Source organism: Varroa jacobsoni, unplaced genomic scaffold (assembly GCF_002532875.2).
Source record: "Varroa jacobsoni isolate VJ856 unplaced genomic scaffold, vjacob_1.0 scaffold_1340, whole genome shotgun sequence".
NCBI lineage: Eukaryota > Metazoa > Arthropoda > Arachnida > Mesostigmata > Varroidae > Varroa > Varroa jacobsoni.
In genome coordinates, this window is record NW_019214242.1 from 32752 (window position 1) to 102984 (window position 70233).

Sequence of the window (70233 nt, forward strand, 5' to 3'; positions counted from 1 at the left end):
ACCAACAGAGCCGGCCTAGCGAGATTTCGGTCAAGGTCGACTCGAAGCTGACGACAGTGACCGATCTAATTATTATTAGTGCAGGTCGTATTATGAAGTTATCGCCCGAACGTGTCCAAGTACGACAACTGTTTATTTCCGTTTTAACTTCGAAATATGTGGTATGAATGATACAAAATGACACTGCATCACGTATCACAGCAGAATGAATGAATAAATAAATTAATAAATGGGCTAAAACTTTGTTGAGATGTATGGCGCACTGTGATTCTACGATCGACGCACATATGCCAAACATATAGACGCCTAAAGTGTCACACTAAGGAGAGCAAACCTTCGTTAACCTTTTTTCGATCCGTTTTTTAATCCGTTTTTACGAATGGGTATATGGCTTCATCACTTTAATTATAGTAACCAGCTTCTTTTTTTTTTTTTTTTATTAAAATGCAGACAGGGCTCTGTAATGTGGAGGATATTTACACTACGAATGCTATCAACAAATATTGTCGTCGGGCCAACTCATCTATCGTTGTGTAGCAGTTCTGCGTAGAATAATCATCCCTGTTCTATCTGCGTTAGCCTTCCTAAACATCCCTAAAAAGTCCCACTAGAGGTCCCCTAAAAACGGTCGAAAATTTCGAAGACCGTCATCTAAACTTCACAGCCGGTAGAGACAGTTGAGTTAATAACATTAAGAATTTACGGCACAATTTGCAGACAACTAATATAGTATCTGATTCACATAACGAATACATTTAGAAGGTGTGTAAACGTATTTTTTACTTTTTGCTGCAGAAATTTAATAGAAATACTTGACCAAAAGTTCGACTGTTTGTGCCAAGTACCTCTCATAAGCAGGTATTTCGGATCTCGTGAGTACACCTAGAGTCAATACGAAATACCCATATGATGATTTCTAATACGCAGACGACGAACGATATCTAAGCCCAGCACCTACAAAGCTGCCTACTTGCATCTCACAGAACTGCTTATGCTGTGCCGCAGGTGGGTCATAAACAGAGACTTCGCACATTCTGAATATTTAGAAAGAAGTGTCTATATATGTCCTCCATCTGGCCTATTCCTCATTCAGCGCAAAAGGAACCCTGATGTGTGTTTGGCCTATCCACTAAAAGCAAACAGCCGGAGTTCATTAACACATCATCGTGTCAAACTGTTGCCACACGAATTACAGCAAGGTCATGAAAAAATTTTTTCGTGGGTCTTACTGGATCCAGACGGCTGTGGCCTATGGTATTTTACCGTTAGGTAGGCTCATTTATGACCTTTCCTAAGCATCGTGAGGCGCGTCGCTTCCGGTTGCTAAAGGAGAAATTATTGATAGCTGAAACTGATCGAGGAAAAATAGTCGTCGTTAGGAAAAGATAGAAGGGAATTAAGTACAAATCCTCTATGGTGATGACCAATATTAAATACGGCTAAGTTCACTGTGGCAGTAAGCAGGGCATGCGACAGAAACGCGACATCCTACCACAGGCAGGAGGATGAATGAAGGGAGTGCTGGTTACTGTGCGTTTGCTGTAGCTCGGATCGGTCGCCATTGGCTGACCATATGTTTAAACAACTGTATCAATTTTTTTCGATCGCATCAATCAACACATTTATATAGAGGGTGTTACAGAAAAAGTAAAATTGCGTAAGAAAAAAAAGAACAGCGCGGTTTCGTCAACGAAAAACTGTCGACAACATATAATAATCGAGTGACAATTGATGAAATAATATGTTTTTACCATAGAACAGCCAATAACAGCTCAGCTCGTCTGTTACCTGAACCTGATACATGGAGATTATACATATACATTGCTATTTGATCTTAATAAAAGTATGTTTTTATATTCGTGTGGTTGATTGGAGGTTCACCCGAGATCACGTATTTGACGTAGAAAATACGGACTCAGATGTTGGTTGAATGCTATATTATTGAGACGAAGAATTTCTATTTCTCCACTGTTACACGTAGCTTTAACATTTGTACTAAACTCTGTTTCAGTGGCTGTTATTACGCGGCTAACTAAATAAAATATTTGAAACGCCTAAAAGGTAGATACTCGTTGAAAAATTAAAGTAGGTTATATCAGCCTTTTGGAACCTGCCTTAATCATACAGTATAGAATGCTATATGACAGCAAACAGCAACTGGTCGATTACTATCAACAGCTTCGAAAATATATATCGATATCTAAAAGTTAAACTTGATGGGGACCTTTCTTCGCGACCTGTGTCAGTAGCTCGCTTATGTATGGAATTTAAGTAAAAATTGTTTATATATATATACATAGTTGTAAGCATTTGCTAAACAGCGCGCGCCTGCTAGGAAATTCATGGAAAAAAAAGCAGATCCCTCTTAACACCCTAATACACGTTTGATTGAGTATGCATTAATTACATGTTGATTGTCATGTGGTAATAGTTTACTCGACTGTACTTAATCAATATGGTAATCATACGGTTTGCGACGCTATGTGAGCATGGAAGAACCCCCAAGAGCCTGACTCCCGACGACGCAAGAGACGAAAATAAGATTTTTATTTTCGTAGAAACAATATTACTTTCTATACTATTAAATGCTTTAGAATTAAATCTATCGATCGGTATCGTCTATCAATCCATATATATCTATATAGATTGATAGACGACAGTGATCGATGGTAACAGCCTGTACGTTTTATCCTTGCTTGAAAATTCTATCACATTTTCTTGTTATGACTATTGCGTCTCAGTTGATAGCATTGAAAACATGAGTTTTGATTATTGTAGACGAAAATGAACCGAGACAAAGCTAAGCAGAGAGATCAGCTACCCAAATCCCTTCTAGCCGCTTTCAGTTCAGTAGTTAGCTAGCTTATGTATCGCATACAGCATATCGAGAGCCGGAAGGAAATTCATGGTTACCTAGCTCAATTATCTGGCCTCGAACATATCGCTGATTATGTCACTAGCTAAAATTAGTGCTACTTCAACATTTTGATACTCGTATAGGTTTTCACATCTGCTAAATTTTGAACGCGTTGTGTCCACACGCTACACGTATACGCTCAGTAAATATCCGCTAATATTTTGACTTAATTTAGTCTAAAATATCGAGCAACTTAGCAAATTAGCTTGTCATCAGTGTTTACTGTCAATCAATGTACGATTTATATATTCTTATGTACAATCTCCGATAGATCATTCGAGCTCTCCAAACAGGACTGCGTTAAGAATGCATCAGATTATGTATTACGCTGCGAAGAGACGGATTTAGTATCAAACACCATTACATTTATTTTACAGTCATCTGTCTAAAGACAGTTCCACTCGAGTATATCTAATGCTTTACAATAATCAGAGGCATCTTTCACAATGTTCTACGGTACGTCTCAGCATATTAACATGTGGATATCGTTGCCCTCCGGGGCAATCTGTGCAACAGTCATACAAAAAAGGCAAAGCACATACAGATTACATTTGTTTGTTCAAAGAAGCACCAAAACCATGTATTTATATATACACAGAATATACAATGCTATATACATATATAGCATTGTATATTCCACACGCAGCCCAGTGTCTCAGGGCGCTCGTCAATTCCATAATTCTCTTTTTAACTACTGCTCGTTTATTGGTTGTGCGTATATTCGTCTTCCGTGGTTAAAATCCGGTAGCGATCATTTCCAGGTTTTCCTGACAGATACATCTTCGGCATCCCGCTTGACCAACACTTTGACCACAGCCATCTCAAAGTCTTCTTGGGTAACGTGCATCCGGCCTTCTCGCAGGGCGTACATACCGGCCTCCGTACAGATAGCCTTGACCTCGGCACCTGATGCGCCGGCCATTTTTTCGACGATCTTTTTCAGGTCGACATTTCGGGTAAGGTTCATCTTTCGGGAGTGGATCCGTAAAATATCGAGACGTGAACGTTCGTTAGGTGGTGGGAACTCAATTTTTCGATCAATACGACCCGATCGTAAAAGGGCAGGATCAAGCACGTCAATCCGATTCGTTGCCATTATCACTTTGATATTTTGGGTCGGCTCAAATCCGTCCAATTGATTAAGCAATTCCAACATTGTACGGTGAACTTCAGAGTCATTGCTGTCGTTGTCGGCTTCTATTGTTCGCGCACTGCCGATTGAATCGATCTCGTCCACGAAAATGATTGAAGGTGAATGTTTTCTAGCCATAACAAAGATGTCGCGCACCATACGTGACCCCTCTCCGATGAACTTCTGCACAAGTTCTGAGCCGGAAACGCGAATAAACGCACACTTTGTATGATGTGCTACGGCTCTAGCCAGCAGAGTCTTGCCGGTACCCGGCGGCCCATATAAGAGAACGCCTTTTGGCTGGGTTATACCCAGCGCTTCAAATAGTTCCGGGTGTTTTATGGGGAGCTCGATCACTTCCTTGATTTCCTTTATTTGGTTGTCCAACCCGCCTATCATTGAAAAGTTCGAATCGGGCACCTTTTCTACCATCATAAGTGAGACCAAAGGGTCTATCTTATCGGGCAAAATCTTGTGTAACTTGTAAGTATCCTCGCGCAGAGCTACTCGACAATTCGGTGTCAGCTAGAAAATATCAGCACAACAACAACAACAATAACATATTTGGTGGCAAACAGCTTTGTTCGAGGTTATGTCTCTTTGCTGAAATATGAAAATCTTTTAAGGAATAACAGAATATTCAAATATTGACGTCGATTACGGTACCTGTTTCATGTCGATATCAGCTTCAACGTCAACGATATACTTTTCCTCGGGACTTACGTGAACCAATACCTTGTTTTCAGAAATACGTTTAACAACCTCACCAACGTAAGAGGCCCGGTATCTTAACCGTTCAAGTTCCTCTCGTAGAGCGCGCACTTGAGCGTTCAATTCATTTCGTTGTGCCTGAAGTCTAGCAGATAATAATTTGGTACAGAACTTTTTAATTTCGATTAATCCTTTACTTTTCAGACCCTTTCTACAAATACTTTCTAATTACTCGGTTATTAAGTTGGGAAAGACGTCGAGTAAAATATAGATCTACGGTTACAAGGTAGACTTCCAGCTGAAGTACGATACATATTTAGCCTTTCTTTGCTCGTTGTTCGTTTCGGTGGACTTCGGGCGTAAGCCACCGCTAAGAGCGTAATTCTATCTCTTCTCCCTGTAAATTGCTTTAGATCTATAAAGTTGAACTTTCAACTGTTTTCATGTATAGTCAATTTTTGGGCCACATTCGTCTGGTATTGATCCTTGAGCTAGTAGGAATAGTCTTATTGGACTTACCTAATATCTTTCCAGTAGACCTACAGAGACTACAGTAAATAATACCAGTTCACTTATATTTGCTAATGCTGATTTTTAATTAGCGACGGCAGATAGGTTTGCTACGATTACGATGACATTGCTTTCCCAAGGATTATATCTGCTAACCAATAACCTTGCGTTACAGAATTAGATTGCGACAATTTACGTGCAATCGAGGGTGCTTAACTAGCTATACTTTGTTCAATATATTTTCTAGATAAGTTGGAGGCGAAACTAATCGATTCTAAGTCCTTGTGTAAAGTAACTACTATTGAAGCATAACATTAACGCCTTGTTTATGCCTCGCTATTTCTGCTAGAGAAAATCGAAAAGGGCCTTAAATGTGATAGAAATAGATCTTAAAATTGGATCGAAAATGCACAAGATAATATGAAAGGGTTTTTGCTTAAACCCACTAATATGACTCCTTTTTACTAAGCCCTTTACGTTGATTAAATGTACTTAACAAATCAATTTTTTTTAAAACAGTTACCAACTAACTTGAGAAAAAGTAGTGTACTGTCACAAAGCGTTGGCGATTCGTGTGATTTGTCTATGCAAAACAGGAAAATGGATAATAGGAAGTTAAAAATGTAATGTAACATTTACTCGCACTCCGACATAGTGCGAGAGACCTTTCCAGGACATATCTTTCTTTCATTTAGAATCGATCGTTGCCGCTTGCAAACGTTAGCTGACATCCGCCTCTAGTGTGCACGCTGTTTCTCGGGTTCAGCTAGAAAGGTGCGCGTCGATTCCATCCGGGAGCCATAGGTCACTGGCTGGAAGAACCTAATAGAGCTCAACATTGACGTACAGATGAACGTACCGGAGAAACAACGTACAGATCAGAGAACGAGACTGAACCTATGAACTGCAAGAGGATAACACGACAACGAACTTCGTGTTTTTTATTACAGGTCATATTCATATACAACCTTCACAGTCAACCTAAGACTAGATTATAATTTTAATAGTACCGTTCGAAGCATCTTTTTCACTAATGTCTCGATTATTTTTGGGGCCCAACTAAAAATTCAACAGGCAAAGAAAATTCAAACAAATGGAACATTTAATGCTCATTGGCAAATAGTTACAGAGATTCAGCTATCGTACAGCACATCGCGATAGGGCATTGAGGCCTCTCACCCACTACGCGATACAACAAATATCTAATTAATTGTTATCTAACTAACAACTGGTATTAAAAATATTGACCTTGCTGTCTCGATAAGTGTGAGCTTCAGAAACGGTGTGGTCTAAGTGTATATTGGGTCCCCCGTTGCCATGGTAACCATGTTCTTGCGTCCCTTGCCGGTAAATTTCAACGTTCGCGTATGGTTGCTATAGCATGTGGTTATCGTGCGGTTTTATACATCTGCTGAATACACCCTATGTAGGCCCATAAAAACCTATTTCAATTAGATCTTTCAGTGAGAACAAGGCCTTGATGCTATATCGACTAGATGATTCCGAAAGCAACTCGAAGGCGTTAAAAAAGGCAATTGTGAACTCTACGTAGAGTACTTTTGCATTTGAACTTTTGCGTTGAGTTTAATCAGCACTTTGATGTTTGAAAGGTTTAGAATAGGTTAGATTTAGATGTAGATACTTTTAACAGTGGCGAAATGCAGAAAATTGATCAGTGCGAGGAAGCTAGCCATACTATGTATATATAAAACGGAAGTCGTCTGGAGCCTGTAATTAAATTCAAACAACCTATGCCTGAAACTGAATATAAGCAGCAAACTAGCTTTTAGTACGAAAAAAAAGTTTCACAATAAACTCGTAATATTTGTCAAAAAATATTTAATTTTAATCGTAGTGTTCGTGTAGTGAAATTGATTGACAATATACATATGAATTAACCCTATTCACAGATACGATTGACCGATATTGCGACAATATTAAGGCACATATTTAAACTATAGAGAAAACAAAAGGGCCTACAAAAGAACAGAGGATTTGAAGCACAATGTTTCTTAGCCTTTCGTTGTCGTGGTCAAGGACGTTTATTGACTCATCTTCAATCGATTATGCCTATATGATGGCACAAACTAATCAATTTATGTGCTTGAATCTTATGGTCACTCGAATCTCGTAAGTTAGCTTTTCAAAATTTGTCAAAACAAAAAATTTTTTATTCAGTCGAGCTATATGAGAGCAGGTACGACTCTTCCCAGTGAGGCCATAGAAGACCTCACTTATTATATAGATCTAGTTATTCTGAAAATAAAAAAAAACAGCGCTTTTCTACACGACATTTGATTTGTATGGGTTTATACATGTCTGGAGTCTTTGCTATATAACGATACAATTAAACAACTATTGCGTTAAATGGCGGCAGACATTATTAATAAAGATCTGAACCGCAAACGAATCGTGGTGAATCAATCGCTATAATCAATAACTGTCAGTATCATAAAGGCTCCTTAATTTGTGTGATCTAGCCGAATAAAAAAGGAATTTCTCCTAGAAATTCCTTTCTTTTGGTAACGTAGGATAAAGTAAAATATAAAGTAAAAATTCTTTTCCTCCTAGGAAAAGAGCCGTTACCTTCGAAGGTTCCTTGTCTTGTATGACACAATGTTCTCGAGTACCTCAATCTTTGCAATATAGTAATTCCGTAGGCCAGGTTTCGAGGGACCAGACCGCCTTTTCTTCCTGCCACCTATCTGCACGTGTTTGAATCATCAAAGAACCATAATTTAAACGCGCTGGTACAGCTGAAATGCTTCAAATAAATCTTGTTAATATCTAAGCACCCGATTCCTTCTTAACGATTTTAGCACTTTTAAACCCAATCGTAATTTAGATTAGTACCGACCACAAGCAGTCTTACGTAAAAGCATTTGACAAAAGTGAACAATAATCGCTATACGGTCTGATGACGACACATGAGGCGATTTTTACCTAATATTTTAGTTTTTTTTAAAAACTTTTATTTTTTATTTTTACATTTTTTTAGTTTAGGAAAAAATTAATTTAGAATTGAATAATAATAATAATAAAAAAAAAAACAAGCTCAAATCGGTATTTTTTTTCCTGTTGACACTATACTCCCCTTCGTAGGTGACCCCCGAGGAGAACGATCAGCGCTTGGGCTGCCTTTCTTCAGTGGCGTCTGACCTTTACCGACCTTGATTGGTGGTACCGATTCGATAGAAGAAGACAAGTTATCCACCTGCCCTTCGAACTGCCCCGGACTTTGGGCATCTCGTTCGCGCTTGGCAGTGCATTTCGTCAAGGGCGTTTTTTTGGAAACGCCTGACACAGTACTTTCAATTGACGACGCCTCTACTAAGCTTGAACATGTTTTCATTTTAGCCCAGTCCGTTGCATCGGATTGCCCTGACTCAAGCACTAAAGATGAACCTTCATTCATCATGCCTTTTTCCGACTTTTTGTCCGCTCCTTTCAGACACTCTGCTTCTATGCTAGTCTCCTTCAAATCCTGTCTAGCATCACTTTTTTGAGTGCTGAGTGTATACGACTCACCTTTTTGGGAGCCTTCTGTAGTATTGCTGCAATCCTCTTTCTTTGGTATGTGCTCAATCTTTATTAGTTCTATTTTTCTCACATCTGCAGGCTCAAAGGCGTCTTTTTTATGGTCGTCCCTTTTCAGCATATTCTTTATTTTATCCAGATCGTTCTTTAAACTCTCTGAATGGTAGTTGCTCATAAGCGCGCTTTTAATCTTTACCTTATCTTTTTTTCTGCCTGTCTCCGGTTCCGGCACACTTTCTCTTTCACTCGTTTTCAAGACGAGTTTTGCCACCTTTGGGTCTAGATCGAACCCAGTGGGTTCCTTGCCAGCCTTGTTATTGTGCTCATCGGCGTTCAGGGTCCCCGACTCTTGCTCGTCTCTTGTCTTCCTACTCTCTGATTCTGGTCCATTTTCTTTAACACTTGTGTTTAGCAGATTGTCCGCGTTTTTGGTTATATTTTTTTGGTTGTCGCTTCTTGAATTCTCAGAATCTGTGTTCTTTTTCTTCACGTCTCCAGGCATGTCTGAACGGCTGTCTTTCTGGTTGTAGTTTTTGCCTTTCTAAACTGTCTGACTTCAGTCGTTATTTCGTAACGAGCGTTCTGCTTCACACCTTTGCCTTTAGAATCCCTAAATCTAAAGTTGCCTATCCCAGTGAATATTCTTCGTGAAAGTCATCTTTTCTTGTTTTGATTGGCTCTTTGTTTGTGACCCTGTTGGTTGATCCACCTGGATGAATTGACTTCAGTTACCTTAAGAGCTTCGTTAACAAGGCTTTGTTGTAGTCAAAGATGGTAATGACACTGCGCTCTCGGGCGATTCCGCGTTTTTAAGAAAAATTGGCTGCTCGAACTCCAACTCTGAACTTACTCAGACGCTATATTTAATCGAAAGAAAACATGTAAACATACTCAGTCGGATGCAATGACTTGATGTTTATTATTATTACCCCTGTAAGAATGTTAATTGCGTCTCGATTGTTTAGTACAATTAACACTCCGCCATGTAAACTTCATAAAAATATTATTGAACAATAACGATATTCTAAGTTTCTATTCTTAGTAATAGGTCCGTTTAAACATCTATCTCTCTACCTCTAGTTCCCTGCAAGATTTATGATGATAGAAGAGGTTGAGTGATATGATAGAATACTTCTCTCAACATTTTAATCGAACATCCTTTCCTACTATAGTTTCTAATCGGAACGTTGCAGACAGGCCTCTCCAGCAAGAAGAGGACAAAACGATCAGGCCGCGCTTTCCTTCGACAAAGTAAATATTTTGCCCCGGGTTTTTACTCTAAATCTGAGGCCCCCATTAATATAATTGTGCGTTGATCATGAGTAAGATGCTGTGATCAAACCTGAGCCTTTGGTACCGACCGACTTCGCAGATGTGGACTTCCTATTGGGTTAAACCCAACAAGTGGATAGAATTTTCACCTTCCAGGTGATACACGAGATTCTTCAAAAGTTTCTTGATTATGGGGTAAAATATTTCTAGGTATTCGATATAGTCATAGATTCCTGTGGAGTACTTCGTTTCTTTAGATACAAAGCTGTTGCCTCGAATCGAAACGGCCATTTCCTCATCACGCTCATTATCGCCGAAGGAAACAAAGGCAGATTGAACGTGTATTGGCTACAGAATGATATGAACTCATGAATATAGCTCGTAAGATCGATTATTACTCTATCATGCTAAATTTTCATATAACAACATGTACGAAGATGTCCACTGACTGTCGTACGCTAAATCAGTCGCCTTCTTATTAGACGTTAGACTGCCGTTGAGTTAAGGACTACGTATCTAGCCGAGTCAAATGTTGATAGACATTGTTTTCTTAAGAATAGTTTCTAGTTGTTGTGTTAATAATGAAATTTATCAAAAACAGCTTTTTTTAGCCGGCTGAGTGAAGGTTTTCGAGACTTTTATTTTAACGCTGTTTAGGATCCTTTGTCTCAGCTTATGAAAATCGTCGTTGCTTTGAAAGCGGTGTGGAAACAAGCAATAAAGCAGGCCATCGAATTTGTGCAACTGAAGGTTCAAACTTGGTAAGGGGTTGTCCAGCGCGACCCAAATATTGGCTAAGCGCTGATGCAGCAACGCACTGCGTTCCATCACGATCGAAATATTGTTAATGTCCTGCTTGGAACAAACGTCAGCGCCAGTTCGGATCATTGTTTAAATTGGTGGCGGATACCCGATAAAAGTTGTAATTTTGTCGAATCAGCTATATATCTACGATCTACAAAAGCCCAAATATGGACAGATATGGGCGCATTTCTCCCTTGATAACACGCCGATATTATCCGCGGATATCAAATGGCGCATAAATATGAGTGGTTTCATGGAAAAAAGCATTCCATACTTCACTGGTTTACCCATTGGTCTTGGTAACTTTTAGAGTACTTAATACAACTTGAGAGTTGAGCTTATATGCATGTCAATTTAGTCTAAAATAATTCTAGTAATAATAATAATAATTTCTATTAAACGTATATATATATATACATAGCTTTTTTAAATTTTATTTTATGATGAACTTGCCGACACGCGTCGGTCTCAAACAAAAAATCAACGTCTTATCACTGGGTTTAAAAATATTGTATTTTTATTATTCGTACGCGACCCACCACGTCAGGAAGGGTCACCTGTTGTTGAGAAATGTTCGCCCGTACAAAACTGCTAGACCGCATACTAGTAATGTATGTAGTAATGTACTAGCACTAAAAAATTCTATTTGAGTCTAGTTGGTGCTAGGGGATGGGTCAATGAAAGTGGAGATCCATTATGCGAACCAAATCTTGCCCCTTTCACCCAGAACCTTTTGCAGGTCACTCAGTGATAAGTGCTATGTGCGAAATATACAGCCTGCTTTAAAACATGGTCATTGTCCCTTCCATAAACGGATAACACAAAAGCCTTTTATAGATGAGCTGAGATTATGGGCGATTAGAAAAACTCTACCTATCGGTGAAGTAGACACCTGGCGGTAACTCGGAATAACCGACTACTCATTTAACATATGAATCAATGTGTATAAATAACTTGGCATTCCTAACGTAGTCTTTACAACACACATAGACCCATTCTAAAGACATTTTGCACTGACACCCAACCCAATTTCGAAGAATTTCTACGCTACGTTCTCTTTGCCGCAGTGGATTTTTAACGGCCGCCCTTGGAGCTGAGGCAGTAGCCTTCATCACTGGAGCTTCTTCCTTGGCCACAGGTCCCTTTCCTGCCATGGCTTCTTATAGCACTACCCTATTCTTCAGCTTGCTTCCAACCACTTATGCGTTCAGCAGCGGCAGAAGCACTAGCTGTAGCTGGAACTTCATGCACGACAGCATTTTCTGCATTACTTTTGAAAAAAGCTCGCCTTCAAACAGTCCCGGGCACGGAAGCCATCCTCGCCAGGCAACGCCGGTGGACAAATAATTGTTATGAGAATAGTTATTGTCCTAGTTGGGCAGACTTAACTGCCTCTCAGGCAACACGTCCTCGTTACTGTCGGCCTTTTCCTCCGAAAAACTGCGAGATTAGGTGAACTTCCATCAAGTGTTAAAACGTCAAAAGCGAGAGCTTCCTCGTTTAACTTTCCATCGTGATTTTTTTGAGAACACGGGCCATTCTGCATGCGTAAATCGATACACAAACCCTCGCTAGCGTCAGACATATTTGAAGCGACGGCGCTGTATGGCAGAATGTCAAATGCAGACGCATTCCGCATCGTTAATGTTTGTTTGTATTGAGGTTGCTATTAAATCAGGTGGAGTGCGCGTCTCAAGGGTACAGAGACCGTGCAATTTAAGGTAACGTGAAAAGTAGACTGGGTTTTAACGTGACTTCATACCGTACTAAAAGCTGAAGCGTTTGTGAACTTCTGTTAATAAGTAGCTCAACAAACTTCACAAGGGCCTCTGAAAGAGGCATTTAGGATTTTCAGTACGCTGACAGGCTTACAAATGAATCTAATAGATGCTTATGTTGAACAGAAGCTGAAAACGCGAGCCGCTAATGGCAGTAGCGTATAAAGAGAATTTCGCATTGCGTAGAAATACTCTCATATCCCCCAAAATACAATTGCGCTAACGATGACTTGTTCATTAGTAGTAGACGTTAGCCAAAACGTTACATTCGTGAACGTGAATGTTCAAAATTTCAAAAGAGAATCTTCACCGTAAAAACGCGTACGAAGAGACACACTTGTATTTGATGACCTTTACATGACATTTGTATAGAACGCCATTCCGCATCTCGGTACCACGCCGGTTAGCTAGGCACCGCCCCAAAATGTACGCAGGTTAGTCGTAAACGTTCCCACCCTTCGATTTTGTTTTGATATTATCTAAGGTGGTTTTCTCCTTTAGAAGTTATCCTTGCAAGAAGAAAATATGTTTTCTTTTTAGATGACAATAACTTATTAGAGATCTACTGTTGCCTATTTGATGTCCCGACACTCTGATTATTGTTATTATTGATGTTATTCGCAAAAGCAATATGCTACCATTTAAAGCATTTGTCGCAATTTTGCCTAACTTGCTTCTGTTACGCGTACCTAAAGCATATCAAACAAGTTGACCATAAGTGTAACTTCATACTAGGACCCTAAATGATAGCCCTAAACATCTACTAGATTTCAGTCATTCAGCAGGCGTCGATGGCAAGTAGATCTCTATTAGCATCAACTGATGGCGCAAAAGATTGCAGGACATGCTCACGGACCTTAACCTTACACAGGGCGAGCGAGCTACTCTCTGCAAATGTACGAAGAAAAATTTAATTTTTTCTAGTTCCGAACATTTTTCGGCGCACACAGACTAATGGGTAGCAGTTTTTTATAACATAAGGTAGCAAAAATATTGTTGAGAGTGTTCCTTTTTCCTCTAAATAAGTAATAGGTTAGTTACAAACGTTAGTTCCTCAAAGACTTTGTACCTGGAAACATTACCGCGCTGTAAAGTTACCGCGCATTTAACACTAATATACAAATCTGTCTATAGCCGCTTTTTGCTTCCACGGTATAAGTTCGGGTGATGACGGCACTAAACGTTTTAGAGCTGAAAGGAAAGGCTTTGAGGCTATCAAAGAAATCCGAAAAAATTGTGACGATGAAATTTGAAAATTGCTCTAATGATTGATCTGGACGAGTACATTACCGTTCGAAGTGAGGTTTTTAGGTTTTATTACGTTCGTGCGCATATTCAGTCGGTATAGAGGTAAAATACCGATGCTATAATATTTACATTCGGTAGTGATTTAAAAAAGAACGGGACGGGTGCTATTCTTAATCTCTAAACCAAGAAGCTTTCATCACTAGATTTTTTTAAATTAATTTCTAGGAAAATGAAATTTCAGTGACGAAAACAACCACAAGGCCCGTTAGCATCCAGAGACAGAGCTAAAAACAACACTCTTTTTACCAAATGCTGTTTGGACGATTGTCGTCTGAGTTTAACATCATCGATACGAGTTACAAGGCCCATGGAAGTTGCGCACCCATAGATTTACGAGGGAGAGATGATGGATCGTCCATGGGCGAGGGTCGAGCACGAAATTAAGCCGAGAGTTCCAATTCTACTGGCTGACGGCTGAAGACGGCCAGCCTTCGCGAGCCAAACTTGAACAGTTAAAACTACGCAAACTCGAGAAGGATTGTAGGGAAGCCGTATCTGTCGTTGCGGCTACAAGTTGAGATTTTAGTGAACTTTTGCTATAAAACCGGTACTTCAGAGGTTTGAACTAGTGGAAATGGTTATTTTCATTGTTTAAATCTTGTAAGTGATCGCGAGTGGTATTGAGGAGGTTGGCAGGCTCGACGCAGATCATTCGTGGAATTACTTTGGCAGATAGAGCTAATTAAAGCGTGCCGGAGAGGGTGTTCTCTGAAGAAGGGCAAGTATCTTCACGAAAAAAGGCCCATGCACAGCATGGGATGCGGAAACTCCAAATCCGTCACTCCGGTTGAGACCACGACAGCTAACTCTACCGGTAAGCCAAGCACACCTCCACTCGGTATAAAGTTCTGTACAGCATATTAAAACTATTTAAAAATAGAAACAACGCAGGTTATTGCAGTGGCTTCAAATTGGGCCTCTGGAATATTACGTTGTAAACAGTCAAGCCCCAAATACATAAGCGCCTTTATCCTCCGTTAGCAAGTATGACTTTCCCAGGATGAGTTGCCAAAACCATTTGGTTTTTCAGTCTAATCGTAAAAAAGGCAACTGTTTTTAGTGAACACCGGGCCCACGGCTTAGGGACGAACACTGACAACTTCGACTCCATTCGTTTTATGCCCAATTTAATTCCGCACTGGAAAAGAAAATGTTAAGTTTCAAATACATTTACTGGAAACTGTACGTTATAGCTGACTGTCGTTATGTCCTAGAGGTTTTTCGGACTATTCTAGAACGCTAGGGAACGTAACACGGACAGTCAGTGGTACTCAAATCATTAATGCTGGCAGATTACGCAGCTACCCTAACATGCAGAGAAGGTTGCTTTATGATCGGCTTCTACGCGAGTTATTCGATTCTCGTAAAAAAAATAATGGGCCGAATCGATAGGCTTTGCCGACTCTAACTACGACTTTCATGCGACGTTATCGATCCTGTTTGACAAGGAGGTGAGGGGTTCTAAGAACTAGGTCAACAATAAGCGTAACACAACATAAGCAGACTGCATTTTAAGGTGTTCGGCATTGTGAGTTAATGAATGAGCTTTTTAGGGTGTAAAATGTTGTGATACCGGACAGATATGCTCGAGTGATCGATGGAACTGGAAATGTTGTCTGTTCGGTGACAGATTTATGTGTAAGTGTTCAGAACGCGTACAATTGCATTTTACAATTGAAGTTAGAAAAAACTGCGTTTTAGATGCTTACTGCACGATAATGTATATTTGTATGGGATTATCCTTGCAGTGAAAATATACTAATGAACTCGTCCACTAACTTATAGGTTCCATCTTACTTAGGTAATTGTTTCTGTAGATTGCACAAGTTGATTCCTATTCAACTTCAGTTTGTCAGAAATTGACCACCTTCCCATTAGTACGATTTCTGATTGCGGCTGAAAATGCTTTATGTAAGCTCCTAAGTTTGAAAAGGGCTCCTGGGTGTAAGCTCAACCTATTATATACTAAATGGTTATCCGCAACACAACAGTCTCTTACGAAAAGACGTTTTTAGCTTGACTTCACTGTGATTTTTGCTAATATATGATCGTCTCTCATCACTAAGAGGTTGAAAATTTATACACAATGTGTATTTCTACATATCTATCTATTTTATCAGCCTGCAAATTATTTTAGAATGAGATCGTAACCGTTTTTAACCTTTGCGCTGGAGATGTTCCCTGATCGCCGAACTCGCATCTACCTGTATCGTCTATGAAGTACATTGTTGAAGTACAGCTATGTTAACCTAATCAAATCCTACGGCCTCAAGTAACCTCAACGAATACTTTGTTGTCATGAAAACTGAATAAAATATATAAGCCTTTTTCCTCTCATTAATTTCATATCAAAGTACGATGATTTCCTAAAATAGCTTGAGGTCCTATTTACTTTAATAGTACTTGCATCTAATTGTATATCAGAAATTCACGCCGAATTCATTTCTGACGGGAATAGGTTACCGTTTAACCACTATCTCGGTTACGTGATTTAAGAGGTTTTTTTATACAATATAGTTTTGAGCTCCTCGTGTATCAAGTGGTCCTGTACATTGTTCAGTAGCCAGGTCATAACCATACACGCAGTGTAAAGCTTACTTCAAGTTAACTTTCGCTTATTTATGAATGATTATATAAATCTAAGTGTAGATGGTTTAAGTGTGTTGCTATGAATTTTATATATACACTTATATACAATATACTTATAGAGCTTTTTTTTTCTATTCAAAGTGATAAATTGGATTTGCTCAGAGGAACATTTTTTTTTGTGTAATTTTGCAATTACATGCTAGTTTAGTTAACAAACAACTATAAAATCTCTGGTTATAGAGATTCTAAAAGCTAGACGGATTGGATTTTGGAAAATAGAGACGTGCAGGGCCCTTTGATATACTTTTTACTAAAACATGTTTTTATTTTGAAAAGTCTAATGCACATGATATTGGTAATAGCGTGGTCGATCTTGAATAGCTAAATGAAGAAGTTAGTATTTTGACATTTTTTCTTTTAATGCGAATAGCTGCCATCATAAGGACCTCTATTCACTTATCGTTCAACATCAATGTGTTGTCGGATTATGCGACATGTCAGGTCCTTTCTCACTTTTGGCATTAGTTTGCCGAGGAAAACCCGTTTTTTAAAAGGCCTAATACTTCAATCATGAATTCCAATATTAAACGTCACTAAGACCAATTGGGCCGTTGGCTGTCAATAACAGATTTTACCAATGTCCTCAGTGAATGTGATTGTACAAAAAATAGCGAACAGATTCAAATGGCAGGTTTTGGTTTGTGTAAAGCACCATCCTGGCAAATAAAGATACCCGAGTTTCCCTGATACGAGAAGGGCCGAGGTTTCATAGTTCCGAACGACAGGTTAACACTATCGTTATCGCTTGACTTAGTCACTGCTTGAATATTAGTTGTTAATTATTGGTTAGCTGCTTAATTTAAATAAACCCTTTTTATTTGATTGAAATAAAATTGAAAGATGGTAGACTGAGCACGGCGACTACGGGAAGCCTCCGGTCTTCGGTATCAGTTAACCGGCAAATCGTCCATAATAACGAGGTATTGTTCGGTCAGCCCCCCCCCCCCCTCTTGCTCGAGCTAAACAGCGCCGCCACTATTGCAAAATACAGAAAGCTTCCCAGCGTATACTAATAACAGCCTGCGGGAAACCGAAAGCAGATCCAAAGTGGTGCATTTTTTCATTGCTCGAACAGCTTCAATATGTTCCTCTATTCGAAACGCTCTTAGATGTAACTTACCATGCGCCGAACAAAATTGCAAGAGCCGAGGTGACTTCTCTAGTTCAAATTGTCCATGGGGTCTCTGTTACATACTTCGGCACACGTTGTCGTAGAATGCTCCCATAAACAATTCGCTATTCCACAAACTCCTCCACTGTGGAAACAACCCAGAGTGTTTGAATATTCCATTGTCGTCAACATGGTGGATCTCTCAGTTGATCATAGAAATTTCGCCCTGGTAAGAAATACATACTTTGCATCCCTGATACATCGGCTGTGAAAACCTATGGCTACGTGTGTGTGTATGTGAGTTCCTCTGTGTATCGCGAGCTTTCGGCTGTACCTAACCGACTTCTAATTACGTCTTGAGTAGGTCTGCAGTTATGGAAGTATGTGATTCAGTCTTGCGTTTCTAAGACCTCGAAAAAGGAACCTGACCTCTGAACAACGCCACTGATTGTAGAAACAAACTTTCTAGAAGTTTTCAATTTGCAGTGCCGCAGACATCCCCGGTTGCATTTGAAATCGGTTTGGAAGATGTTAGCACGCCTGGAGAATCGGACGGCAAAGACCTTAAAAAACCACCGCGTCGTCTCGAGCGGCTTGTTAACGAATCAGGACCCATAATCACGTCAGAGGATGTTGAAGAAAAATTACGCAGAGCAGAAGAACGTAGACAAGAGGTCTGTTGTGCGTCTTTTCCTTACTTTGTGTTATGTTCAACTTAGTAGTATCAGGCAGAGTTTCAACAGAAACTACTATGATGTGAGTCAATTTTACTCAAGCGCCCATTAGGATCATAGTAAGTTAGTTATGTCTTCTCCGTATAGTTTCATCTTGTATTACTACCTAAACTTCACTGATATCAGTCTGTTCTTATTAGTAAACGCCCAAAAAGTTATCGTGGATATTACAAAAATTAACAAATTTAGATAAACAAAAAAAAGAGGTTTGCCACGACCAATAACACACTTCCACGCGAGTTGAACAATTGGAGATCCAATTTATTCTGCTTCCTCTCGTATTATACCTGTATTCACTAGAACGAATGTTTTCAAAAGTTAGTTAGTTAGATCGCATAGACGATATTAAGAAAAAACACAATAAATCTAATCTATTTCTTTCGCCAATACCATTGTAAAGCGTCCTCATTCCTGTGTGCTTTATGCTCAGTTTACGCATCACGTTCCTTGCGAAGTGATAACTTTTTGTCGTGACATATTCTAATGTGGTATTACCATTTTATAAAAAGGCAACAAAGGTTCAAAGTCTAAAATTATATTTAACTGAACGTTATTGCACGGTGCCTCGTATTTGCCGCTATTTAAGTGACTGGTGATGATTTTTAATTTCAGATAATCGAAGAACGGGTAAAAAATTCCCGTCTGCTCGCCGAAAAGATGAAAGCGCGAGTGACCACGACCACCGATGAAACAGATCCGTTTCCGGACCGAAGCTGAAATTTCTAATACTAATAATTTATAGTATCAGTCACTACTCTATTCGTTGCTATAGTAAAACAATCAAACTCAATGGATAACCAATTACTATAGCAATTAACGAACCTGTATAATACAAGTCATTGCTTATAACAATTCAGTATGTCTTGTTTTGCTTCTGCTCGTAAGTTTTATTCATCTATTCCACACAACAGGAACTATTAAGGGGCCACAAATTTAGCAAATATGATTGTGTATGAAGTTGTTCTTGTGGGCGTTATTTCAGGTACGAAGTTTTATTATTTGGTTGAATTGACGGGGGTCGATTGTTGCTATTACCAGCGCAAATATCTAAATTGGAAATTCCCCGTCATTTCGTTCAAATTTCTATGTTTCAAGTTTCGCGTCCGCTACCGCCGTTTCGTGTTTCATCAGACAACTGGTCCCCAGCACGAAACGAACCCTGTCTATGCAAACAGCATGTCCCCTTCACACGTTTTTTAGCTATTAGGTTGTCACGAAGATGAAACAACCCTATCGGACACAACGAGAACTGTCTGTGTGCCCTATGTCGTCGGGATTTGACCACTCAACGCGGCATAACTTCCCTACAGCGACCAGTCGGTGGATAGCAAGGACCTTTCATTGGTAGCAGCAACGTTAGAGAAGCATATTGAAGATCCATTTGTGGTGCAGTTCTACGATGTTTATGGGAATCAGTCGTAGAGGAATCTCTATTGTCACAATAGGGTGCAGTTTCGTAGCGAATTGCATATACGACTAATAGGTTCGTGTACCATGTAACAGAATGGAGTACGTCGGATCCATGGGCCAGACGGATGAACAGAATGTGAGCCTATGACGTATTTATCGATTGCCATCATTTCTAACCACCCCGTCTGCCATATGACGCGTCCGTTCTTTTACGACCATCAACAACATCTCCGTGTATGGCCATGGTGAACCAACCATTCCGTTGGTGATAAAGTGTCCTGAATATGCCCCATTGGCTGGAGACGGATGAAGTTGTCAGTATGTATCCTTAGGAGGTTTTAGTTCTCGATTGGACAGAGCCGTGAGTTTCGCCTTACGCCTGTTTCGCCATGATACACACTTTATTTTGGCCTGTGTAGAGATGAGTCATTGTTCTACAATGTCGACGAACAGCGGCCGGCTATTCCCTAGTGGCTACAATATATTAGCTTGCTCCATGATATAGTTTAAGTACATTTATGACGTGCGACACAAACTGGGTACACGTGTTCACGCGATGCAAATGACGGATAAAGAAAATTTGCACATTTGCGCGGACGATGCAAAGGGTTGCCTTCGTGTTGCTAAACGGTCTCGCGGGGTGGGACGGGTATTTTCGAGCGTGCAAAATCAAAAGAATTGCTGGCCTTCGTTTAGGAACCGTAAAGTGGGGCCACACCACCGTTTACGAACATTAACGCAGCCACCAGCATCGTCGGCACTGATATCTGGTATTGATAATTTTATACTAATACGACTAACATTACGCTTTATGGGGAAAAATTAAGGGATAGTTTTGTGTCGGGCCGGCCGGCCTGCCTGTCGATCTAAACCTGTACTAGCATACAATAGACGGGTAGTTGTTGTAGGGTTCTGTATATAGTGCAATTGTACGGTGAGAGGATTTTGCGAGATTTCGAGGCTTTAAAATGGGCAGTAAGTGGCTGTTACAAGCTTTAGAGAATGGCATAGATCTACATATGTTAATGTAGAAGTTATTCGATAACATATATTATACATTTTTCTATTGTTACCTCGAAGTAGATAAGTTAATATAACAATTATATCCTTTATTTACACAAAGTATGTGGCATTTGTATGCGCTACGCAAATTTAACTGCTGGCATACATACATACATACATAATGCGAAGTAAGGCGTGAATCCGCCGTCTCGAGTTTGGACCATATAGCGAATATTCAGTGTCCGTGAGACCTTGACCCGCATCGAAAGTTGTATACCACGCAGAGAATCTATCCGATTTACGGTTAAGTTCCCGCTGTTCCTCTTTCTCATCAAAATTGTTGGATATTCTGTACTACGTAAGAGATATTATTTGAGAACTAAACCAGTTTTTCCCTACTGTATAATAATATCTGGTTATTGGTATTATTAGATGATAGTATAGCGAGTGGCGCTTCCGGCCTGAGCTGCTACTCGTGTTCGTCTGTTACCGCCTGCGCCAGCGACCTCGTGCTGGTACCAGTATCACTTATATCGTTGCTACTGCAAGAAGTTCGGATAACCGGGTACAAGTTATGCGTAAAGTACAGACTCTGGCGAAGAGTCAAGCGATCGTGGATATCGAGGTGAACGTTGTGTTCCTTAAGATGGACACTTCTTTTGTGATTGTGACGTTTGTATCGTCACAACGGTTGTACTGTCGCTATATTGCCTACGCTGTTCTTAGTACCCAGAAAATGTCTGCTTCAATATGAATCACTGTTAATCGCCTAAAGCAAAACTCTATATTGTAACATAGTCTGGCTTGACCCCGTGGTTAATGGCTGAAGGAAAAGTCACACGTACCGCATTAGTTCATATAAAAGCATACAATATATGCTAGGAAATCATCTGGGTATCAGCACCTCATATAGACACTTCTATTCGTATAGCGAGCACGGTAATATTGTATATAGAAATAAATGAGCTACACTTATAGATCCCTATCGGCGTGTGATGATTACAGTAAGACCAATCGAGAATTATATGCTTTGGTAGTAAAACGGGCACGGCATTTTGTGATGCAATACCATGGCAAAATGAGAGACTTAGGCCAAATTTATGAGGGTAATTGTGGAGAATAAGATGGTCTATTATTGTAACAAACACTGATCCTTCGGAAAATTTCAATACGTTTAGTCAGCAAACATACATATTTATTCGACCCTGTCGCAGTCAAGCTGTTATAGTGTAAAATAGATTGACTCTAGTATGTTTGATGTCTTTCGAAATCCGGGTGTTTTATCCCTGAATTACCAAGCCAGCGAAAATTTCGTGTTTTTTTGTCTGCGAGAGCTAAACGTTACTACGCTGAATAGAAATTAGTATATAGGTAGTGGATTGAACATAATCTACATACGGAAAGTTACGAAGAAGACATGCTACCTAGGAAAACACTGGTAATTACTTTGTTTATTCTTTCTGTCTGACAACACAATTTAATCCTTCGTACAAGCATTTCCTTCAAGGCACCGAACCTGGGCCGGCTCTCTTAAAAAACTTGACATGTACTTCTATTTTGTTTTCATATGGTGCACGCAGATTCGACTCAACGTAGCTATAAAAGGGAGTGCGCCCCATATTTAGCGCCCATTACTTCTAGCGGTAAGGCAACGATACGGGAGCTTTGTCCACACATATATTATTCGCGTGGGACGCACAGCAAGCGATAAGTTTATGATGATTAGTTGGCGACATGTTAAATGCAACTTATTAGTTCGTTCGGGTTCTGGGTTCAAGCTGTTTTAGCCGACTGCGCAAATGTGATCCAAAATAGCTATCTATTATCAACCAGAATGGAGTCCTTCGATGCAGTTTCTTCTGCTATTCTGTATAATTATTGTAAAACTTCTTGCGACTGCTTCGTAGATTTCACTTTCGCATCACAAGAAATCATACAAGAGTTCATCGTCTAAGTATCTCTCTACTACAATCTCAGTGTTAAAAGCGGTGACCTCTCGTGAGGCCGTTTGCCCCGAAGCAAGAAGGTATTCTTCCCGCAACTTACCGCGCAGTTGAGTCCATGCTTCCGAAACAGCTTAACCATCCACACAATAGCTGCGATAATGGCGCATAGGAACGCTATAGCAAACGTCATGGAGATGAGTGCTTTGCGCACTTTCGACGATTTCGAACTGCCACAGTTTCTTTCATCGCTAAGATCACCACAGTTATTACGGCCGTCGCAGACGTGGACGCCACTAATGTACAGAGGTATCGTGGCACATTTGAAGCAGCCGTGTGATTCGGTGTCGTGGCCTCGACAGCTGGCCTTGCACGCGGTAACCGTCATGTCAAAGCCGAGACCCATCGTCCAAGTCAGGTTGTTTGATCGTTTCGCCGTCGCCCAGTTCAGTTCGACGCCCTGGCTGTCGGTCACACTGTGATAATTACTTGGCGAGTCACCGTGGTACAAATCTCCGGAAAATATGAGTGATTTTAGGTTTCCAGGAATCGTCAGTGTTAAATTGTCGGCGTGATTTCGGGTGACGAGGGTTCGTATCGTTAAAATAAGCCCAATATCATCGCTCCTTCCTTGTATACGCATCGTACAGTTTACGCCCGCTTCGTACGCGAACGTCGTTGGGTTTTGGCTGCGGATCAAGAGTTGTTCGTCAAATTGAATTGTCCGTTCGGGCTCGCAATAGTCTTGCAGGGTATACACGTGTGGCAGAAAATCTTCAGTTGTTGGACTACTGGTACTTATTAGCTCAGACGGCGTCGATTGGGTGACCGGATCAGACGGATGTGCTGTCGCGACAATAAACAAAACGGTCAGAAATTTCACGGCTGTGGGAAGCTGATCCATCTTTTCAATGGCCAGCTGGTTTGAGGTAAACGTATGCGCGTCTGAGGAAGAACTCAGGCTTGTTTATAACCTAGAAGTTCTGCAGCGTGTTCCGGGTCCGACAGGATCGTGTATTACTTTCAGTCTCGTAGAACAATGCAATATTTTCTCCTTTGGCGACACGTCCACTTTGCAACAGATTTGACATGTCAGACGTGTTAATTAGTCTAGACTGTTTGTGAGAGCTAACATTCGACAGCGAACGCGCAGGTCAGATAAAGTAAAAGAAAAAACACGTAAAATTTAACAACAATAAAAATTGTAAGGTCGACCAGGAGATCGTTGAAAATTAGCGATGCTGGTTTTGTTTCTATTGATAATGACTATTGCTGTTGCCGCCACCGCTTTCTCTTCTGTGCAAATGCGGACTTTCCGCGTTGAGTACTTTAACTCACTGAGATCAATTACTATTTGGTGAGAAAGGAGGGGGCGCTGCTCTTTCCGTGTGTGTTTTTTTATCTGGCTGTGTTGACTCGTGCTGTAAAAACGATTTGCAGGGGGTGCAAAGTGTTCGTATGGAAATGTTTGCTTGTAAGTTTGATAGCTTTATGTATATGACACATGCCAGCTGCTAAATGCTATAATATCTCTTTTGGTTTTTGAGGAGGGATCGTTCAGATCGTGTTTAAAGACAAAATAAAGCCATTGAAGAACACACGCGTCCAACGTTCGTTAAGGCCTTGCGTACTGATTTCTTAAGGCAACCGAATTGGACGCGCAGTAAATCAACAACTCATCTACTTATATAATCACACTTATAGTTTGTATTAACACACTTCAGTTGTGACATCCAGTAGATTGCCTTTGTGGCATGACTCATCGCGCCAGCTTCGTCTGTGGCCTTGAGTTTCAATAGGACATAACTTTATATGATGATAACAAGTTTCAGCAAAGACACCTTTCAAAAGTCCACCATCGATATACGCCTTCTCATCTCTTCAATTATCAAAAGAGATCGCATTAATGTTATACCACCAGTTAACTTGATTACAATAGATTTTTGTATTCTCATTTATATTGAATTCATTTGTACCAGCCCTTATCTTCCTTAAATGGACTGTTCAAAGATAACTTCTCGCGGCTCCGTCACGAATCGATGGGTCAACGTTTAAATTTTATCTAAAAATAGGGATTTTTTCTAAGTTATATTAATGATTAATTACGATATGTGGCACATAAATTTCTATGGAAATAAAAATGGCAATAAATTGTTTGTTGTTTTTCGCTGTGATTTACTGTTAAAGATTTGAAATCGGTTCGTGTGTCAATTAATTGTTGATAGGTTTTTAGGTTTACGAAACCAATCATTCTGCAGTGTCAAACGGGCACGATACATTTCATAGCAATTGTGTAATAATAAATGTATGCGCTATAGTCAGCTCTTCGAAACAGAGCTATAGACCCTCCATGTTCTGAATACGCAGTAGAGATGCAATACATTAGTCATGATTCGTCTCAAAATGACTTAATGCTCTTCAGTGTTAGAGTTGCTTTACCGGCTTGACGACCCTTGTCCTTTGTCCTATGCCCTATGAACTTTGAAGACCAATAGCCATGTGTCAGATATATGGATGCTCGTACTTCCAGAGGAGGCCTGTAGATGGTAGGTTATCGTTTTTTAGAAATAGCCTTTTTTTTGGAGGCTCTGTTAGCGTGTTTTTAAAGATGGCGGATCTGGGGATTTTTTCATGTGATGACTCATCATAATCTTAAGATATGTTGAATCTTGCCTGCGCGACTGTAAAGTTGCCCTTCAAACACAACCACCACAGTTTCCGTAAGGTCTTTATGTAATGTTAGTTATTCGCTGTTACGCCGCTTATGCAGTACCCAGTAATTGTTCAGCACCTTTTCTATGTGATAACATGCAGCCTCCTGCTGAAAGCCGCGTTTTGCAACCATTTATCTTCAAGCTCTAGGGCCGTATGTACCATGTAACATTAATAATCCTATATGTTGTACAAATAAGCTTCATAAATTGGCCATTGATAGTGATATAGATCTGAAATAATGTCTAATCTAACCCCCAATTACTTCCAAGACATATTTGTGCCGCAATGACAGCTGATACCTTACAGGTCTAAAAGCTACTGTTGATAAGTTTATCTCGTCCTGAAGAATTATGCTTCAGAGCATGCATATAAATACAACGCAGTGCAACCTTAAAAAATCACCGTTTTCTTTATCCGGGAATAATAAATTTAATAAAAAAACAAAAATATTCCGACTCGTAACTTCTAGAAACTGGTCGACCTGCTGTCGTGCGTATGGAAGTATACTTATCATACGCCAATAATAAAGCAAACTGACGTAAGTTCAATAACGTACCGTCCAGCGCATGTAGCAATACTTTCGTGAAAAAAAAATCATTTTTTTGAATTATTATCATCCTCGTTTCTTGCTGTATGCCACATCATACTTCTGAATTATAGAAATAAGACCTATTATACAAACCGGCGTATTTGCTCTTTAGTGTATCTATGATATATACAGCGATCGTGTTTACCGGAAGTATGAGCAAGGATGGCTCAAAAGTGTACGATCTATATATAATTACATATACGCAGCATACATAGGGAGTCACGATAAAAACGAATTGATTGAATGTAAGAGAAAAACATTCGAATGGCCCTTACGTGCTTAGTTCTTAACAGAGGTCGCGATCGATCTTAGCAAGATAGCTGGTGTATTTTCTCAAATGCTGGGCACAGTTCATGCTGTTGCTTCCTGCTTCTAGTAATACCGTTAGTTGACTAGAAACAATCGTAAAGGTGCGTCCGTATAATACATTCACAGGTCGACTATATCTTCGACCTTGATCGCTCGCACTCACTGTGCTACCATTGAATGCTACCAATAAAGTGGGGTCTGGCGATACATTCAATACGATCTCTTACTATTATCTTTCCCAACTTCCCGAAATAAAGTTGCTCTCAGGGTGAATCTAAGCTGCTAACGCCCGAATGCATAGTAGCCGTCATCCACATAAGTTAGACGTCTTTGTTGTCTATATCATAAATTGGTCTGGGACATAACCATCGCACAGGCTGCCGAATTTGCCGACTTGTGTAGAGTTTTCGATCATATTCAATGTAAACTTATTGTGCATAATGCGTATTTGATTAGACTGCCCCTTGGAGATCCGTATACTCGTCCTAGTTGCTCACGGCAAATACGGTATTTTGGTAGGTAAAAGTTAGCTATACGACGCTACGTTGAATTCAACTGATACAGGCAGGACGAGCATTTCTGGGCAGTAATCTTGTGACGTGTAGACGTGAGGTTCCTCTTTGGCCAGCGCTGGTAAGCCGGTGTGGGCTCCAATACGATCCGCGGGATTCGACGCCACAGCTCTGACAAGCAGTACGATAGCCGTCTATCAGTGACGAAAATAAGCTAAGATTAGCTTCACGGAACACAACGTTTTCAATCAGGAATGTATCTGCCTATATGAGCCTGGGTAATTCTGCATTGTGTCCTGTCTAGTCATTCCTATCGAACGCAGTTGTTGTCCTATGGCACGTAAGCGTATTCATACGAACTCAACCTGTAATCACGTCGGCTTTCTCTTAAAGTATATTGGTTGTTCTTGTTGCTAAGCAGATCATTACGTAGGGAATTATGAAGAACAGAAAAAAACATAACAATATGATTCTTGATTTATAATGGGTCCCATATCGTGTAGCTCGGTAGCTACACATGAATTAGTTGCAATTTCTGTTAAATGCCCAGTTTCTTATGACACTCTGGAGGATAGTTTGTATCTATGGGCAAAAATAAGAATATGACAAGCTGCAACGAGACCTTATGAAACTGATGTTTGATTCGTAGTTTGGGCCAGTTTTATATAGATACGTATAAGAAAAATGTGAATACTTATTCCATAGACAACGTCGTTAAAACTGCTGGGAGTTCATAATCCCGCTGAACCTATGCGGGAAACGAGCCTAAACGCGCTATTATTTTGATTGGCTTATACGACTAAAAAAACTTTTCATTATTACTACACATTGTCTAGTTTCATAGTTTCAACATACACATACAAAGCGGGCAATAGATCAGCAGATAGTTCAAAGAAAAACGTTTTGAAGATTGAAGAGCTGTCATCTTGCGGTCGTTATAGTAGTCGGGATACGGAAATGATTACATTATAGAACAAACTAAACTATAAAATTTAATTCTAATCTCCTAGCATCATTGCGATACTTGAAAATATTAATATATAATATAAATAATATAAAAAAAAATTAATATCTAATATAAATAAAAAGCTATCGATTCAAAACGGCAAAAATGCAGTAACTACAACGATGACTACAGTGATTATTTGAATAGTTTTTTGCTAAGTCATATTAAAACGCCCTATGGTCTAATTTATAATAATTATTAGAGAATATATTAAGGAGCACAGTTAAACTCGCTCTTTATTACAGTCAGTCACAGGTTACCCTGTTACTTTAAAGCTGAACTACTCTTAAACTGTCAAAAAACTCGTATTCACACGCGTATATTTGTTGTGCGTGATTGGTAGAGAGGCTATTTTCGAAATATTCGAAATTCTCTTCGTTAAAAATATCTCAGTTTCAAGGCCCTTCTTCACAGACTATGCAACGTATATATATATGACTACCACAGTAGAAGTCGGCATTGTCCAAGTATCGATTGAGATTGCGTGTGCACGACGACGGATGGCGGCCCACTCCCGTTATTAATGAAAAACTGTTCCAGTCCAATGGGGGTTACTGGTAAGAAGTCAGCGTGTCCGGCGACCCAGATCTTGTTTTTTGCTTTCCAACGATCGACGCCGCAAACGTACGTCCCGCAAACCATTAAATTCGAACAACTACTCAATGGATAAAGTCACACACCATAACTGGCCAACTTACTAAGGTTATAGAGATTCATCATCATAATAGATGCTATATATTATAGATCTATCAAACTTGTATGTACGCCTATTATTAACCGAGCATTGAACGTTGTTGATGTTATGTATGGAAACATATGCGTATACAGAAGTACGAAAAAGTCATTGAAACTATCGACTGTTAGGTGAGTCAAAATCGCCTACATCGCTATTAAGAAATTTATTCCAAAGTGGTAAAAGAAATGATCGTATATGTCCATCGAACAAACGCCAGATAATATGCCAAATTCTATGTGCTTTTTCTACTAATAAGGTGTTATTTGTACTTTTTTTTTTTATCCTTCTGCAGTTGAAGCGAAGTTCAGTAAATCGTAATTCTACATTTAGTGTGATTCATTGAGGTTTCTTTAGATTCTTTAGACTTCCGATGAACAGCCATTTGCCATCATAGGGTTCCTACAGATTTCAACTCGATCTAATGTTCCACTTTGGTAAGATCATGTAGCCTATGGCAAAAACAAACACTTCCGGATTGCTTTTCAATGTCTGGTTTCTAGACGCCGTGTGTCTTGCTCATTTGGCTCAAACAGCTTCTTTTAGATTTCGTGACTCTCGAACTGTTGCGCCTCTACAATGGAGTTGAGAATTCACCTTTAAGTGCATGTGTTTATGTATTTGCCTTGGGGCATTTCCTCTTCTTCGCACAGAACAAGTCATCCTTTTGCTAATATGTCAGTTTTCTAATTCGGCTAAATAGCTAAATTTAGAAGTACAGCAACGGCACCACTTTTAGGCCTATTACGTGATTCCGCAGAAACGCAAGTGGATGGACTCATTTGGACGGTTCGTGATATTCGCGCTACAGAATCTTACGATAAACAAGTTCGACAACTGTTTACGCGTAGTCCACAGCTTCCTTTAGAGGAACGTTCGCAAACAGATTCCACGATCATCTTGAATGTCTTCCATGAATTCGTTCTCTTCCGTCATTTCAGCGGGGACCTTGGGAAAATCAAAACATGTCCTTGGTGTGCATCCGCATGAAAGCATCTATCTGATAACCTCAGTGAACCATGTGCCGTTCGCACGTATTTTTAAGCTCTGTAATTAAAGCACTTAGTATTAATTACTAAATCGGCGATCGGTCAACCTGCTGAAGTCATTCTACGACTGAATAGTCTGTCAGCAAATAAACCCCGCAAGTACTGCAAGCAGAACGCCAGTTGCTAAGCCTAAACGCCTGCGTCCAAATCGCATGTAAATAAACTTTTCAGATTACGTTGTTTATAAGCAGACCGTTTCGGAGGCGTTTGCGAGTGGCATAAGTGCTAGTAGATAAAGGATCGTCAGGGAAAATCCACTGAACTGTGTTCCTCGGTGCTTTCATCAGTCGAAAACGTAATCTCGGTGAAAGTGCTAGCGTCATTCGAATAGGAATCGGTCATAGAATCGTCAGTAGGTGAAAACCGACCTTGCACTGTAGTTGGGGACTGTAGAGAATTAGGAAACGTCTCCTGTTCGGCAGGATTAAAGTGAATCTCTGTAGCTGGTTGCGCGGCTTTCGAAGCCTCCACTAAAGTTAAAAGTTCAATTACCTCCTTTGTCGTTGTGGCTTGAGTCGCAGGCTTCGTGAAAAATACTAGAAGAGCAGCTATAACAGCAAAAATTGAAAGTACAATCATTATCACCACAATTACAGAACTAAGTACGTAACATGGCCGACCACGGAAGTGTGGCGATAGTCCACTTAAAGTTTGTGAGAAAGTTATCTGACTATTATCTAACTTCGCAACAGGAATTGGCAATCCGTGTGTGGGGGTTGCAGGAGCGAGGTTGCTGACCCCACGTGCAGGCGTCACAGACTTTTTGCCAAGGACTGGGGATTGATTATTCGGTGATTTAGATATGCGCCGCTTGCTACTCTCAGTGATCGTCGATGGTGTATCGGTTTCACCATCTACGTTTTCTATTCGAGCGATCTCGGTCATCGTCTGATTTTCAGCGATTTGTTTTCTTCGTTTTTTTCAAACTCCCAATCGAATTGTCGAACATTTGGCTTTGCTCAATGCTACCGCCGAACGATAAGGCCATTCATAGGCCTCGTTTCGCAGAGAAAAAGATGCTCCCAAAATTGTTGATAGACGTTTAAATGAATTGTATCGGTTGCTCCTAAGCGTCTCTGTTGTATGGGCATCGATGGGCACTTTTTTAAGCACTGAAAGCTTTGAAGCATTTTTTCAAGGCTTGTCAAGACAATGAACACTAGTACAGCTTTAAAAAGAGTGACTATAAGAAAAAAGGCGTATCGATCAGACAGATCAGGTGCTAGGTACTCTGTACATAACGGTACGTTTGCTTGATTCGCTTTTAGCTGTTTGAGCTGTTTTAAAGTATTTATACATCTGGTATTAGCGAAGAAAGACATAAAGAGCGAACGAGTTGTTTGCAAGGCTTACAACTATGTTTGACATAATGACTGCTGGTATGTAGGGTTAAAAATTCATTTTAAATAGAAATACAAGTTGTTATAATGACACGCACTAAAAACACATATAAAATTGGCCCTGAGATATTTTGTGCGCCCGTATCGTAAGAACCAGGTAGTGATAAACAGCGGGGCGGAGGGTGGTGGCAAGGAAAATGGGCACTAAACGTGGGTTGAATATGAATGACGCTTGCTCAAGGCGCATTAATATCCCTAAAGGACGCGTTGTAGAAAAAATTACAGAACTATAAATAAGCTATGACATTGCAGCAGCTCCCACCTGCCTAAAAATGGAGAGAAAGGAAGAGTATATGAGATAACATTAGACACATGTTAACCTGATACAGCAAATATATCAGGCCAATGGCAACTTGATAATAAGATGCTATGCGTTCCCTTAGACACAAAAAGGACACAAGGATGGTTTACATAGACTGCCAAATAAATCTAGACGGTTAAATTTATTTAACGTCAATCTCTTTATTTCATATTTGCTTGTTTCCGCCTTTATATGAAAGGTCTTTGTGCAAAGAGGCCTATGTCCCGTTTTACTAAAATATAAAAATTGATCTGTTTCTATAAAAAGAACGAATTATGCAGAAACATGCATCGAAATCACTTTAGGGCCTTTTACACAGAAACCCTTACTTTTCTGCTTGAATATTTCCCCAAGCCTTTTTAGTCATAGCTTTGGCGATCATATTTTTCTATTGAACCAGTTATGAGTAGTAATAGGTCACCTAATTTTAGTTGGCTGATTTCTAACAAATATATCCATATACTTGTTTATACTTAGTTATTGATTGATGTTTAATGTGAGCGCTTGCCTTTATATAGCAATGTAATAATTTTTCTTAATATACAATAAATAAACATTTTTCCTATATAAACACAAACGGTCGATTATATATTTTATTAATTAAAAAAATCTTAATTGAAAGATATACATCCTTTATAACGGTGTAAGCGATAGTAAAAAGAAAGAACTAAGACAACTTTAGCAGCTGTTAGACCTAAATAGTATCGGAACCACGTAAACAAGTTCCTATAACAATAATTGAGCATTTCCAAGTTGAGTCAACAAAATAAACAAAAGCTATATATTGTATACTCGTATTTTGGAATAAGTAATTTTAGTAGTACGCCGGTACTATTACGAATTGTATTAACAAAATGCTCTAATTTGTAATTACGTTCAAACAGCAGTGTACTCGAAATCCTAGGCTACTAGGTTCCGTGTTTTAATTTATCATGATATCTTTGTCGGAGAAAGCACAGAAGGAAGGTGGGTTCTGCATAGAGGATCTTACAAGGCATACGGCTTCTGTGCCTGTTGAGGTAATCAGTATAGCGGGGATTTCACTACTTATGTAATCAGGCAGCCATGTTCAGGCGCAGGATTCATATTTGAATCAGTCTTTTTCTAGGATTCCGGCTTCCTAACCCATCGTCCAATCATTGCTACATAAGCATAAAGACATATCATCAGCTATCTTTACCTTGCTAAGAAAAAACCTATCTTCTTTTCATCGTTCGTGGCAAAATTAATTAAAAAATAACAGAACTTGTTAGTTTAGCCAATTTATTCTGAGAACTTAATTTATCCTGCGGCATAGCCTAATTGTAAATGAGCCTGTAGCTCTGGAATCAATTGCTGGCATATTGCTAAGAAGGTTTTGATTAACTACAAGCTGCTGACACGAAAACTAGCTTTATCTCTCAATGTATAACATTTGTTAATTTCAACCCGTGACCTGTATCTAAACGTATCCATGTTCAGGAAAATACTTATGTGAACTTTGTGCTCGTTTACAGTTCCGCTGGCACAACCGAAGTAGTAAGAAAAACTTTGGTGGTCAGCTTTCTCGTTTTTTTTTTTGTTTCTTTGTATACGACTTGATTGTTCCTCATAAAAATCACATGACATTTGCTTAGAACGTTCCTACACTGCAGACTGGGGAATAGCATGTGATGTCACGGTGCATTTGCATCGATGATCGTTTTTAAAGCTTAACTAAAGGGCAAATGTGACGGACCCACAAAGAGGCGCATTGTACTGTTTCAGGTTCTTGAAGACTTTATGAAGACTTGCGATGTCTTCATAAAGTATGTAAATTAATTAACAAAGTTCATTCTTATTTGTAGGCGGGGTTCTCTAATTAGACTGGGTAGCGATATCACCCACACACATTTTTTATTATGCACACACGAGATATTGACAACTTAGCTGCCAGACACGTTTCTTAACGCTAGAAGGACTAGACCTGGATATACCGTTTTAAAATGCTCTATGAGTGTACTATAATACTACGAACGTACAACCCAAACCGTTCCTTCGCAGCCACGCGTAACATCGCAAATTGATCTTCATACAAAGTAAATATTAGAGAAGGTAGTAGATTACGTGTCGACCCATTAGTTCAGTTATTAATGTAAATTATCTTGCAGAAACATAATCGGAAAATGTAAAACTTTAACCAATTTCTTGTTGCCTTCATGTAATGGAAGTAACGCCGCTTTTTTTTCGACCTAATCAGCTTAGTTGTCCCATATCGGTTCATTTAACGCGAAGCGATTTGCACTGGAAAAAAGAGCAACTTAAAAATTTACTATAAGCCTACGAATCAAACACCGAAAGGCCAAGTTGGACATATGGCAAGTGCCTGAAGCCGGCTGTATTCACACCACAGAAAAATCAACAACCACAATAATAGTAGTACTATTATTATTAAGCATCATATATAAGAGGCGTCGGTATCTATTTAACATGTTCTGTTACAAAAATTAATTATATATTATTTAAAAAAAAAATAGCGTAAAGAAAAGTTATCATGTATATATAAACTTTTCTTTACGCTATTTTCGATTTGTTTATCTTCGGGTGGTAAGCTCATAGATGTAGCATACTACAGCGAGCCAAATTTTAGTGGTTACCACAAAATCCGGGCGAGAGATTTGCTTAAAACCGCAAAGATGGGTAAATAATGCATTTGCGACGATGCCTTTTAAATTTTGGCGCCGTAACCGAAAAGTCATCAAGATCCCAAAAACCGCGTACCAAAAAGATTTCTGTTGCTTGTTAGTTTGACGCCGTGTTTATTAGCTGGTATTAATGACTCTTGGGTTAGGCCTACTTATTTTTATTATTGGTTTGCTTAATTGTGAAATTAATATACAATGAAAAACATTATCGTGAACATAAAGGAAACGCCGTTAGTTTAATGGCAAGGCAAATTTATCTAACGGACAACCAACGAATGAAGCTTTTCATTACAAGTGATCTTGCTGACATTTATTGCCAATATTTTGTAATAAATCGACAAACTTAAATACATTGTATCGATCCCGCTAGTCAGGATAAAAAAAGGCGAACCACTTTTCTGGGGTCGAAAGAAAGTGGGCTACTTACGATGGTCAACCTAAATTTTGAGGAAAATTATAAATCTCTATGAATAAATATTTCGAGTTTTAAGTCCGATACTGCTGTTGACCAATGGTCTCATATTTGCAGCAGTTCCCGGAAAAAAAAGCGATCTAGGTTTGATACTCTGATTGCGCTTGTGAAATTTTCGTATCTGCATGCTTGTAGAAAATCCTTTTACCATGAAGGGAAGCTGAAGAAAAAAGATTTTTCAAATGGCATAGTATGTTGTGTTCTCATGGGGGCGGCCAGTGCCTCAATGCTGGTGGTTTCAAGCTAGGTTACGTGATTCCAGCCTAACCAAGATCTCTAAGATGTGACAATTGTCTTCATCTAAGATTATGCTGATACGATTCAATCTTTGCTTTCTAGCCAAGTACATATAAAACGTAGTTTTTCTAATAAGCTTTTGTAACCCCAAAATTCATAGTACGCGCTTGTATGTAATAATAGAATCAGAATGAAAAATATTTCATTTACTAAACATTGAACGTTGAGCGTGTTGAATACGCTCAACGTAATTACAGGTGAGATAACAGCGTTTCAAGCCGTAGCTAAATCGTACGAAACGAGGCATAACAAACCGGCGACATTATTCTCTAGCAAAAGTTTTAACATAAACGTGGGTAGAATGTAATAGATAATAGCAAATATTGTTGGCTGCCATTGAAATCAATTGAAAAGGTTATTTGTTAGATTTTATTTTCTAGCATATCGATCTTATATATTTAGGAACTGAGATCGTCGAAAGATGGACGCGATTTTTATAATGAGTCAGTTTCAGAGCGAGACATTATCTAACTGCCGGCCAACTAGATGGCAGCACAGGTCCTACTATTTAGAAACATAAGTCGTAAACATACAACTATTGCAATTGTCAATGTAAACAAGGTTACTGGCTCCTTTACACTCCTCCGAAGCTGTACCATTTTTGCAACCCAAATACGAACTTTTTTCCGACGGGTCAGTTTTCAATCCGTCCACTAGTGGGCTGAGACGTAACTGAACGGGATATGGTACGGTAACGCGCACGCCGTAAAAAAAAAGGCCAAATCTATGTCAACTACAAGTCAAAGTTGAAAGAACAAGAAGATCGAAGTTGCGTGCCGCACGGACGTGAAATTGAACGCCGTTGACAGTGAACAGGTCGCATAACAGATAGGCGTACTTGAAAAGACTTGAAGCATCTTTCTATTCAGACTCATCACTAGAGGGAAAAGGCCGACGAAGCTTGACATCGGTATAGTTTGATGTGAATGCCAGTTCGTGCACTGCCTAAGCCATAACCGACAAGTGTATACTGGAGCACCTCCTATGTTTTGACCACTACTCAACAAAAACGCTTGCAAATATCCTACAGTGAACATAATTCAGAATTACCAGCACAATGATTTAAAGTACGCAAGTATACTTTAAAAAAAAGGCTTCATTTAAAGTGAGATAGTAGAATTAGTATTCAGTATAAGACGTAGTACAGTGAGAAGCTTACTTACGAAAGAAATGTACGTTTAAATAAAGAACGCCAATGATGTAGATAAATTGCCAAAAAATGATAACAGAACATAATTTCTTATAGTAGCTAAGAAATAATAATGTTATGAACATTACCATAGAAATGAAAAGACTGCACCGCTATATAGTTTGTCGTTCTTTTATTTACTATTTCTAAGTGTGATTATTTCTGAAATATCATAAAAGTATTTATATTGATTGCCCTGTTGAAAAAGTATTTATAGACCAAAATTGATAAATAATTTATATATACGCCATTTTCGGGGCCATTATGCTCAAACTATTTCTTATAAAGTGAGTATTAAATAGCAATATCAATTTATCAAATGTAAATGTTATTCAGTCTATTTTTAGATGATCTATTTTTGCTTTTTGATTAATTTTTTTCCTTCATTTGTTAGCAGAAATTAATCGAACCCCCGTTTTGATTTAGCTCAAAGAGAATTAGTTTCAGGTTTTAATATTGAATATAGAGAACTAGAATTTGCTTATAAATTAGAAGAATTAGAAGAAATTAGGAGAATATAATTTTTGGCTGATAATAACTTTATAATTCTACACATTTTATTTATGAAAGGATGCGGTTTTTTTGCCGGATGATTTTCTGCCATCTTTCTGTCCCCCATTCTGTGGTCTTATATATCTTCTATATTCCATGCATTTCCAAGGATTCCGGACTGAAGATAGCGTAATCTTTAGATTCTTCTATTGGAGCTAAATTAACACCATTAAGGAAGTTCTGCAAAAACTAAAACGGATGGTGATGGCATGATCTTGCAAGCTTTCTGGTCGCCAGTTTCGGTCGATATTTTTTAAGAGCCTGCCTGCTATGATCTTATTAGTCTTTTACAGCGGGTGTCTATGTCAGTCAATGCTTTGCCAGGCGATAGGAGCTCATAATGACACTTCAAATGGTTTAGAACGGTCTGGTGGTAAATGTTTCGTTGCTTGGCGATGCCATAGCCACTCACACGTTGATCTTGCTCGGCTTCCGCAATAATTTAATCAATTTTAGCGCATCGATTACCATACAAATATCACAATATATATGACCTTAAAGCCATCTAGCTGGAAAAAAAACGCTCATTACATTTTCAGCAAATAAATAGATAATTTCACATATATATATATATATTCCGCAGATGGTCTGCATTATTGTATTTTTCGCTTAGATTTACATATTGTTACGCCTGGATTGTACGTGCATAAGCAACCCCTGCTAGTCTACATTTTGTACGCTTTTTTAGGTTTAAAATGAAAAAAAAAAACTAAAGTGTTCAAACGCGTAAGTTAACGACGAACTAACTGCTAGATTAGTGTCACTGCTTCAAAACAAGCACATTTTTCTGATGTCCACCACAGAATCGTTAGAATGTCTTTGCTATACCGCTCTTTGCCTAATCTTACTAACTCGTACCTCCTTATGTTTGTTCACAACCTTCTTGAGCTCGACTGGAGCCTTCATCATTTATCGTCATTAATATTGTTTCGTGCTGGCTTCCAAGCGTACCCTTTCCTCACTGTTTACTCGATGTAAGTATACTTCAAGGACTTCACGCCAACCCTGCGTCGGCATCACCTCTGCCATCATCAAGCGGACTATTACCATAGTCGTTATTTTTGCTAAACTAATTATTAGTTTTTTTTTCATTTGGGAATTCGTAATACTGACACTGTTCGCACGCAGCGTATCATTTCCGTTCGCCGGCAATCATAAACAGTTGCGTGTTACGTCGAGGTACTGTGTACGTTCGCTCCGTGCTCTAATGCCGCCGGGTGGTTTGTCGACATCGAGGACGTCGTCCAAAACGATCAATCTTAAATTGCAATTGGAAACACTTACCAAACAAAACGGACCCGGTGACCAGCGCTAGACGGCTGGCCGCTTGTTGAAAGGCTTGCACACGGACGATGCTGCCGTTGCGCCTTACGTGAATAAACCAGACGTACGTTCTCGGTCACAACTTCGTTCCGATAGAAAGACATGAGATAAAACGACAAACGAAAATATTGATTTACACGACTAGGCGATTTCTGGATTGGCAGTAGGGACGTCGTTATTTAGCTTGCAATTTCTTTACTGTTGTAACATTTGGGCGTATGCATCTTTTAATATAGATACGTTTTTTGACGTTTTGTGCATAGACGATCGCGGTAACAGTAAGCACGATTGCATTGGCTAAATCCTAATTTTTGGGAAAACCAAAGTATGTTTATTCTCTGTAACTTGACGTCACAGACATGTGTGTTTTAAGCCAGCCGTCAGTATATATAAACGCGAATTGGCTTAAGCTCAATAGAAAACAGCTCAGTCGAAGGGGTGGACTCGTAAAGGTCCACAATATGGCGTGTATGTCCTCGTTTTTTGCTCTTTTCACGTGCTTTAAATGGCGCACATCGTAGGAAACTTGCACCTCAATATGTGACCGCCAAAGTAGTCATATCGACGAGCACTTGATCAGCCTCGATCGTAACGCCGTGCAATTTGGATGTCTTCAAAATGTATTTGTGCATTCACGTTACACGTAAACACTCAGAAACTGCTGGCAGCCGTTAACATCAACAACACGTACAGCGTCTCCAGGCCTAAAGTTTCTATTCTGTGTATGTCGCAAGTTCCTTGAGCGTGCTTATACCGAGTAGAAGAGAATGATGATTTCGGGGCCAAGCTGTTCAACGCCAAATAAGTAAACAGTTACTAATGCCTTGTGTTTATTATTTTGTTAACCGTACTTAGTTAGAAGAATAGATTTAACTTCAAAATCGAGTAAAATTTATGCCTTTGACGAGGCAGAGTTTTTTGAAAGAGTTAGATAGAGTTGTGGTCAAGGTAAAGTCACGTAGGGCTCTGCTGTGGCGACGACTTCAGAGGATGCCCATCTAACAGACACTTCGGAACAATGTCGAAGGGGCTTACTCCAATGCTGCGTGGACTGGTGGAAACCTCTGCGTCCGTAACAGCGTTCAGGCTATATACACTTATTCGGGATGTTATGATCCCGTTCCGGTGGTTCAGTCGTGCATCTTAGAGGTGGGAATGTTCACTAGCTCCGCTCGATACTACGAATCCATCCATCCATCCATCCAGCAAGCGGTATAAGCCAATTTTTGCTTCTTTACACCTGAATCAGCCTCGAAACAAAAAACGACCGACCTGTAGCAGTTATATTCACTTACCTCTACTATAAAATAATGCGCAGCAACAATAGGTGCTATTTGCTTGGGAAAACGTACGCACTAGTGGCAACGCGTCACAATATCGCGATACCCCGCAGCCTGGAAACTCTAGATTAAATCAAGTTGACCCAGACGCATCCATGCAACCGTAATACTTTTCAAAAAGAAGTTGAATTTTCACTCAGCCGTATAGGTCACTGTTACGCAATGGTTCAAAAAACTATGAAGCTTCATGAGTATAAGACGTCCTAGGAAGTCGGCATTTAACAACAGCCAGTCAAATGGATACTCGTCTTACCATAATTTACATTCATTTGACCCTTAGCGCTGATGATGTGGCTACCCGTCAATTCCTTGATGACAACCTATTCGATCGCATGGCACGCTCTACTCAGAGGTAATTTAACGTGAGCCATTTCTTTTTTCGATTAGCACGTGTGTACACCGTCCAAATTAGACACGATATAGTTAAACTAGCCTGCCTATTTAATTGTCAAGTTCTGACCCAAAGTTTGTTCACAGAAAGAGGTCAAGCGACTTACGCTTTTAACTGTAACCGTATATCTAACACAGAATCGAGCAGTTAAGCAAGCAGATAACGCCAACGTCACATTTACTGTCCCAAGTGTGGCGCGAGGCCGTACAACCACCTTGCTTAGAGTTTTCGAGTCGGGCTTGTGAAAACCAGATGTTAGCACCAGCGATCGCGGCAATCGAGAAGGTAGCGCCAAAGACCAGGTGAGTCCGAATTGGCTAATTTGAGACACTGAAAATCGGTCACATTCGATCAGAAATGATCGGAATTGAATCGGCTTTGCCTGGACACGTTCGATAGTCACAAACATTTCTTAAGTTCCGGGGTACAGAGTGTGACATTGACTTTCAGCGTGACTGCAAGCTAACGATGTAGTTAACAACAACTGACCAGACCCATGCCTCTCTAATTCTTATATAAAATTATCTCCATGGCCAGATAATATTCAGGAGAAGCAGTGGGTTAACATATGCTTCATCTGTTTCCACATTTGTTTTGCGTCGCTCAGTAAAAGGGTTTTCATATAAATCAGTATAGGCTTTCAGCAAAGCTGTACGTGTTGCGAAGGGTCCTCTCGGATTCTCTGATCCATCCACGATGGTAATCTCAAACGTAGAATAGTTTCGGCTATAAAAAAACTAGCCGTAGACGTCATACACATGCAGAATTCCTACAGTTTTCATGTTACGCATCAAAGATCGGGCGGTTGTGCGGTACGACTTCAAATCCGATAGGCTTTCTAGGCTCGCGAAACGCAGTTTTACTGGAACCCGCTGAGCGCGTTCAGTGGTTGAATTATGTCATCGCGGCGCATCTCGTCGAGCGCAAGTTTATTGTAGGTCATAAAGGAGTGTATATAATTGATAAATAACAGAATAATCGGAATCGTTAAATGCAAAATGTTTGGCTAACTTTATTCTAGGTATGATGGGCACTCTGCTAAGTTTAGAAAGCGTCTCTCTATACGTTAGTCAGCTCGCTTAGGACTAGTGTTTTTTCTGCTTGCATTTCCAGGTTTGAAGCTCCACCACTCTATACGCCACTGTTTAGCGATGCCCTCATTCCTCAAAAGACTTCATTGTCTACAATCCACACCCCACCGGATACTGAACGTTGTCCGGGAAGGTTATTTTCTGTTGATATGAGCTTTCGTGATTTACGAGTACTTGCTACAAGACGAAATTAGACAAAATAAGCTTATTGACTTAGCTAAAATCAGGTCGAATTTTAATCTTTGTCAACCCAAAGTGTTCTACTTGCCGTCTTCTAACTACTAATTACGACAATGTGTTGTGTAAGCTAGCGTAGAAATGGCCATGTACATCTTTTGTAAAGTGTATTTGAAATATTGGCCAGTCAACTTGTTAGAAGACCACAGTAGACACATTTCCAAGAGGTGTTGATCTATCAAACGACCACTTAAGAAGCCCTATGGGCAGAACCAAGTAGAACATATAAAGTTATTAATTTAACCACATCATTACGCCATGTGGTAACTAACTAGAATATAGTGCCGTATAGCGTTATTGTCGTTATTGATGACAATTTAGAAATTTTCGTAACGCAAAATCAAAGCTTCACTAGCGTCTTGTTTAATCGAACTCTATTTCAGACGACTGTTCGACGACGCGTCAACAAACACACCCCCCCACGATACCGCTATCCTCACTGCCAGCCCCACTTCATGAATCCATTCCTGGAAAAGTAAACACATCAGAAGGTCAACGATTATGGTGGTAGGCACCCACGAACTAATCCTACACCGATTCATTAAATATCCGGAGTGATATTTCTTTATATGTTAATTAATAGAGTGACTGAAATTCGTCTGAATGAATCTAAACGACTGCATTGATAGACAATTGGCTTTCACAACAAAACGCGGCCTGCTTATGCCCGGATTTTAGCCCACGTCATCTTCACTGTATGGACAAGTACATTATCACCACGCTATTAGACGGAACCAGAAAACCGAAATCTACGACATAACAACGAAGGGACACAAGCAGACGATTTTTCAGCTTGTGCAAAAACACTCTACTCTGGTACAAGGTCACATGTAGCTTTAAATGCAGTTCATTCGTATTACTCAAAGTTACACAGTCCCATTGCTAAGTGGAAAAGCCCGTATATGCCTTTTGTTAGTACTACTATTATTAGCATAAAATTGTTCCAACTACTTCGATTGTTATGATTAGGTATGATTAGGTAGATATTCCCACGATCACTTCAATCTTTTGCCGTTTAGTGGAACCTGGAAAATAGATTGTTATTAAGTAACTGACTCCGCTAATGATCCTTTGTCAGACAGGTGCGAGCACGCGATCATTTGGAAGTAACTACCTAGGTGCATTACCATGGTCTCTTCAGAACGCCAACACCTGACAACATCCCGAGCCGATTAATCTTTTAAACTCTTGAAAAATCATTCTTAACATATAACGGTAGCGAGTTATTACATTTTGCGTTCTTATTTTTTAACCTATGCCGTCGTATAGACACTTAAAAAAGTGTTTATACGACGGCATAGGCTACAGGGTAAATTAGTGTCTTAAGGATACAGCCAATGAGCACGATCATATTAACCCGTAGCTGTAAGTCAATAACAAGTGGATTCCCTGGCGTTTGTAACGTTTTCCTTCTTAGCTTGAATTATAGTCTTCGAATCGTTCCCTGTAAAACGCTAGAATCATACAAACGCGATCGACGCTTTAGACGTAACAAATAAATTAAACGAACGTTCTATACAATGATGGCGTACTAATTTACACATTGGAGCCTTCATAGTAATGGATGCAGCACATGACTTCAATGGATTTTTGTTTTAATTTTTATAAGCGATGTAGGGTCGTAGTAAATTCCAAAATGCTATACCGGCAAATGAAAAAAGGGGGAGCCGTTTGAAAACTAGACTCAGCTCTGAGCCGGATGCGGTACCCCTTTCGTTCTTTTAAAACAGACGTCTTCTCTCTTACTTATTCATTCAAACCCGCATTGCCGTACATTTCTTGGAAGACGCTATGATTCAGCGGCTCAGCATGACCAACACCTACCAGTCACATCAGGTCGGGATGAAAAATCCTAAAGAACTCACACCGCTGACGCTTACGAAAGACAACATTTTTGACCTTTGTCTGACCGACTGTTTACCCATACGGTGCTCTTTGGATGAGCCGGAACAGCTGTTAATTGCTATTCATGAAAGAGGTTGTTTTTGTAGCGCACCTAACTCTGTGCTTGTGAGTCAGTTACCGGTTAAGGACATATGGGAACTTCGTCTGATAAAGTTGGTCAAACTCAAGGTTACAGCTCAGTAGCTATGAGAAAAATAGAAAGTACATAAATTGTGCAATATTTGCTTGTTGTTTAGTATTACTAGCGTTTTGTCTATGCTCTGATAACGTGCCTCTCGTTGGCAAACCACGAATAGGCTCAAACGGGGCTTGAAGCCTGGATCACCAAGTTAACGCTCTACCGACTGACCTGTCCGAGCACGTGCATACGCCCGTCAGCAGAATAAACCGGACTCGCAAGCGAGTCAAATGCTCCACATGCGCCATCTGGATGTTAGTTGAGGTACTATTGTGTGTTTTGACGGAGACTAGAATGTGCAGCAAATGATGTTAAATCCAGTCCTTCCGTGGCCACATGTGTATTGTTTGCGCAACGCAAGACCGCTTGTAACTTTTACAAAACACAATAATAGCAGCCGCATAGATACAACGCGAAAGGTACACCGCTCGAATCATGGCCAACGATTGAAAATCTTTCTTCTGGGATAAAGATAATATAATCTGACAAGGAGATTAAAATGTCGCTGTTTAATCTACTAACTTGGTGATTTTTTTACTTGATTTGCTAGTACTATTCTGCTATAACTATGAGAACCAAGGATCTTAATGTTGTCTGCTTTCGCTTCTATTTATCCATTATTTTTGGTTAGAGTGAACAACTAAGCAGCTGACGTCCCCTACACGACATCTATAGAACGCGGTCAGTAGGGCCTGAAATGTTTTTTTTTTTTTACTAGCGCTTTTACAAGTTTTTCCGCAACAATCTAATACGGCCTCGAAAAGGTTACCGATCTAGCGAGTAGGCTGCTGAGCGTTTATCCACCAGTTCTGCAGCCATCACACTCTAGCATTTATCGCCGATCATTGGCTAGCGGTCTTGCAACATTTATACACATGTTTATACGCTACTACGTCGAGAAGGATAAAGATAAGGCGAACAAAGGCGTTTGCCCAACAAAGGGAACTACCCGTGCCTATTATTTCGGGAGGTCGTCTTCAATCTTATGTTCAAGGCTTTGTTGTAGCCTCGCTATTCGTGTTGTCTGTGGACGCTACCCGATCTCTCGAATAGGAGGCCTAAATACTCAGCGAGTAGGACCTATACCAGCGGCGGCGTCATCGAAACAAGAGGTATTGTTTATATGCGTCGTACACGGTAGTGGGGTGACGGGCATTCGCAGACGAAAAGCCAACCTGTATATGATTCTACAGGCCCGAGGGTTCTTAGGACTTCTCCACTGGTTTGCTCATTTTGGTCAAGAGCCAGAATAGTAATTGTTCGACCGTAAACAGAGTAAAATGCCGGAACGAGAAGAAAGAAGAAAAACGACTGGTGTCACAGATTCAGCAGCTGTGATAACCGCTCGTGTTGTACTCTTGATATCTACTGTTTTCCCTGTTGCCTGCTCGCTTTGGGCCTCTCTTTTTGCTAGCCAGTACAACCGAAATCCAAGTGATTTCATTCCTGAAATGACTTGTATCCCAGGCTGTGTTTCGCAAACGCTCATCCCATACGCTGTTCTCGGTACGTGTTGCGACTGTGAATAATAGGGAGTAAACAACGTATTCGATAAGCCTGCCGTACGCGAGACACAGCGGTGCAATTGTACTGACGCTTCAAGGCACAATGCAGCTAGTTTGTACAGCCAGAAAAAACCTGTCATCACGATTCCTCGCTGGTTCGCTGGAGATCAGTCGGTGGCCCGTTTCTGCTGGACTAAAATCAAATGCGCACGACGGAACGCTGACCTAACGTATCGATGCGACTTTGAGATGGAAGATCTGAGATGGCATCCGGATAAACGTTGTTGTCGCCGTCGCAGCGGGCACTGATTAAGCTAGGTCATATTGTTATAGAAAGTGAGGGATGTCTGTATGAGAGGGGTCATCAGTCGTTTCAAACCAGCTCCGTCCTGTTTACTTTGAGAGAGCTAGCAATGAGTAAGCAACGTGAGCAACTCTATAGTTTTTCTTGTTTACCTAGGATGAGAGTGTTTTAGGTTCATAACAGGACATATTCCCTTAGTTACTCCCTTAGCAGGCTCTTGGCCAATGGTGCAACACAGCATTTGATTGCAGAACGAAATAGTTCCTGATTTAAGGGAATATTGCTACATGTTTTGTAACGTATTTCGACCAAGCGCGGAAGAAATCAACTAGCAATTTAATAGGTCTGTAGGCACAGATTGCTAGGTGAGGATTCGCAGGTGTATAAAGCCGCCAAAAATTCTCCTCTCTGCGTTCCCTAAATGGGCAATGTTTTAACTGTATGTCGTAGTCGTTCTTATAACTCATAAGATAAAAGCAAAGGCGTACTTTTTGTGCGCAATTCCTAGAGATACATGTTGATGCTCGATTACAATCGTATTACCGGAGCAGCTTGAAGCTTTATCGTTTATTTCTGGCGGACCTGCAAGACTTAGATACGAGGTGCTATCTATGTTTGATTTTTGCATATACCTCTCTAGCTTGGCTCACATATTGGAACTTGTCAATATGTATTCTTTTTGTTATGGCCTATATATAGTCTTTTTTTTTTACTTTGTCATAACTGTATTTTCTCAAGTACAGCTTGAAGGAGTTAAAAAATTACTTTCGCATTTACGAGAAAGAGGAAATTTGGCGATTGTCAAGCCTCTCTCTACGTATGTGTAGATTCAATATACGTATGCTACATTGTGAGCAGTATCTAAACAGATAATGGGCAAAGATTATCTTTATTATTATTATAAGCGTATTCCGGTGTTCCAGCAGATTCATGAGGGCTTGGCAAGCACTTGGCAACGTCTTTGCACCAGTTAAATGGGCTAGGCTACTAGGACAAGTACAAAAGAAAGAGCTTTCTCCTACACGTGTTAAACTGGGCATCACGAGTACGTGAAGAACTAGATTTTGCTTGATCTTGTTCTTATTGCTTATCTTAGCAAGCCCATTTGAAAGGACGAATGCACATATATCCTGAGTGAAGTTACTAGATTTCAGTCTATTTTGATGACACTAAATCGCAGCATTCAATATGACTGTCAACTTTGTACATTTAAATGTTACATTGCTAAACAGAAAAGCTGGTAGTAGTTGTTTTCAGTGTCCCTAAAGATCGCCTGAGTAAAAATGTTAGCACTTGCAGCTTCAATTGAATACATAATCAAACGTTTTGGCTTTTTTACGTTGTGCAATTTTTATAATCTAGTTTCAATATGTAATTTTATCAAATATGGCAGCTTAAACTCGCATTTACTTTTCAAATGTTTTTTTTTTTAAATTGTTTATGGTTATCTTCTAGATTAGCATAAGGCCATTATAAAAAAAAACATAAGCGTTTCTTAGATGCAAATATATATTGACCAGTCGAAGAGATATTGACAGTTTCCGAGTTGGAATATTTTAAAATAATATTATTAAATTAACTATGCGCCATGTTGATCAATGATTTTCAGTCAATTTTTCGGTAGTACTTTACTCTGATTACTGTAGAATTTCAGCTGTTTCTGGGCGCGAAAAATGATGACAAGAGATTTTTGTATTCCTTCGTTGAAACATGGATGAATACAATTAAGGGGGACCGGAACAGATACTAGTCTGATGGGCTATACGATAGATGCCTTAGAAGTTCACATTGAAATTATTACATTTTTTATGAGCTAACATAGTACAACACGTATTTACTCGTATTTTGATCTATCCCTTCAATGGCATCCAACAGAAGTTCGAATGAATCATTTTGCTTTTATGGATCCTTTTCAGCTCCACTAAAATAGATGGCATCGACTTCAGCGTCGATACGGACTTCGCCGCAGCCCCTCAAGTGTATTCGTTGTTCTTTTTTTGTGCATTAAAATTGCGCGTGGTACACTTGTCGATCAATTTCTTCCCCATAGCAGTTCTGTAGAGCTTCACAAATAAACATACGATCGTTTTGCGTCGATTAGAATTACACCCAAACATCAAACTTTAAATACTTATCAAAAAAAACAACTGCTTGATAATGTATACGTATGGATAGCCAACATCCCATGAAAACTTTAAGCCGTTGCGTTCACATATCCAGTAGATGTATTTTATAAAGATCAATGGATTTACCATATCAGGCGTACCTAATATAAGTTTTAAAATTTCGCGCCTTCGGTAATAGGTCTTTTGTCAGCTCTAGATGGCTGGTACATTGGGTGTTTGCGAACTTGCAAATTTCTACTCGACTGTCGCCTACAGAAGCTCCCAACTTTGTAATCCTTGCAGCCATCAACAATTTTTTGAAATTCACGGCTATCTACAATATAGCTTCTAATATCAGCTCAACAGACCTCATTGGGAGATGCCGTTAACGTTTACTCTATTATTCGCAACCATGATTTTCCGCCAGAGCACTTCATCTGTAACCAGGTTCGTTTAAAAAAATCAAGAAAAACGTGCCTTAATCCAGATGGTAAGACTGTTTTTTTACTTTTACGAAATTAGCATATTTGCCTGTAAAACGTACACTGTGGACGCCCACGCACTCTGTCTCACCTCCTTGTAGTTTTCTTTCGGCGGATGTTGGAACGATACTATTTGAAATCAAAGCATTAGGACACCCGCTATCCTTCCCTGATACTTCCCAGAAGGAAGAGAATTGCTTTTGAATCAATGCAGCACGCTATGCCAATAATAGGTTACAAAGTATATTTCAGGATTTACTTTTTTAGATCGTTTCGTCTGTTAGTATACCCCTTCGATCTATTGCACTTGTCACAGAGCGTGCACGCGTGCTTGCTGGTAACGATGCGGATGTATGTGTATCTGTGTCTCCTGGTGTGAATATAATATGGTCACGCGAACATTGGTAAATTAACATCGCGTTAACTACACACGGCCCCGTCTTGTGGGTTGAACGTAATTGAAAACATGCAGTTCCATAGTGTTTATGGTTATTAGGTAGAATTGGGCATCAACAAGTGGCATCTGCGTAAAACGGGCCGCGTGAAAAAGCTACTTTTGATAAGGGCGATAGCAACGAGCTAAAATGATTTCCATTGCCAACGTAATTGCGTCCATGTCAGCATAAAGACAATAGCTTAGCTCTAGTATAAACGTTTTCGTTACGCCAGGTCAATTAAATTGGAATCGCGAAATTCGGCCACATTAGAAACGATGCTTCAGAAGCACAAAGCGCTCTGTATTTTCGAGCGATCGAGCGACTTTGAATTTGTAAAGCATTAGCAATCAATCAAAAGCACACGTAAGCTGATGAAGAAGTATTGGCATCAGATGCTTAATTTCCGGATCCTCAATGTTGAGCTTCTTTAAGTTAAAATTCACCATCATTCGTTAACTTATACCATTAATATTTCATCTGTTCTGTGCCGACTGCTTTTAGATTGAAGCACGGAAGTGTTTTAATCTAATCACCTATTGGTATCTCGATTTGACTATTTTATTACAACAACGCTTGTCTTTTAGTGATCTTGAGTTACAGGAGAGAAAAGAGTATTCAGAAAGAACCAACGCTGCGATCTTTAACGGACGCAGAATTAACGGACGTTATGAGCCATATAAGTTGACAAGGTGAAAGACACTGTCTCTTTCACGTGTTTTGCCGTAAAAGGCGGTGCCTGTAGGGGATGGCCTTCTGTTACCTTATGCTTGGTTTGTATAGACATTTATGTAACACACGGTACATTATTCAATGTGAGTCTGGTCAGTTCATAGGCATGCACTTTTCTCATGAATATACCTTGTGTTTATATACACAGGAATGAAGGCCTAGTTACCCAAAACCATAGGAGATTGAAAATGTTACACGGCGAGTGCAATACTAAAAGTTACCGCTGCGTTAGAGCTGTTTCTCGTGTCTTCCGGGCAGCGGTGGTGGCTGCTGAGAAGACAAACTGGCGCTTGGGTATGGGTCGACGCGTCCAGTTAGATTTCTCGGCTGTTCGCTTATACTAAAAGCCTAAAAGGGTTAGTTACTAGTATTCGTGGTAGTCGTAACGGCCCGGTAGAAAATCTATAGGGACACACCAAGGGGGAGAATATTGGCAAAGACGATTCAGTAAGCAGGGTGAGATAGCGGCATCGTCAAGCTACGTTGTGGGCTACAGGTCCACCCATGTTATGTCCTGTTGTTTGGCCTGGCTGATCGCGCATCAGACGTGGGCTAATAGTCCGTCCGCAGCCTTCCAACAGCAATTGGCCATAGACTAGAGCTATAGGTGATGTGGACGAGAAATGCCTATCGAAGCAAAGGCAACGAATGGCTGATCCAGGCACAGTAGCACTGACCTGAGCTGTCTGCGTCCCCGAGGGTTAAGACGGTCGGCGACTATTTCGGGCGTACGCCGGTAAACTGCGCTTTATTGTGAGTGGTTGTGTGTAGGGCGCGTGTGTCCGACTTTACCATGTGGCAGTCTCTTCTGTTGATTGCTTACGATAGAAGGAAAGAAGGCTTTGCTGAACCAGTATACACCGATGTTAGGAGGAAAGGGGCACCGCTTCCTCCTTAACCGCTTCGCATTGGTATCGTTGCCACCAGCTAATACCATCTAGTTGGTCATCGCTTAGGAAGCGTGTGAGTTCCTCCTGTTTCGTCTCAGAGGTAAGTGTCTGCTTATGAACGAGTTCTGTTTTACGGAGGTATCTGGATGCAATCTCCACGTGGTTGATCTGGAAAGGTGGTTTATGTGTGATGCTTCGAAAGTTTACCTGCTACCACAAAAAGGTGACAACGAGAGGTTGCCAGATGCATCACAAGTGTGGACGAACATTTAGAACAACGAAACAAATCGTTTTTCTCCGAGGACTATTGTGGCTCGATGGATGTAGCCTCGAACCTATGGGGCATTGATCTATGCGGTTACGGGCTTTTTTGGTTTTTTTTCTGTGGATATCCTCAATCATCGCGCGCGGTCTTCATCAAATAGGATACCCGAAGTGTTTGCAGGCGGCCAGATAGCTTGAAGTCGTCATGAGTCTCAGCCCCCTTTGTGGGCAAAGTGATCCGTCCTTGATAAAAAAAAGTATAGTAATTTATTGTATTTCGCAGAATTTCCAAGTACAAGACTGCTTCAGTAGTGCTAAGTGTTCATCGAAACCCCAATCGGATTGCCTTATACAATATGCATAGTTTTATCGGCGGTTGCTCTCCGCAGGTATTTCTATGAAGGATTAACTAAAAAGTTAGTTTGCTCTGTGGGTTTTTCTTTTGGTTAGTGTTCATTAATGATTTTATTAAAGTCCGCGTAAGCATGTCTCTGTGTTGTCGCACTACTCCTGCCTAAACACAGATTGGAAAAAAAAACAATACAAATTTAAACACTTCGGCAGCCTCAAGCCATAAACTGTCAAACCTCCAGATATCGTTACTATCCCAACTAAATATCACCACCAAAACGAATATAGTATATGCAGACCAAACCTGTCTTGATCAGTTGCTGAAACGTAGAGAACCTTCATGACATTTGTATAGTAACGATGCCTTGTGCTTTTCCTTGCCACCGGTACGCGCTAAGATTATATCACTTTTTTGCTTTGACGGGAGCTGAATGAATTGGGATGATAGAGACCTAACCCAGAAGTCGATTCAAGATTTTTTCCAACAGTGGAATTAACTTTAATATTGATCTGTTTTATTATCTTACCGCAGCCTATTTGATACTATGCCATCAGCTATATCAATTATCTATACGTGATTGTAAGGTATGTTGAAAAGAAGCTGTTGAGCAGGGTAAATCCATAAGGCGAAAATGCTACAGAAGCTTTTGAAACCCGGCACGTCTCCCGGATGTACTTCAAGAACTGCTCCCTGCAGCGGTGCCGCATTTAAAACACTGGTTTAGATTTGCTTATCGGCACGCGTCGTAGAGCCGTCTTTTGAAATCATATCCGAAACGTTAAAGCCGGAACGAAGCTGTGATGTTTACACCGTCTATGACAATTATAATCATGTACTTCTACTGCCTTCCAAAGAACGCCGCAAGCATATAAGTTTGCCTATTGGTCTTTCAAGGCTCCTTGTCAGGCTCACCTAAAGGTATAATACTTGTTAAAATTTCCAGAAGTTATGTTAATATTTTGTTTTTGTATCGCGCAAGCTTCGCCATTTCGGTGTAAATAGATTGGTCCTGGCCTTCATATGTCTTCGAGGCTATGTTTCTATTTTCCGAACCGCAGAAAGCTTTTAAGCTAACGAACCGTTCTGCATCAATCATTGTTCTGGACAAACGAAAATTGAGCAGCAGCGCCATAACAATCGGAGGTCGGATTTCTAGCTCGTCACCTTAACATCAGCCCGTTCCGAATCGGAAAGGTCAATCGACGAATGTTATTTTTAACATACTCAATTTGGAGCTTAGTAAGGAGTGTGCCCTTGGTATCTGCCGAGCTCAGATTCACGATGGCAATGATCGAATTTGGAAAGAAAAAAATTAGCCCTTAGAGAAGGGTTTCTGTATTAGCTTATTGTCAATACGTCCATTTGAATTTCGTTATGACGAGCAGTGACCGACCAAATAATCACTCGCTCCCTCTGAGACTGACATCGGAGTGGATTGGCAACTATTTTTATGAAAGCTTACCTGCGAATAGATAAACGCTCTTCAGTAATTTTTTGTGTATAAGCTTAAGTCCCGTTTCAGCAATACTTGACGAAGATTGTTTCCCAGCTGCAGATGCGGTATGACAGAGTTGATCTATAAGCGCCCCGTTTTCATTTACACAGAACAGTACAATATCGCTTCTATTTATCTAAAAATACAGATGAAATATGAGTGGTACGTTCTCGTTGTGCGTATATTATGTCTTTAGGAACTTACTGCAAACCCTGCATAGGTAAAAACAGACTAAGAATTATGACAGCAGCAATATGGCACGTTCTTAAAACAATAGCTTTTAAATGGCCGCCGTTTGCAACCCAATCTGTGTTGACCCAACAAATTCGGCGGTCGGGAAGCATTGCTCCCTTCGACACACAGCCGGTGCTTGGTATAGTCTTATTCTGTAGTAGTATCGGCAGCAGTTGTACCTCCTATGCGGATAAGCAGCGTGACAGTTTTCTTCTCGAAAGATACGATCTCTATCGGGCTTCCTTCGTGCCTTTTACCTAGGCACAGCCATGCATGCACACAGTAAGCCATTGACACACATCTTGAAGCACCGAAGCGAACTATCTACTATACCTAAGGCTAGACAAGGTAAGAAAGAGTTTTCTAAGTGATCAAGGCGAGGCAGGACCACCTTTTGTAGAGATTTCCTCTCCGAGTGACCCGTATTCAACGGATGTGCCCGTCCTTCAATGTCATCAGTACCAATCGCCGCAGCCTCGCGTCACAGAGACTAGGAAAACCACCGGAAGTCTTAGGACGAGAGCTTCGGACAGCAAGTATCAGGCATCGACCGCCGAACACCGTCAATCTACGCGATGCTTCAGGTCTTTGCCAAGAGCCACCTCAAATTAGGGACCAGCGCCTGGCCTCCTTACCAAAGCGACCATACTATATACCATATCTTTGCGCATCACCAGCACATTCTCCAATGGCTGTTAGCAAAGAGTGGCACAGGATAACTAAACTCTAATACCCACAATTAAACACTTGTGCACATTGGACCAAACGAAAGGCAGGGGATAGAGGTTAGCGCGTTCTTCTGGGCCTTGCTTTCTAATCAATTGCCCTGCCCGGATTGGGTTGATCGATTTGGTCTGCCGCTGCATGCGGCCTAAATGGCCCATTATGACAGGCGTGTCGGCAATACAGCATCTGCTCGCACGGTTGCTATTGTCGATAGGGTTCATCACAGTGGCACAGAATGAATTCGATACGTCATCAACCGTGCCATGATGCATACGTCAATAACACTGCGCGATTACGATCTATTTTTGACTGTGGTTTTCAGAACGACTACAAATAGCTATTATTTATGAACAAACAGACAATGGATAAAGGGCCATCCCCCCAGTGTTTGTTGTCCTATCTGTCGCCTGTTTAATCGTTGCCAAAAACGCGACAACGATGACAGGTAACACCCCACTCGCATTGTTCCAATGATATCCTGTGGTTCACCGTTTTCGACTTAGAGTTGAGCAAAGCCTAAGGTAGCTCCTGCAAGCAAACGCACTAAAGTATTTGGCATGCGAGGAAAACTCGTCTTTGACTATGCTATATACCACCGAAACTGTTCGTTTTTTTCACGCTGCACACTACCGTAGCAACGTATCTGAGAAAATATCAAAATAAAATTTATATGCCATATATAAATGTACACATAGATGTAACTGAAATGAAAAAAATCAGTAGGTGATCCTGAACACATGGAGTTTTGTCTTCATATTCTCGTTCTCGAACTTTTTTCGGGATTCAAGTGAGGCTGGTGCCTATTTTTCCGATCTTCACATGAGCGACCATCAACGACCTTTCATGTTTACGACGCCTGGTACTTACCGTATCGGTCAGTGTAGTCCCTTAAGTTTTTGGGCTATGCGCATACAGCGAATAGGCTGCTGTATTAACACAGGTCAAACACTTACGTAGACAGCTAACAGCGTGCACACAAAGGGTCATCTTTCTAATTGGCTAAATGTATACCGTAAGGTCAAATGCTTTGCAGTTTTCTTTTCCTGAAAACAAGTTCCCATATAACTCATGTGAGAAACATCCTGTACACACTGATGGACTTGTTCCATTGAGGTGAATCCTACAATTAGTAATTTATCAGTGATTTAGTTTTTTACAATCTTTTGTTTTTTTTTACTTCATAGTTTCACCGAACTTTTTGACGAAACTATGTATTATCGGGGGGCGCTTGAACTGCACCCCTTCATTCGTACTGCCAGATGTTGAGCAATCTGATTAATACAGTAAAAGGCACATTTCTATTTTCTCGTTGAGACAGCTCCCATTTTCCTGTTCAGTAGGGTAAACCAAAAGCCTCTAGACAGTTTGAAAATGGCCCGCCTGCTATAGACGCGTCGTACAATTAAATCCGTTTTTATACCAACCATTTGTGTGTCTTTTCCTGCTTTAACAAACACGAAATGAAGCCTCCCCGTGTGTCGAGAGGAATTCTTTTTAAATTATCCAGGCGCTTTTGGTCCACCCAGTATATATTAGTGTTTGAATTTTACAATTAAGTCAGCTAGTGAGAATCTTTAATTTCTTCTATGAATTTATGTTGACAGGCTAGCCAACCTCCAACAGCCATTATGCCTGAAATGTCGGAAGAAGAACAGCGGAAGATGGAGGAGAAGGAGAGGAAAAAGGCCGAAGTCAGGAGGCGTCTTGAGGAAGCTTCGAAAGCTAAAAAGGGCGGCAAGGGCGGTTTCATGACCCCCGAAAGAAAGAAGAAACTCAGGGTAAAAGAACAAGCACTGTTTGGCAGGACAACGTTCAACTGAGCATACTAGTAGAAAAAAAAAAATAGGCATAAGCAATACATATGCAATCGACCCTAGACCTCAATTTTTGGGAGATGAAATATACGACAGCTAGATAGTGAGATTGTTGTTATTTAGCAATCGGTCAACTGAACTTTGTCACAATTTTTTTCCCTTTACAGATGATCTTAACTTACTGCTAATTATTAATCTCTATGATACGTCTGTTTCATGCGCATATCCACGCTTATAAAGCATCTTGTAAAGTTGGCCGGCTTGCGGATATCTGTGTGTTTCATCAATATAATAGCGGAACAGCATTATACTCTAATAACAATACGGTAACGCATTTTGTTATAGTACAGTTTTTCATCAGTGTTTTTTTTTCCTTGACAGGCACTGCTGCGTAAGAAAGCCGCAGAAGAACTTAAGAAAGAGCAGGAGCGCAAAGCTGAGGAAAGGAGGAAGACCATCGCTGATCGTTGCGGTCAACCAAAAAATGTCGATTCTGCTAACGAAGGTAGAGCGGGTTAATCAGCGTTGAAAAGCGGTTATGTGTGTGATCATTAATTAGACGTATGCATAGCTACTCTCGATTAATTTGCCACGATCAGAAATCAATATTATTCTTATCACCACATACGTAATTTGGTCTCGTATTGCGCTATCGTTGACCTCGCAGTAGTAGACCTTTTTTAAGGTAGTTCCAAACAGACATCTCATACGTATATGCTAACGCATCGATATAGGTATACGCCGACCCTGCAATTATCCTGAATGGGAGTAGATTCATTGGTTGTGTTCAAGACGATTCGCTTTATGATCCAAACCTTCTCGATTCTTATGTACAGCGACACTGCAGCAAGTTCTCAAAGAGTGCCAGAAGCATATCGAGGACCTCGAATACGAAGTCAGACAGAAGTGCTTCTTCGTAAATTTCTAACAGTGATAGTGTTATCGAGGTGCCTCCTGTTCGCTTTGCACTTTGCTTCTGAGCCCTGCGCGGTGTTGCCCTACATGGGTGGCTCCGACACGCTGTGTAGCCCGCACAAGCTATGCTTCGCCTAATTATATTGCAAACATTGATTGTTTTCTTCGTTGTTTCGATATGTTACCCTCGTATCACATTGTCATTGTTTGTGTTCACAATTGATTACTGCAATAGCTTCACACTCGTAAAACTGGGTTCGCCCTAGACGAGACTGCCGTCTGCTATATTTGCTATCGCGTTACAATTGATGTAAATGTTTATGTGTCTTCCTTGATTGCATAATATCCGCCGGTGGGGCTAGAGGCGCTTTTTTCGCCTTGTGTTTTAATGTTGCCACCAGATAATTTCAAAATCGTACACGAATGTCTCTGAAATATTTGCCTGCCGGCAGGGTATAATATTTTCTCTACTTTTCAGCGTTTTTAAGGCCTATTTCGTCCTCTCACGGTCACAATTTATCTTGTTTCATCCACCCACATTCTGTATCTTTAAAATTAATGTAGTTTATAATAATGACTAAGGCGAAATATATGTCTATCATCTATTTTATGTTGCGTTTTTACCACGGCCAACTTATACACTGACGTCGGCAGTGCCACCTCCGCCGCTTATACAAAGCACAGCACTTAATGAATCAGACCTTCAAGCTTCACCTCGTGCTAAGCAGATCTTTTTATGCAGAGTTTTCGCTTAGTTCGAGCTGTTGTATTTACTTGTTGGTCTTGTTGCTGTTGTTTCTTGACTTACTTGACAATTTAATTGTAATCCTTACGTGTAGCTAACAACCTGTACACCTGTAATTTGTTGTATCGTTTTAGCCTCCCTGCAAGCCATCTGCAAAGAATACCACTCAAGGATCATGCAAATCGAGTCCGAGAAGTACGACCTGGAGTTCTCTGTCAGACAAAAGGACTATCAGGTTAGAGGAATAGGGTAGTCCGTGCTAACAAAGATTTCACTTGTTGCTTGCAGTAGCAAAACTGTCTAGTTTAGGTTTAGCCAATGTGATTCTTTTCAGAAGTTTGGTCATTCAGATCTGAGGCTTTCCAAGTGCAGTATAGCACGCTAATGTTATATTCCTCCTTCCTGTTAAAGATCTGTTTCGCATGCCTTGTCTGCTATCTCAGCTCGTCAATGTTCTTCGTTGATCTACAGATAGGATTTTCTACTAACTTGCTAGCACAACCCGCGGAACCGGATCAATGATACGATCTCGAAGTTTTTTCTTGCAGATCAACGAGCTCAACATCCAGGTGAACGATCTTCGTGGCAAATTGTAAGTTTATCGAAATCTCATTATTCGCATAGATTTATCTCTAATGTCACTCAAGCGGATTGATTATAGGTTACATTTGAAGCTTGCCTATGCAGAGATGATAGCTTGATAAACTGCCTGTTGATTAATCAATTCCAGCGTTAAGCCTGCCCTCAAAAAGGTATCTAAGTTCGACAAGCTCAAAGTCAAGAGCCAAAAGGAAGAGGTCGATTTCCGTGCCGGTCTTAAACAAGTCAAGAAGGACTTCAAAGAACTCACCGATGAGGGCAAGCCGGTGCGTATTAAAAAATCTGCTCATAGTATATTATTGATCACGCAGATACCTTTTTTGTGTATTGCTGGGAATACTGATCACGCAGGGTCGATCTAACTAGATTCAATGCTCCCCATTTCTGTCGTATTCAAGGGTGTTTGACAAAAATCTAACTCTACGTTTATTTCAACCGACGTTATAGGCTGAGAAGCCTCAATGGGCCCTGGGTGCCGGGAAGAAAGATGCGGAAGCCGCCGAGGCTGAGGAGTAAAGGTCGATTAGGAGAAAGTTTGTTGACAAAGCTGAGGTCTTCATCACGACTTCCTAATGTCTTATCCGCGACTGCGTAACTTTTCCATCATACGATCAAAATATATCGAATCCAACTGCGATATCCATCTAGTGTCTTGCCAAGTCCATCAGGACACACCGGACAATTTCCATTGTACATCTAACAAATAGGCTTCAGATATTGCCAACAAATGAATAGAATAAATGTTCGCTCCGCGTTCGTAATGCCTGGAAATATCACGTGAGCGAATTCCGTCGTTTTAGCGAGGACCCAGATTTGGACCTGAGCAAAGCTATAGATGGCCATTTGTCATTTATATGTTAATAAATTAATATATTAATAAAAAAATACATTGGAAGTACTTAATCATTTGATAACTAGTGTTGGCTAGAAAAGATATAATAAGCCAAGAACGCAGTAATCTCGGCGGGACCGTGGTCCGGTCTGGCGCATCTTCTTTTTACCAGTAAAAGTATCAGGACCACTTGTGTCGTCTCATTTGCAAATTGGGGCTTCGAAAGGCAATTTCTGATTTCAAGTGACCACTAAACATTATTAATTAAATTTACAATTATATTAAAATAAATAGTATCATAAATGCTCGTCGATTTTCTTAAGAAGGTGTCTTCACAAAAGGACAGACGAAGTTACTACTCCGGACATTGGTACCAGTGCGAAATATAAAGGAGGAATAGCATAAATATTCCCATAAATGTTCCACGCTAGGGCAAAGATAGGGCCAGTTTTTCGATACGCACAGGCGGAGTATAATTGTTGTGCTTAATAACAAACCGTTTATGTGACATTTGTTTAATGTACACTTGCTTCGATTTATAGTACCTTACCTTCATGACAGATGTACTAAGCTAAAATGGGTCTGTACTAAAAAGTCTGTACTGGGCCTTTGTTAAACCCGAAGATGACTTGAGCTTCGTCAGTTATTAAGCTGAGAAATCGCTTGACTCTATAGAGTTAATTTATAGAGGCATAAGCTCTAGTTATTGGCAGAATACATTTCGTAAAATTAGAATACAATTCGTACAATATAGCTGTGCTTGCGTATGACGTATCTGCTAGAAAAGCAAGAAAAACGTGTCTCACGTTTTTTTTTCTAAAAATGCAGTACTGCTTTAAGAATACAGTTATAAAGACAGGTGTTTCACCACAGGCCTGCAAGGCCGTCTCCATTATAAGGAAACGCTTACTAAACTTAAGATCACGCAAGGTGGTCTCGATCCAGTACTGGGCGTCTAAAACAATACTTAACGTATACGGTACGAGACGTTAGAACTTTAAACAGTGGAACTGACTTGAAGAGCCACCTGACATAGGCAAACAGTATCAACTTCTGCAGCAGCTGATCTCTGTGCACCGTATTGGTCTCGATACTATTTTTGTGAAACTTACGCTGGCATAAGCCGATGAGCGCCTGCCTTTGAATTTTTTCATGATGCATTGTTCAGCTGCCTATATCTGGTGACAAACAGTAAAACAACAACGGACTGCAAGATTTAAACGACCACTGGCCGTCTGTATATATCGTTTTATTATAGTATCGTATATTTTACCATTATTTTTTTCATTACGCACTCATTATATAATAGATAATATATTTTATATATATATGGCCCTGCTACCACAATAATTGACAAATAGTTTTGGGTAAATAATAACATCAACGATTCCCTGCATTGGGCAACACCAAATTTAACAACGTCATCACAGAAGAGCAAAAGAACTACTTATAGAGTCGCCTATGTTATATTGTATTATATAATAATATGTGTTCATTTTAACGACTGTTTGACTTATCACATATTGTCACTTTGCTGCGCGTCAAAAACCCAGCGTTCGCCAGCCTAAGGTGGGGTGGCTACCCAAGACATCGTTTAATTTTCTGCCTGAACACTTCTACTTAAGCCACACACGATATTTTGTATTCTGGAGACATGTCTAATGCCACGGTCATCTCGTCTTCTCATCGTTTTTTGTGCCGTTCTTATAAGGGAGATCCAGTAATGTATTTCTCGTCCTCCGCAAGCTGGGAATTGTTTCTGCACTGAAAAGGATCACAGGCAGCGCCACCAGCATTCGGTAAATAGCCTTACCGTAGGTAAGGGTGCCTATTGTCAAGTCTTAGATTAGCGCCATCTGACGTATTCGGGTAGCACTTGATGATTGGTGGCGCTTTCAACATTGGGCATCGAACATGATTGCACAAACATATATAGAAGAAATAAATGAAACCGACAGAAACATTAATAAAAACAAGATGATCAGCAGGATAACAAATCGAGTCTATACAACTTAACTTCGGCTCGTAGTAAAAATCAACTGAAGCATGCGGTAGTACGAGCTTCTGTACAAATATATTTGCACAGAATTGTTTAGTTGTTTTATTGTTTATGAGATGCCCTGTGCTTAAGATAGGTTGTGTTTGCTAATCAAGCCTGTTAATATTTGATTTCTCGGAATTTACTTATCCACAAATCTGTCTAAGTTGTAAAACATTCTAAGAAGCTGGGTTTGTTCAAGCGATATTAGACACTCCTTAATGAGTTCTACTACAAAACAAGTTAATGGAGATCCGCTAATCAAATGCGTAGGTATTCCAAACGAGCCTTCAAGTTTCAGCACGAGCAATATTGCCCTTGTTTTTTGACGGTAAATTACGAGTAGGCCTTCAGGTCAAGCTGCCGAATGCATCAACTTTATAGGTATATAGTCGATTTTTTCGTTCTATGACACTCGATTACGAATGACAGTATGGCTTTAAACCAGCTATAGGAAGTCTGCTTGTTTCTGGGTTTGTCTTTTCCCTTGTTCTCCCGGCACGATAGGGCATCCACGATAAATATATACATATTTTTTTTGTTGTTTTATATTTCTTGTTCTGCATAATATCTATATAAATTTGCGCTTTGGTAAACATACTCAATCGCGCAATCTCCAAAGTTATATATAAGTTGATGTATAACAATGTTACGTGTCCTCCGACAACACACGCCTCGGTTTCATACACCGACTCACCATTCTATTTTGTTTCGAACACGAAAATCCCAAACAACCCCAGTTCACTTCACCGACGTTGTATTTCCAGCTTTTTTTAGTCAATCGCTTTTACATAGATGTATTCTAAGAAAAAATAAAAGGCCTATTCGACAGTTAGTTACTCCTGTGGATTTGTTAACAGGTCCATATTGCTGAAGACGTCATCGAACTCGATACCACCTCCAGGCAGGAAATCGTCAGTGAGGGTTCCTGCAGGAGTCGGTGCCGTATTCCCTATCGGCTCGATAGGAGCGCTCTGACTTCGAAGCCGCTGAGCGAACTCCTGTGTCTCGCCAAGACCCTGAAATATCAAAAACAGCCGAGCCGTTCTAGGTTCTGCGTCCTGTCTTCCTAATGTTACTATAGATAGAACTTATCTACAGTTGAGAAGAAGGTGGTCAGGAAATATAAATCGTTATTAAGTCTGCCGATGGTGGTAAGAGTAGTCGAACTTAGCAGCGTACAGTTATCTGTGTTTCTTCAAACATCAAAGGACATAGTTTCTGAGAAGTCCGCAGCGCAAAGCGCAATGATAATATACTGGCAATGGTTAACGTCGTTTCTTGAGTTTGAACAAAAAAAAAAAACAAAAAAGCGGTGCTTTAGTATAACTAATTTATGTCTAGTTATACTAAACCACCGTAAAATTATTGCACAATGGCACGTTGTGCGTGCATCACTCACCTTGTCCTTTGTCGGATAGTAAGTGAAGACTCCAGGCCCACTCGCTGGTCGTTCTCGTGGAGACGTCGCAACAGATGAGACTCCTGAATCAAGCAAGGCTGCATCTCCGGCAGCGGGCGAGCCCGGTGAATATTCGTCCAGCAAAAGGCGAAGTTGCGAAATTCGTTTCGACGACTACAATAGTAGGTAGACATGGCATTTAAGTAAAATATTCACTTAGTAGGTCGAATTTGCTACCTATGTAGAATAGAAGAAGTAAGAAATTGCAGTAGCTACTTTGAAGTCAACATGTTTGAACTCCCAATGATATCCATTCATCAACCATTTCTACGGTCTGCCGGTAATAAAATGAACAGAAAAGAGTGGCCGAATTCTCGGAGATATTTATCACGATATAAAAATCATACTAATAGGTCGAGGAGAACCCCAATCTAATGATCCGCTGACATAAGCTTTTATCCCTTAAGCAGCACGTGGTACCGCTTAACAAACACAAGTTCGAATGATGAAAAAAAAAGACAGAACAATTTCGAAATTCCCGCAAACGGACTTAAAATGCTGAACGCAAACTAACACTTTATACAGGATGCTCAAGAAACGTCTATTTTCTTCTTCTATTATAAAATATACGTTATTATCTGAAGATTTATCTACTAGAAGAGTTAAACTTTATTTAGTTTCCTATAAAATTTGTACATCTTTATAGATAATGGTCTTTTTTCAGTAATCGCTTCTACACGACGCGCTGAATAGGATCGCGTACTTGATTCTGGTTTTGTTCCGTGCAGACCCCGGGCGTTTCCAAATTAATGGTTGAAGGGGACTCCGATTTAACCTTTTTTGACAAGCCAGAATAACAGTAGCGACTGTTACCTGAAAAATAAATACAAATATCAAAAAATTGATTGAAATCAATTTCCTTGAAAGATTCTAACGGCTTAGTAAGAGGTGCAGCAACTTGGATGATGGTTAATTTTTATTAGCATATTAGGATAATTTATAGCTAACTAGAAGCTATTCTTCAATTGAACAGCGACACCCTTGAAACAGGACGAACATCACTTACACTAAATCTGAGACGTTTAAGATATACAGGGTTTTCAAAAATGATTTTTCCTTTTATCACGTATTCTCACGTTCCATATTTCTTCGAAAAAAAAAAAAAAAAAAAAAACGCATGAAACATTATAAATAAATTGTGCCTGATTGAAAAGCTCTCTAGGCTTTTACGCCTAGAAAAGGCGGTCTGCATGAAGGTGGATGAGTTTATTATAATAAACGCTTCGATGCCCAAAACTTATAACGCGAAGTTATCAATTTTCGCGAGGCAACACTTGCGAATCTTACAGGATCGAATGCACGCATTAACTTAACAGATTAGCTCCCATAATGTGACCCCAATATAAATGACGTACTTTGTCATAAAAAGTCTTACCTCTTTCACCGAGACGTCGGGCCCTGACACCTGGAAATACATGTTTCATAACCTTGCCAAAATCGGCCGTACATAAGGCTTCTAACGAATGTGCCTCGAAGTATGCCTGGAAACGGGTTTGAGATCCCATGAAAACACGACAAGTCTAATAATCCATAGATATGTTTGTGATAAGCTTTTAATTAATCGGTGAATAATTAAGAGCGATACAATAATAGTAGATTACGCTTTCACTTATGGCAACGGTCCATACATTTAAAATGTTTTTGTTTAATTTGAAATCTAAAAAGTCTGTATTCGTGCAAGTAATATAGAAATAGCCAGCAAAAACCCCATGGCGCCGCGGCAAATATCGATGAATAAGTCATCGTATCCCTCGAACGCAATCGCTTCATTGACCCTTTAGGAAAAAAAATCTAAAAATTCAAGCGCCTATGCTGATAGAAATGTTACGTTTATATATCTAATAACAATTTCGAGGGTTGCAAAAAAATAATGTCTAAAGGAAAGTTAACTCGATTTCTTCGACTGTCCATGGGGGAGGTTGCGCAAAAAAGAACGAAAGAAAATTGTTTTCAACAGCCATGCTATTAGTTAATGATCTGAAAACCACTGGATAGATTCCGTCTTCGCATGAAGTAGCCAAGCTCGTTAGAAATTTAATGGTTCGCACACTCTTCTATTAAAACTCCTGATTCTTTGAAGTTACCTTGTACTCGTTGTAAACTTCCTGTTTCGGCAAAGAGACATCCCGATCCTCTTCGAGGTGGCCCCTAATCCAAGCATATGTATGACCCACCTGAATTGAATGAAAACGGAGCTACATTTTAAACGGTCAAAATCAGAATTCAAGCTTTCGCGTGAGGTTCCTTAGGTACTATATCCAAGCATGGATTGCAGCGAAGCTTAAATCGTCATATTGATGATTTAAGCTTCCCTATAATATTCCACTACGCTGCATTTATGGCGGAAGGAGACTCAGATGTACAGGTCATGAAATTTTAGCTTACAGTTGTAATAAGATAAATGTATGGTTAAAGCAGTGTTGGCACAAGCTAAAAACCTCTCAATAGAAAACTGACATTGTTAGTTTTAAATGTACACCTTTTTTCATAACTTTCCCGACTGTGTATATTAAAGATCAAGTCTTATCTTTTACTCGCCTGTGAGTGTGACTTTTTGCCCAGGAGCGGATAGAAGCTTGCCGGATTGTTCTGCGTGACCTTGGCTCCCCCGGGTAGCCGAAGATATAAGTAGAGTTTCTCAACGTCTGACAATTGTGAGACATCGTTGAGAATTCGTTCGATACGTTCCTTAGCGCCGGCAGATACTAACTGTTGGCCACCTAGCGGGCCCTCAACCTGGCACAAGTCCATGGGTTCGTATGCCTCCTAGCTACACGAAGTAGGTTGGATTGAGCCAGAAACGGCTGCCAATCTGTACCTGTTATAAGATTCGACATGAAATGAACGCGTGACCTTGTAATAATCCATAAGTCTATCTTCGTAGAACAAGTGAAATGTGTTTTTATAAAAGCTGCCAGCTTATATATAAATTTATAAATATATATATATAAGAGCCAAATTCGCCCGCTTAAGTGATTGGCAGCTTTTTATATAATATACATAACTATAATATATATATATATACATACGTTTCTTATAATGTACCTTCTGCTAGGCATTACTTATTTCAGATTAACATGGAAGTAAACGTTAAGGCGAACTAGAAGGATATAACCAATGGGAAACATTGAGGAAAGCAAAACTCGGGAAAAGACTTCGCTAACAAAGCCTGAGAAGTCGTGCCAACATTTCCTCTCTGATGTGTGATCGGTATAATTTGATACACCTATGAAGATGTCTGATGAAGGCGCTCAGCCTAACATAGCTAGGAAATTACCATCTGTACATTTCAGTTTTCGGTGTGACTGCTCTAAGGCTAATGCTATCACCCATCTCGCGACGGCTGACATTCAGAGCGAGTGAATAAGCCATTTATCTTTACGATAAACTACGGGGATTACTTGTTGGCATAACAAGACAACGGCCTGTCAAGCGACGTCATCCGCCTTTTTTGTTTTGAAGCCAGAAACCTGTAGTCGAGTTGGGTGATTTCATGTCGCTGCTAAAAGAAATGACCAGGTACAGCTCCTGCATATTGCTAGCCCAAGAGGCTAGCTCTCTTAAGTGACTCGAAGATCCCAACGATCGTTGTCATTTTTTTGTTGCTTAGCTCTTGCTTCTCTGAATCGATACTCTCGCACTTCTTTTAGGGAAGACTATTGGAAGTCACTGAAGTTCCGTATTCATTTGCGTATGTTAAATCTACATGGCGTTTTCTTTCTAGTAGGAAATTTAAGAGATGTCACGCATCGGGTGAGGCCTAATTAACTATTCGGAAACAAATGCACGTGTAGCTTTTTATATGATAAACCTGAACACCTGAAAAGAATTGAAACAAAGTCTCCAGGGCAGATAGATTTTTCTAACTTCAAATGCGTGAAAAGCCTTCAAAGTTAATAGATCACAGTTGTTTGACGGCGAATATGAAGTTACCGGAGAGGCGTAGAGAGAGGAGCAGCGCACGTATCGGCGCAGCAAATTTGTGCATTATTGATAAACATGATTCATTAAAGTAACGAGTCAGTTTTGACGCATTATTAAGGATCTTCGATGATTCCTGACTTTAGAGGCATAGCGAGAGAACAAGGTCGTCCGTGCCTGCGCAAAGGGCAGGCTCAACATCCACACTTAAGAGAAAGGGCTTTCTCATGTCCTGACATTCACTATCATCGGTGATGTGAAACAAACTGCGCCTAGATTGACTGACGCATTCGAAGTGTTTTGGTGCTTCAATCGCAGCGAACAATTTGAAAGCACTTTAACTTCTAGTTAGCTCGGAAGCTTAAATTATCGCAAAACCATGTCTGGTACATAGGCTCCATATTTTCTTGGCGTGTTATCTCAGTACCTCCGTTTATTTGCTAAGACTTTGAATTTCATACAGGTTATTCACCGACCGAACTTCGAGGTTATACTTCACTCCCCAGCCTGGCTGGAGAAAGCTGGAGAAAGCTAATTAATTTGCTATTGGCCTGTTTTCTATTATACTATTAATTTCCCGGTGTTAGTGGTTTAGCTTTTATACTTGACCGCGATCTCCCCGTGCCCTGATTAACGCTATTCAAGACTAACGATTATGTTCGGAGTACCCATCTGTAAGGTATCATAATCAAGGTAGAATGCAGGACAAATTGTGAACATGAAAGCGCTAAAAAAACCATAGACGACACTGACGGTTCTTCAAGATAGCCAGCAAACGTTACGTTAAATATTGTTTCAAGAAGAGGCTACATTTACTCTCATTATTTTGTCGTTTTATATACATATATATATATATATATATATATACATATATATATATATATATATATATATATATAGCGCGAATGCCAGTCCCATGGAGAGCACCTCCTTCACTGCGAGGCCTACCTTTGCACATACTGTCAATGTTACTGCCGCAACATTGATATCAGTGCGAAATGTACCGAACACTTATACACCATACGGTTAGAATTGTTAGGCCCATTCGTTGTTTTACGATGAAAAAAGCTGCTGAATACCTCTCAGTATAGAAACTACCGTGTGACTGCGGACCCTGCGTTGGTTCGTAAGGTGTCGGAGGCAGTTGGTTAGCAACGACGAATATCGGCCGACGGTCAGAGACCGTTCGACAGGTTTGCATTCGCATAGGAAAAGAGGCCGCCACAGAGGGAAAAAAAGGCCTGAATATGATATACCGGTACAAATGTGTTATTCTAATTGCAGCAGCGTTGTAAGGAAAGCGTACGCTATAATGCTAAGAAGCGGATGGAGCTATACAGTTCCCGTGGAAGTAGAAGTCAAGGAAAAACCAGCGGAAGGTATGATGGTGATTTTGATGACTCATTATGTTTCGTATAAGCGATTTTGCTAGCTAGTTGTGTATTCTCCGTTTTACAGCTTTATTTTTTAGTTATTGGTGTTTTGTTTTGTTCGTCGTACAAGTCTTACATGTAATCAACTCATTGCTTTTGACGTAAATACGACCAGTTAGAACCGACATTGTTTCGTTGTCGATAAACATCGCGTTCTATTAACCGACAAGTTGCCAGTTGGGTTACCGGCTAACGCGATAAATAATGAACAGCCACAACGGAGAATTCGCAAGTTTTGCGCGTCGTTAATGTGTGAACAGGCTTCAGCGTAATAGAAACAATGAGCTTCACGATGAGGCGAAGAAAGAAGGTAGCACAGTTATACTGTCGAGTGACCCCGCTGTAAAATCATTGCAAGAACGAGTGTAAGGAGGCCGCGGCATGACACGTCATCCCTCTGGCCTTACGCAACAAACTTATGCCCATACACAACGGCTACAGGTAAACGAACAGCGAAGGCTAGATAGCCAACTTACGGCAGAAAAGGCGTCCGCGGTACATATGCTCAATCAGCCAACCAACGTTTGAAAGCCCATATTAGAATAAGTGTGTTAAAATGAACCAGACAGCAACATGTACGAGGAGTCCTCAGTCACTACCTTGGACTTATAATATAATCAGCTACAGCAACAGTCGAAGGCGGCTCGATATTGAAAGCCTGCGCAAGCGATAACTTACCTATGGCCTAACAGATTTTACTGAGGAGGCAAAATCGCTCGTATGCCTACGCGAAAATGAAGAGGGAATAATAACAAACAAAACGACTAACGGCAGGGCAAAGTCGACAAACGAAGTTCAATTGAATCGCTTGATGCATGTATCTAATTCGAGTGATTCCATGATTGCTAAAAGCGTTTTGCGCGCTGACATAATTGTGGTCACGTTGTGGCCGATAAAAGTACTGACCAAACGGTACCAAGTGAAATAGTAACATTTTTTTTCGGATGTATCAAATAAAATACGTAAACATGTGGTAAGGCAAAAGTTACTTGACACTGAAACTGTTTGTTCTACATCTATATTCTGTTCGCTTAGTCATTAGCGGCTCGCCCTCTTTTATTGCTCACGGCGCCGTTTTCAAATCGTTTACTGAACAGTCCCATTGCTGTCTTCCCAGCCTCTCCCTATATGCTCCTGTCAGGCAAGACGATAGATATATAATTGATTCGATTCAAGTCAACCTATTATTATTATTATTATCGTTATTAATTCGTTCACACAACTCACCTAGTTGGACCGCGCACTTTCGCGGCAGCTGCTTTTTTACCGATCCTTGGTTTTTCTCGGGGTGCCTTCTTTTCTGGCCGACTACTCTCGAAAGTTTATAGCAAGCCTTCGCGTCTCCTAGTTTCGCCTCAGTTCAGACTGCTGCCCCGACCGCTGCCGTCGTTTTATCTGGCTGGCGTGCTGGTTATCTGTGAATGTGTGCTTATTTTCTGTTGTTTTGTCGGTTGTCGATTGCCGTCCTCCGTTCTGTCCGGGTTGGCCAAAGCCCGTTGCCAGCGAGCCTACAGGAGATGGTCCTGCAGCTACGGACTTTTGCCAGTCAGCGATCTATTCTCGGGATGGAACTGCTGGTAAAGACGGAAGCTTGCGTTACTGGCAGTAATGGGAAGGTCGTGGAGTGCTCTGACAGATTGATTCGATCGATGAAGAAAATGGTCGCATCGAACGGTCGCTACAACTACGGTTGCTGATGTTACTCCTGCTGTTACGGCGGCGATTGGTGTTTCTTGAACGTTCATCACACGTCCCGTCTCAGCGAGCCCGGCTTCAGGACGTCATCTGGCTAATTTGCTTCTAGCCTGACAATGCTACACCACTTCAATTTATGACAACTCTAGCGGTAGTTGTAGAAGCAGTTCCACTCTGACGTAATAACGTCTAGCGGCGGTTCTGGACGTAAAAGTCGAAAAGGCATTCGCTCCGTCGCGGGTTCGTTCTGTGGCTGGCGTAATGGGATCGTTAATATCGAGGTCTGGATAACTGATTCACTGCCTGATTGTCTGGCTGAACTCACTGCCGGTGCCGATCGCCCAATTGTAGTTGGTCGATGGGTACATATTCGGTGATCCGTGGCTGGCTGAAACGACTGAATTTCAATCGGGTTCAGCTTTAGGCGAGGCAAGTGGCCGGTCGAATTCGCCAGTATCTTCGTCTACTGCAACCGTTGCCAGAATGAACGGGCAAGCGACACGGTGATGGGATCACCTGTAGCGTCGGCACAAGTCGTTTTCTCTCAAACTCGCGCGTTCTATACTACTTGAACAGTTTGTTAATAGCTGCAATTATTTACACAGTAGTGCCTAGTACTATTAACTAGCACAGCTGATAGCCACAGCTGATGGCAGTGTTGCTAATGGCAGCTACTAGGTGGCAGTTGGAGCTCACTGTTGCGTGATTTTCCGCTCCTAGCCCCTCATTCTTCGCGGTCGATCTTGCGTAGATGATACATTTTGATTGTCTGACGCTGGCAATAGTTATCGGCGATAATGTGAGCTCGTTTCGGTAACCTGTGTGAAGCTCAATGTTAACGTTTAGACTCACTCGGTGACTAGCTGATCAGTATAGTTACCAACTGGGGTCCATCTACAGCGTCTGAACTCAACTAATCGAAGAACTCCCGGTAGACATCTTTAGCCTGGCTAACGCTGGTCGTCAACCTCGATGTTTACCTGTTCGCCGGTTAGGTTACGTTGGAGTTGACGTTGACCGGCGTTAGCAAACAACTCGCTCGTTGGCTGGCGGACACAGTTGCTCGCTATCTGGACGCTTAAGCAGGTCCAACGCTCGGGTAGTTGGACGATGTTTGCTTCCTGCCTGCCAGAACGGCTAGCAGTTTCCTGAGCGGCTGTTCGCTGGCCGTGAACTTGGCAGTGGCGGCGGCGACAGCAGCGGCTGCAACGGTGGCCGCAGCACGTCAGCTGCAGCCAGGAGCGTAAAAGGAGACCAAGCGGTTAGTGGTTTGCTAAGATTAGCGCTGATCAAGCCCTGCCGAGCTGATACGTGCCGGTACGTCCACTTTTTTGTGTCTATCGCGTTCGGCGTCTAAGATAAACCTATGATGACTACGCTAACCTATAACACATTGTCACTGCCACGCGTCTTCACTCCTATATGAACATCTATCAGCTGATGCGCACACTCACACGCACTCACTCGCTCGCTCACTCACTCACTCACTCACTCACTCACTCACTCACACACACACACACATACACACACACACAGGCACATACAGACACACGCGCACCCACACACACACTCACACACACACACGCACACCCACACACAGACACAGACACGCAGACACAGACACGCACACACGCACCCACACGCACACGCTCGCACGGACGCACAGGGTGCATACGCCGACATACGCGCGAGCAGTCACTACTGGCACAGAGCGACTTTGGCCAGCGTTGAGTTTATTTCAAGTCTACTGCTACGGCTGGGTGGATTGGCCTGTACTGGCGGTGGCCGTGTGAAACCCGCCTCCGCCGCCATAGCGGTCGCTTCCGTGTATCATGTGTGTCAGACATCGAGCGTTACCAGCCACTGGCTGGTTCTAGAGAAAGGGCGACCTTGAATGCGCGCAGAGGGTTGGCGGATACCGTTCACACACAGAAATACACGCCAGCTCATACGCGCTCACACCGTAGAAAGTGGAACGACAGCGAGAACAACTCTAGACAGGACTCACTATCCCAGTTGCCGTATAAGCGGCAAACGACAAGTAAGCTGTCGACTCGAGCATGGTTTGGAGGAAGGGTATCTGTCAGTTGGTCGGTCGGTCGGTCGGTCGGTCGGTCGGTCGGTCGGTTGGTCGGTCGGTCGGTCGGTCGGTGCGTCCGTCCGTCCGTCCGTCCGTCCGTCCGTC

The 70233-nt window shown here is 40.6% G+C and overlaps 7 protein-coding genes and 1 long non-coding RNA gene across 19 annotated transcripts in view; 4 read left to right on the top strand and 4 right to left on the bottom strand.

The window, feature by feature from the left end:
- LOC111268997 (proton channel OtopLc) overlaps positions 1-1854 on the top strand; it is a 14231-nt gene extending 12377 nt beyond the window's left edge. For all 4 annotated transcript variants that reach the window (XM_022848288.2, XM_022848289.2, XM_086971909.1 and 1 more), the window contains one exon: positions 1-1854. This exon is cut by the window's left edge and continues 2771 nt beyond it. The gene's annotated coding sequence lies outside the window, so the exon portion shown is untranslated.
- Positions 1855-3260: 1406 nt separating this feature from the next.
- Positions 3261-7984, bottom strand: LOC111268996 (26S proteasome regulatory subunit 8; the record flags this gene model as incomplete). The annotated part of the gene is made up of 3 exons (XM_022848287.2): positions 3261-4574; positions 4716-4905; positions 7857-7984. Coding segments are annotated over 3 exons (1224 nt in total), but the record flags the coding sequence as incomplete, so codon positions are not given.
- LOC147752295 (uncharacterized) lies at positions 4895-10389 on the bottom strand. 2 transcript variants are annotated; one of them, XM_086971911.1, is made up of 2 exons: positions 10169-10389; positions 4895-9664 (listed from the first exon to the last, which is right to left on the bottom strand). In XM_086971911.1, exon 2 carries the CDS (start codon positions 9307-9309, stop codon positions 8326-8328), a length of 984 nt encoding a protein of 327 aa, XP_086828037.1. In that variant the 5' UTR covers positions 9310-9664; positions 10169-10389; the 3' UTR covers positions 4895-8325. The 2 variants fall into 2 exon arrangements, with proteins under 2 accessions (XP_086828037.1, XP_086828038.1); XM_086971912.1 differs by having other exon boundaries at positions 10150-10389.
- Positions 10390-11380: 991 nt separating this feature from the next.
- Positions 11381-19315, top strand: LOC111268999 (uncharacterized). 3 transcript variants are annotated; one of them, XM_022848290.2, is made up of 4 exons: positions 11381-12604; positions 14151-14783; positions 18216-18403; positions 19076-19315. In XM_022848290.2, exons 2-4 carry the CDS (start codon positions 14714-14716, stop codon positions 19178-19180), a joined length of 363 nt encoding a protein of 120 aa, XP_022704025.1. In that variant the 5' UTR covers positions 11381-12604; positions 14151-14713; the 3' UTR covers positions 19181-19315. The 3 variants fall into 3 exon arrangements, with proteins under 3 accessions (XP_022704025.1, XP_086828025.1, XP_086828026.1); XM_086971899.1 differs by lacking the exon at positions 11381-12604 and adding an exon at positions 12787-13095; XM_086971900.1 differs by lacking the exons at positions 11381-12604; positions 14151-14783 and adding an exon at positions 15219-15607.
- Positions 19316-28452: 9137 nt separating this feature from the next.
- On the top strand, positions 28453-42508 carry LOC111268991 (uncharacterized). Of its 5 annotated transcripts, none has more exons than XM_086971902.1 (6): positions 28478-28573; positions 39549-39620; positions 39797-39961; positions 40773-40883; positions 41371-41494; positions 42070-42508. In XM_086971902.1, the coding sequence occupies exons 1-5, from the start codon at positions 28494-28496 to the stop codon at positions 41444-41446; spliced, it is 504 nt and encodes a 167-aa protein (XP_086828028.1). In that variant the 5' UTR covers positions 28478-28493; the 3' UTR covers positions 41447-41494; positions 42070-42508. The 5 variants fall into 5 exon arrangements, with proteins under 5 accessions (XP_086828030.1, XP_086828029.1, XP_086828028.1 ...); XM_086971901.1 differs by having other exon boundaries at positions 28479-28573; positions 42066-42508; XM_022848281.2 differs by lacking the exon at positions 28478-28573 and adding an exon at positions 38543-38733 and having other exon boundaries at positions 42066-42508.
- Positions 42509-44358: 1850 nt separating this feature from the next.
- On the bottom strand, positions 44359-47707 carry LOC111268995 (uncharacterized). Its single transcript, XR_002685497.2, has 3 exons — positions 47558-47707; positions 47353-47421; positions 44359-46942 (listed from the first exon to the last, which is right to left on the bottom strand). It is a non-coding gene; the product is annotated as an uncharacterized LOC111268995 (long non-coding RNA).
- Positions 47708-49467: 1760 nt separating this feature from the next.
- LOC111268992 (troponin wings up A) lies at positions 49468-57554 on the top strand. The gene is made up of 7 exons (XM_022848285.2): positions 49468-49622; positions 54198-54371; positions 54789-54912; positions 56202-56302; positions 56616-56659; positions 56798-56933; positions 57115-57554. The coding sequence occupies exons 2-7, from the start codon at positions 54222-54224 to the stop codon at positions 57181-57183; spliced, it is 624 nt and encodes a 207-aa protein (XP_022704020.1). The 5' UTR covers positions 49468-49622; positions 54198-54221; the 3' UTR covers positions 57184-57554.
- Positions 57555-58707: 1153 nt separating this feature from the next.
- On the bottom strand, positions 58708-69456 carry LOC111269004 (uncharacterized). 2 transcript variants are annotated; one of them, XM_022848300.2, is made up of 7 exons: positions 67581-69456; positions 63538-63817; positions 63084-63194; positions 62375-62480; positions 61703-61812; positions 60940-61113; positions 58708-60556 (listed from the first exon to the last, which is right to left on the bottom strand). In XM_022848300.2, the coding sequence occupies exons 2-7, from the start codon at positions 63748-63750 to the stop codon at positions 60374-60376; spliced, it is 897 nt and encodes a 298-aa protein (XP_022704035.1). In that variant the 5' UTR covers positions 63751-63817; positions 67581-69456; the 3' UTR covers positions 58708-60373. The 2 variants fall into 2 exon arrangements, with proteins under 2 accessions (XP_022704035.1, XP_022704036.1); XM_022848301.2 differs by having other exon boundaries at positions 63084-63173; positions 67581-69447.
- Positions 69457-70233: the final 777 nt, after the last annotated feature.

Bases quoted from the DNA above. Each gene is read 5' to 3' on its own strand.
- LOC147752295 (XM_086971911.1), bottom strand. From the start codon at position 9,309: ATGCCTGGAGACGTGAAGAAAAAGAACACAGATTCTGAGAATTCAAGA.
- LOC111268999 (XM_022848290.2), top strand. From the start codon at position 14,714: ATGCACAGCATGGGATGCGGAAACTCCAAATCCGTCACTCCGGTTGAG. The intron at 14,784-18,215 runs GTAAGCCAAGCA...TTCAATTTGCAG, and splicing joins CACGACAGCTAACTCTACCG to TGCCGCAGACATCCCCGGTT. The intron at 18,404-19,075 runs GTCTGTTGTGCG...TTTTAATTTCAG, and splicing joins CAGAAGAACGTAGACAAGAG to ATAATCGAAGAACGGGTAAA.
- LOC111268991 (XM_086971902.1), top strand. From the start codon at position 28,494: ATGGGGGTTACTGGTAAGAAGTCAGCGTGTCCGGCGACCCAGATCTTG. The intron at 28,574-39,548 runs GTACGTCCCGCA...TTTGACCCTTAG, and splicing joins CAACGATCGACGCCGCAAAC to CGCTGATGATGTGGCTACCC. The intron at 39,962-40,772 runs GTGAGTCCGAAT...TTGCATTTCCAG, and splicing joins AAGGTAGCGCCAAAGACCAG to GTTTGAAGCTCCACCACTCT.
- LOC111268992 (XM_022848285.2), top strand. From the start codon at position 54,222: ATGCCTGAAATGTCGGAAGAAGAACAGCGGAAGATGGAGGAGAAGGAG. The intron at 56,303-56,615 runs GTTAGAGGAATA...TTTTTCTTGCAG, and splicing joins TCAGACAAAAGGACTATCAG to ATCAACGAGCTCAACATCCA. The intron at 56,660-56,797 runs GTAAGTTTATCG...AATCAATTCCAG, and splicing joins AACGATCTTCGTGGCAAATT to CGTTAAGCCTGCCCTCAAAA.
- LOC111269004 (XM_022848300.2), bottom strand. From the start codon at position 63,750: ATGGACTTGTGCCAGGTTGAGGGCCCGCTAGGTGGCCAACAGTTAGTA. The intron at 61,114-61,702 runs GTACGCGATCCT...CTACTATTGTAG, and splicing joins CGGAACAAAACCAGAATCAA to TCGTCGAAACGAATTTCGCA. The intron at 60,557-60,939 runs GTGAGTGATGCA...TTGATATTTCAG, and splicing joins ACTATCCGACAAAGGACAAG to GGTCTTGGCGAGACACAGGA.